This window comes from Hippocampus bargibanti, linkage group LG02 (assembly GCF_051943395.1).
Source record: "Hippocampus bargibanti isolate YZ-2025 linkage group LG02, ASM5194339v1, whole genome shotgun sequence".
Classification (NCBI taxonomy): domain Eukaryota; kingdom Metazoa; phylum Chordata; class Actinopteri; order Syngnathiformes; family Syngnathidae; genus Hippocampus; species Hippocampus bargibanti.
The window spans coordinates 30773326-30828446 of NC_142735.1; the positions used below are offsets into that span (position 1 = coordinate 30773326).

The 55121-nt window shown below is 45.1% G+C and overlaps 3 protein-coding genes across 3 annotated transcripts; 1 reads left to right on the forward strand and 2 right to left on the reverse strand.

The window, feature by feature from the left end:
* Nucleotides 1-1039: 1039 nt before the first annotated feature.
* intu (inturned planar cell polarity protein) lies at nucleotides 1040-18964 on the reverse strand. Its single transcript, XM_088990923.1, is given in 17 exon segments — nucleotides 1040-2854; nucleotides 2934-3063; nucleotides 3153-3331; nucleotides 3411-3490; nucleotides 5908-6159; nucleotides 6161-6265; nucleotides 8483-8665; nucleotides 8733-8795; nucleotides 8874-8927; nucleotides 10778-10952; nucleotides 11028-11105; nucleotides 11344-11436; nucleotides 14200-14318; nucleotides 14390-14599; nucleotides 14788-14873; nucleotides 17696-18078; nucleotides 18531-18964. Coding segments are annotated over 17 exon segments (2325 nt in total). The 5' UTR covers nucleotides 18554-18964; the 3' UTR covers nucleotides 1040-2742.
* A 958-nt stretch (nucleotides 18965-19922) lies between these two features.
* Nucleotides 19923-24946, forward strand: trmt10b (tRNA methyltransferase 10B). Its single transcript, XM_088990930.1, has 7 exons — nucleotides 19923-20437; nucleotides 20512-20614; nucleotides 20683-20819; nucleotides 20894-21046; nucleotides 21157-21235; nucleotides 21309-21376; nucleotides 22495-24946. Exons 1-7 carry the CDS (start codon nucleotides 20309-20311, stop codon nucleotides 22738-22740), a joined length of 915 nt encoding a protein of 304 aa, XP_088847056.1. The 5' UTR covers nucleotides 19923-20308; the 3' UTR covers nucleotides 22741-24946.
* A 150-nt stretch (nucleotides 24947-25096) lies between these two features.
* Nucleotides 25097-49556, reverse strand: f13a1b (coagulation factor XIII A chain b). The gene is made up of 15 exons (XM_088990929.1): nucleotides 49403-49556; nucleotides 42052-42257; nucleotides 38266-38454; nucleotides 37943-38191; nucleotides 37727-37845; nucleotides 35771-35878; nucleotides 34650-34824; nucleotides 33061-33199; nucleotides 27811-27914; nucleotides 27636-27724; nucleotides 26716-26869; nucleotides 26349-26624; nucleotides 26104-26264; nucleotides 25898-26034; nucleotides 25097-25319 (listed from the first exon to the last, which is right to left on the reverse strand). Exons 2-15 carry the CDS (start codon nucleotides 42236-42238, stop codon nucleotides 25178-25180), a joined length of 2229 nt encoding a protein of 742 aa, XP_088847055.1. The 5' UTR covers nucleotides 42239-42257; nucleotides 49403-49556; the 3' UTR covers nucleotides 25097-25177.
* Nucleotides 49557-55121: the final 5565 nt, after the last annotated feature.

Consider the following 55121-nt stretch of genomic DNA (forward strand, 5'->3'; position numbering starts at 1 on the left):
TAAAAACTACTTCAAATTGAAACTGGAAGTGGCCAGTTTCAGAAGGTCCAGCCCCCTTGTTCGTGCTGTCACACCAAGACGTCTTGCCTTACTGGATAATCAAAACAATGGCTTCAGATTCGGAGTAGATGCTTTCTTGTTACTCATCTAGTAAAGAATTTATTCCGGGTCATTTTGATGCATCTGGAGAGAAATGTACTGACAAACTCTTTAGTAGTACCCAAAAAAGGCAGAAGATGGCGACAAAGCGGCATGGAAATTGTCTCCTGGGAAGTTTTGTCAGCGAATATCAAATAGTAATCTTGGTGCAACACAAAACGATTCACCGTCGCGTTACAAATAATTGTTGCTTGAACCAATTTGATTTCAAGTTAGCGACACCAAGGTTTTCTCGCAGGCCTTCTCTCCTGGCTAACGCTACCCTGCAGTGGATTGTTGTCAATCACACCACACTTTTTATCAGTCACAGCTGTAGCTACAGTCAAGGTTGTATCCTCATAAAATAGCTGTGAATGGTTGCATTGATTCAGATATAATAATAATAACAATAATCATACATTTTATTTCTAAGCGCCTTTCAAAACTCTCAAGGTTGGAAGTAACTCAAATAGATAGAAAGCTAGCCGCTAGCTAACAGATCAGAATCATCTTCATTGCCATGTATGTAGAACACACAAGGAATTTGTTTGAATACGCTGCACTAGATAGCAAATAGATAGCCAGCTAGACAGTTAGCTAACTAGGTAGATAGCCATATAGCTAATAGCCAGCTACATAGCTAGCTAGCTAGATAGCCAGTTTGACAGTTAGCTAACTAGCTAGATAGCCATATAGCTAATAAATAGCCAGCTAGCTAGACAGATAGCCAATAGATAGCAAATAGATAGCCAGCTAGACAGTTAGCTAACTAGCTAGATAGCCATATAGCTAATAAATAGCCAGCTACATAGCTAGCAAGCTAGCTAGACAGATAGCCAGCTCGACAGTTAGCTAACTAGCTAGATAGCCATATAGCTAGTAAATAGCCAGCTACATAGCTACATGTGCTAATAGATAGCAAATAGATAGCCACCTATGTAGCTAGCCAATAGATAGCTAATCGATAGAACTCCAGCCAAGCGGCGCAGTCCGATTGGCCTTTCTTGGTCGCGGAAAGACACCAAAGTCCTTTTCTGGGTCTTGGGTTTGCGTTGGAGGCGTCATCCGAGCCAAACAAGCCGAGTCAGCGTTGTTTTGATGAAGCCTCCGGCGGGTTTGAGTTGTTTAGCACCACTTCTGAAGGACGAGGAGTCAAATGCACAGCTCGCCACTGACCAGCGATAATGTCCTTTATTTTTGTCAATTCTTATCACACATGAGCTCTTGGGGTGTTTCATTTTTAGAAGATGGAAAGATGGTCAAACAGTTATTGAGGATTGTCGTCCATGACACAATAGTTCACCGTTATTTTTTCACACGTGACAAAAAAACGCTGTCTGTTCAATTTGTGAAGCGATTACCCTCATGAGGGCCGCGGGTGACCAGAGTTGACCGCAGTCGTCTTCTATGCCCTCAACACGTCACCGGTCAATTGCAAGAGACACTCCCTTTGGACAAACAAACACAGTGATACCACGGTTTACGAACCCGTTGGCTTACGAACCTTTAAGTTTACGAACGTTACATTTATAAAAATTTTACCTTGGCATACAAACTATTTTTCGGGAGACACACGGAGTTGCCACAATGAGTGACGTGTCGTTCGTGAACGAGCCCGTTCTAACAAGAAAATGGCAGCCGACTGTCTTTGTCTTCTATTCCCCGCCCCCCAGTCTCTGGTTAAAGCCACATGATTGGTCAATAACGCAGCAGTGAGGGGCGGGGGTTAGAGAGAGAATGAGGCTGTTCTCCAAAAAATAAAATGGCAGCTGATTTTTTTTTCCCCTCTATTCCCCGCCCCCAGTCTTCGGTTAAAACCACGTGATTGGTCAATAACGCAACAGTGAGGGGGGGGGGGGGGGGGGTGAAACATGAAAGAGACAGGCAGACGACAGAGAGAGAGTGATAGAATGGCTAGAAAACAGTGAAATTTGGACTCGTTTTAACGTTGATAGTTCAAAAGCAGAGTGTAGACTGCGAGGTTAAAATATCCCATCAATCAGGCTCCACAAATAACCCGCACAAGCCATCTGTACACTTGATGCAAAAAGCTATCAACCCAGCTAAACAGAACACAATTGATGAGGAACAAGGTAAAATTATCACAGAGAAAGCATCTCCAAGGGATCATTCCTCAAGATGGTGAAAGAAGAAGGCTACGTTCCTCATCAAGTGTTTAATGCTGATGAAATCGGCCACTCCCTTCCATCAAGCCATCAACGACCATCACAAAGGTAAATAAAAGTACTTTATTATACAGTACAGTTTAGTTATTTTATTATAATACTATAGCACATTTATTCTACATCAAATAAGGTGTATTTTGTGTAGTTTTAAGGCTTAGAAATTTTGAAAATAGAAAATTATGTTGTATGGGGACCTGGGAACGGATTATTCTCATTTTAATGGTTTCCTATGGGAAATTAATGTTTGATATACACTCTTTTCGATTTACACACTATGTCTGGGAAACAATTAAGTTCGTAAGCCAACGTATCACTGTACTCGCACTCAATTACAACATGCACCAATTTATGTCCAAAACAAAGCTTCAAACCAAACGATCCGTTTTGGCGACCATATTCATACGTTCCAGTCGCGAGGTTAAGTGGTCAAACCGAAGGAGAGCCTGAAGGCCGTCTCCACGGGAACCAGCGGGACCGAGTCATGAAAGCACACGTAGACCTCTTGACGGACAGGCTCCTCCACCAATCGCCTGGCAGATGGAAAGAAAAAAGCGGCGCGGCCGTGAGAATCGACAGGGCCGCTTTCCTTCCGCGGTCGGTCGGACGTACCCGACGACCCAGTAAGTCAGGGCGGGAGTGGCTTTCCTCAAATTGGTCCCGTTCGCGGGGACGTACTGGAAGAGGACTCCGTGCTCTTTGACATGGCTCATGCCCCCAGTTCTCTCTGTTGACAGCTGGTACAGGGGGGCGGACAAAGCACATGCGACACAATAGTCCCCCAACACTAGAAAAAAGAATTTGCATGACCTAGGTAGGCATGGATGCATACCTGCTCCTGCGCGTTGTCTTTGAATAGCGCCCGAATGTACAGGCAGCAGCGGTAAAAGTTGCCAATTAGGGGTGAGGGGAAGGATCCGCTGAGCCGGGCCTCCTCCGTCGGCGTGGGCGCGATCAAGATCCCCTGAACCGTTTCCATGAGCACGTAATGGAACAAGACACCACTCGGCCTGTCGCGCGCACACACGATGCAGATGGGAACAGTTCAGCACGAGCCAGAAAATGTGAGGACACACAAACTTGGCGGACATTTGATCCGGGTCCCTCCGACTCAGAGTCTTCATGAACGTGCTCAGGTGGAACGCCGTCGAGGGCTTCGTCCACTGGATCTGACGGGGGGGAAAAAAAAAACATCAAGACAAATCTGTTCGGCTTTGGTTGCGTCATTTCATGACTCCAAGCAGGGTGGGTGCGTGCAGTCCCCTCTCCACCGTTTTTTGTTGGGGGAGGTGTGAAGGGCCATTTTGAGGAAAGGTGTCATGAACACACATGAAGCAGACAACAATGAGACGGTTTCTTCAGCCGTCATCTGTACTTCTTTGAAAGTGTCGGACGTTTCGCTTCTTATCCAAGATGCTTTGTCAGCGAACAAAAACAAAAATTTGCTGGTAGTTTTGGCCCTCTGCTATCAGTGGTCCCTGCTCTCAGGTTAGGGGAGCAGAGGACTACTCCCTGCAGCTACAGTGACGACAGTGGGGCCCCGGTTTACGAACACCTTACTTTACGAACCTTTCGGTTTACGAACGTTAAATTTATGAAAATTAAACCTTGGCATTAGCACTACTTTTCACGATACACACCCCGCACCACAGCTGGTGTAGTAATCTTCGGTGGAAGAACACAAAAGCACACGACCGAACAGCACCCCAGCCGGCCGGCCCACATTTCCACACCCCCTTTCTCTCCTTTCTCTGAATGCAAACGTCGATCGCCTCAAGGAGTTTTTTACAGATAATTTTGCTGTTATGGGACCGATAAAGACAACACCACAGGCTCGTGTTCAGCCGAAGTAGACACAAAACAAGATTACAGTCGAGGAGAAGAAGGAGTTAATTGAAAAATACGAACGAGGTGTGCGTTTGTGTGATTTAGCGGCCCAGTACGCATATGATAAGTCAACCATTTCTACCATCCTCCGCAACAGAGAAGCCATCAAAGGTGCGTCTGTGGCAAAAGGTGTTTCCATGCTGTCAAAGCAACGGTCTCGGACAATCGAAGAAGTTGAAAAACTTCTGTTAATTTGGATTAACGAAAAGCAGCTATCCGGCGACAGCGCAGGTAAAGCAATTGTATGTGAGAAAGCATCGCTAATTCACTCCGATATCGCCATGCGGCAACCTGGAAGTTCGGCACTTATTGAGGATTTTAAAGCCAGCAACGGATGGTACATCTGAGGGCGAGGAGGAGGAGATGGCTGCAGCATCAAGTGAGCGCAACAAGGCAATGTTGGCAAAGTGGAATGATGTGCAGGCTTTTATCAAACAGTTCCATCCAGAAAAGACTGGGGCTATGAGAATCAACAACATGTGATGCCTCAGTTTCGTAAGACCTTACAAGTCAGAAAGCAACAGGCGTCATCTGTACTTTTTGAAGGTGTCGGACATTTCGCCTCCTATCCAAGAGGACTGGTCGTATCGGCCCTATTTATATATCCTTAATGTCCAGACATGGCGGCGGCGGACACAGCTATGATAGGTCCCTACTCTCTAGTTGGGGGGAGCAGAGGACCACTCCCAGAGGATCGACACCTTCAAAAAGTACAGATGACGGCTGAAGAAACCTTCTCATCGATGGACCACTCCTGTACAACTGAGAGCTTACACAGACGTTTTAAAGTGTATGTAAGAGTTTCACCATTTGCCACACTTCTGAATGAATTTTCTGAACATCATTATATTGTCAATTTAAACATAATATAGTATCATAGAATCGAGGTTGAAAATGCTTGAAAGAGCAAAAAAATGAAGTGTACAGATAAAGCACAAAGTTTGAGAACAATAAAAATACCATGACTAGTGTCTGAAACTCATGACAAAACGTTACCGGACACCAGGGCAGACAACTCTGAAAAGTTGCCTGCCCAGCCATAAAGTTGCCTGCCCCATTTTTCACAACTTGAAGAACAATAAGACGACAAATCGCAAAAAAAAAAACATTGTTGCAAAGTATTAAGGATTTCTTTTAATGATGGACCTACCACAAATGCTCCCTTGCTTATTAATTGATCGTAAATATCCCTTGCTGATGATTTTGCTCCAGTTGTCGTTTGTTCATACACTGTTCGGCATGTTGCACAATGCAATGTTTGCGTTGCGTCGTCTGCTATAAGTCACGTGAATTCTTCTTTCCACGATGCTTTCAGTGTGCGTTCAATTTCTAAGTGCCTTTCAAAACTATCAAGTGCACTTTACAGTCACGGTATAATGTACGTTTACGTTTTGTAGCGTCATAAATTTTGTTAGCTTCTTTTGAATCTTTCTTCTGAAGTTGTGTGCATCTACTTTGGAAAATGATATGCAAATGCACGACCTTAAAAACGCTCGGGAAAGACGGAAGCACGAAGCAGGCTTCTGATTGGCTGTCGTGCCGAGTATGCAAATTGCCAAATGAACCGAAATTCAGACATTTCCAAACCGAATGAAGATTTCGAAATCTGAATAATTTACTCTGATTTCCGGGCAGGCAACTTTTGCTGATTTCAAAAGCAAATAGCGTACAATATCCAATCCTTTGATGCAGTCGTTACCTTGACGATGGTTCCACTGGCATCAGGCGAGTCCTGCCGCCTGACCATCTTGGTCGGAGAACCCGAGCCGGTGTCAGCGGACCACTCGCCTCCCCACTCTCGGGCCTGCGGGAACCCGGCGGCGCTGAGGCTTTCTTCCACGGCCTCCTCCAGGCTCTCTAATCGGAGCAACGTGGCTGTCACCTGACGCGGCGGCGGCGTAGGTTTAGGATTCTGTCAACGATCCGCAAGTCATCATGTTGCCGCAAGCGGCCAGCTGCACCTGGTCCACATACACGCGGTCGGGTCCCAGAGACGCATCGTAATGTGCCGTACGGCCACCGCCGCCTTCCAGCAGCACACACAGACGCCAGCACCTCTGGCAAAATACAAACAAACAAACAAACAAACAAACAAACGCGAGCACACACACACACACACACACACACACACACACACACACACACACACACACACACACACACACACACACACACACACACACACACACACACACACACACACACACGCACACACACGCACACATACAAACACACTCTTACTTAGTGTTCGTATTTGCCCGAAATATTCGTTCACACAGAAAGTGGGTGTTCCTTCAATAACTCACAAATACGAAAATGGGTTCCTTGAGAACTGCTGTGCTCTACGCGGTCATAAGAAAGCTAACTCGTGACTCGCGAGCTGGTTATTTATTCGGGAATTGGAAATATGACATAGAGTGTCATTGCTGAATTTGTTCTGGTTTTGTTTTTTCTTATCTGCGTGCCGATAAAGCGTTGGCCATGGCCTCTGGCTATGTTGTTCCCCTACCACAATGTGGCAGCATTTCCCTTGTTTCCATGTGAGTGATTTGTTCCAGCTTCAGCTATTGTTAAAGTGCTATATAAACTAATATGTATGTACTGCATTGTATTTTGGATGGCCGCCCTTATTTCAAGATCATATAACTCCAGACCCATATAATTTAGGAATTAACTGATTTTTCTGATGAAAGGAGAGAGTCTAAGGTTTCTTACGCCGAATTGAATGTTTATGTAGTCTCAAAACTCTATATTCTGTGGGTCCGGGAATTTGATTGACAATGACAAAAACCCAGGGACTGAAGTGAAGAGATTTTTTTCCACGCCTGGCAGTGAATGAATTAATTATGTAATGCAACAAAAAAAAAGATTGTTCCATTCTCATGTTTCATCCCATCCACATATGACAGAGCGCACAACCAAGTAATGAATAACTATTTTTCAAATTTGAAGTCAAGAATAATGACTGTTATTGTGTATGAATCATTTGACAATTTGAAATTTGGGTTCAGACAATGATGTGGCGTGCCAGATTTAGCCCTCGGGGCTTGACTTTGACACCTGTTATGTAAGGAATAATAATAATAATAATAATAATAATAATAATAATAATAATAATAATAATAATAACAGCCAATAGATAGAGAGTTAGCTAATTCACTTGCTAGCTAGCTGGATTGATCAGCATGGAATTTCACAAGTTTGATTTGCTTTCTCGAGAGGATTTATCATAAAAAAATGAAAGCCTTTGAAACAAAATCTTAGTTAAACGAGACTGTAGTTATATTTCTGTGGAGGTTACATTCCCCAACTATTTTCTATCATTGGATTGGATTTACCTTCATTAGTCTCCCAGTGGAGAAATTGACATTTCACAGCAGCAAAGTTATGAAAGATATTGACGGAAAATTTAAGGTCACCCATCATTTTGACGGGTTGTGCCATAAACCACAGCAGCAACACTTGCTGCAAGTACGTCCTTAAAAGTGCATCACTTTGAGAGAGAGAGAGAGAGGGGAAAGAAGACCGCATGCTCTGGCTGCGCGCTTCCGTTTGGTAGTTAAACAACAATTACCTGACTGCTTTTTTTTTTTCAAGTATTTATTTTATAACAAGTCTTCCTTTGTTAAGTATCCACACATCGTTTTAGTATACATTTTTATACACGTATAAAAAATACATGTACATCTATGTACATGTACATTCATAATGATTTATATAGCGCTTTAGCAACAGCTGCAGTTATTTATTAGCTATCTACTAGTCTGTTAGCTGGCTGGCTATCTAGCTATGAGCAGTCTGACTAGCTGTCTAGCCATCTATTAGCTATATGGCGCATTTGGCTATCTAGCTAGCTAGCTATATTGCCTATCTATTGGCTAGCTTTTGGTTGGCTCTATTTAAGTTACTTTCGGGTTGAGTAAAGACTGGCGCATATGGCTGCCGCTGCTCACCCACAGAAAAATGTATCCTGTGACTGTAAAGTGACCTTGAGAGTTTTGAAAGGCACTTATAAGTGAAATGTATTATTATTATTATTATTATTATTATTATTATTATAACAAAGTTCTAACATGGACAAAAGGTAAATGCTGCGCCCTCATGGAAGGGAAAAACATTGCCAGAGGTCTGACCAGCCCTTTATCGGCATCACCCGCAAGAAAAAACAAATTCCGAACACATTCGGGAATGGCAGCGAATGAGTTAATAAACGTTACCATTCGAGCCATTTATGCATGAATGAAGCCCATGGATGGATGGACTTTGGCACTAACCTGGGACAGAATGAGGAGGAAGTGGCGACCGGGACGGTAGCCCCGAAGAAAGACCTCCCGCCAGACAAGCGGCTGAACCAGGCTTTGCCCAGACGCGACAGGAGGCGGCGGATGGCGGTGCCGCATGTAGAGACACGCATCCAACAGGTCCTCTTTGGGGAGATGGTTGGCAATCAGGTGGGACTGGTGGCGACAAGTCAGAGCGTTTCGTCTCGCTGAAAAGAACCCGAGCGCCAACGCTTGGACGCACCTTGTAGAAGAGACACGAGCCCAGGATCCCGTAGAGGCGTCTCAGGCCATACAAGTCTTCTGACTGATGAGCAAAGGCACGTCAAGTCAATTTCTGCGCGTGACAAAGCCAAAACATCCAGTCCAAAGCACCTTGGCTCACCATTTCTCCAAAATCCGAGGCCTCAAGGTTAGTGAGGATCGAGTCCACGTACGACTGTCAAGACACCGCAAGATCATGATCAGAACATGAGACTTCCATCATGTATCTCAATACCAACGATCAAACACTAACACGCCCCTCCCCCCACCCTTAAAAAAAGTCAATAAAAGCAAGAGACTGTAAAAGTGTGGGCACATTACAATCATACCTTGGTTTACGAACTTAATTGCTTCCCAGATAGTGTGTAAGGCGAAAAGTGTGTATGCCAAAAATTTATTTCCCATAGCAAACCATTAAAATGAGAATAATCTGTTCCCAGGTCCTCATAAAACATAATGTTGTACTTTATAATTTTCTAAGCCTTAAAACTACACAAAATATACCTTATATATAATAAAGGTGCTATGGTATTATAATTAAAGAAATAAATATAATAATTTATAATTATATATATATATATATATAAATTTATAATAAAATCATTTTATTTACCTTTGTGATAGTCGTTGATGGCTTGATGGAATGGAGTGGCCGGTTTCATCATGCAAATTTCCCCATTGTGGGACAAATAAAGGTTTTCTGATTCTGATTTTCTGATTAAACCAGTGTCCGAAATAATGTCTTCTTCAAGAAAAAAAACCGAAAGATTTCTTCGGTCTGGAAATTTTGGAATTTCGGTTCGTTTGGCAATTTGCATACTTGGCACGGCAGCCAATCAGAAGCCTGCGTCGTGCTCCCGGACTTTCCCGAGCGTGATAAGCATGCATTTGCATATCACTTTCCAAAGTAGATAAACAGAACCTCAGCTCCAGAAGAAAGATTCAAAAGAAGCTAACACAATTTATGACGCTACAAAACGTAAAGTGTCCTTGAGAATTTTGAGAGGCGCCTAGAAATTAATGTATAAAATATTATTAAAAGCATCGTGGAAAAAGGAGTTCACGTGGGTTGTAGCAGATGACGCAACGCAAATATTGTATTGTGCAACATGACGAAGAGTATACGGACAAACGACAACTGGAGCCAAATCATCAGCAAGGGATATTTACGATATATTAAGCAAGGGATCATTTGTGGTGGGTACATCCTTAATAAAAAAATCCTTAATACTACAATGTTTTTTTTTACGATTTGTCGTCTTATTGTTCTTCAAGTTGTGAAAAATGGGGCAGGCAACTTTTCAGAGTTGTCTGCCCTGGTGTCCCGTAACATTTTGTCCTGAGTTTCAGACACTGATTAAACACTTGATGAGGAACGTAGTCTTCTTCTTTCACCATCTTGAGGAATGATTCCTTGGAGGTGCTTTCTCTGCGATCATTTTGCCTAGTTCCTCATCAATTGTGTTCTGATTAGCTGGGTTGATAGCTTTTTGCATCAAGTGTACAGATGGCTTGTGCGGGTTATTTGTGGAGCCTGATTGATGGGATATTTTAACCTTGCAGTCTACACTCTGCTTTTGAACTATCAAAGTTGAAACAAGTCCAAATTTCCTAATTTTCTCTCCATTTTCTCGTCTGCCTGTCTCTGTAATATTTAACCCCCCCCCCTCACTGCTGCGTTCTTGACCAATCTCATGGCTTTAACCGAAGACTGGGGGCGGGGAATAGAGGACCAAAACAAGCCGGCTTCCATTTCTTTTAGGAGAACGGACTCGTTCGCGAACGACACATCACTCATTGTGGCAGCTCCATGTGTATCCAAGGTAAAATGTTCATAAATTTAACGTTCGTAAACCGAAAAGTTTGTAAGCCAAGGGGTTCGTAAACCGAGGTATCACTGTATTTGGTGTTCAGGGACCTTGAAAGAAAAGGCCCAAGCCTGCAACGGAGGCTGAAAAGTTTGCAGCGCTTGGTGGAAAACTTGAATGGCGTTTGAGTTCCGCTTCAACGTGCGCAATCACTCACTTTGACCGGTACAGGAAGCGTCAGCCAGCGCACGGCTGGCAGCCCGTCCAGGAAGACACTCTCGCACTTGTCGGTGAACGGAGCCGAGGAGGAATCGGACGTCTGCGTGAGCCGCAGGAAGAACAAGCGGAAGAAGCAGTCCAGCTCCGGCGCGTGCTCGGCTCTTCCCAACGCCCTGCGGAGGCCAGGGCCATCAAACGCACCACCGAAAGGCGAGACTGAGACCCGCTCGCCACCACGCATGACCCACCTGTCCAAGGATCCGTACATGACTTGTAACGTCCGCACGACATCTCCCACCACCGTCTGCAGGCACACCAAAGGAACCCTGGAAGGAACCATGATGTTATATTTGTTTTTCTCATCCAGGTGATTCCCCATAGCACTGGCCAGGAAATCTAACAGGGAATTGCCCCTCACTCCTGCTCCCTCCAAACCTCCACCTCCTCTGACCATGTCATTATTTTACTTGAGGGTATATCTGCATTATTTTTTGTTAACCACTGCAGCAACCGAGAATAATTTAATGAGTCGTTCAACCCTAGCGGGATCCATCGGCCGCGTACCTTTCGGCAGGAAGTCCAACCACCAGCAAGGCGTCGCCTTCCTTCCAGTAGCCCACGTGCACCAGATGCTTGTCCTGCAGCACCAGCGTTGAGCTACGGGAGCAGTCAAACAAAACGAGCTTCAGTGACCTTGACCAAAACAAGGTCACCGGAAGGTATGGCTCCAGTCCCAAAGTAAAATCGGTCAAATGACGGTCAGGGTCAACAAATCGGCCAAATGGTTTGGGCACGGAATACAGTGACCACCCACCAAAGAAATGCTCATTAAATGTCAAGCCAGTTTGAGGTCTGCAGACTCCATCGGTGGAGCCCGCAGTTCAAAGTAAACACGGTGAAGCGGCAACGGACTGTGATGCCGCAGTCTGTTGGCCGTGAAGTTTAGTGATGCCGAGGCGCCGTGTAAACCGGAAAAAAAATCTGCGAAACGCGATTCGAGGGGTGTTGATTAAGGTTGTGGCCACGCCAAAGCTTCGGAACACGCTTTGCTCCGCCCAAAGACTTGAGAGATTTTTTTTCCTGTCATCGCCAGCTCCTAGTTCTGCCGGACATTCGAAATAAAATGGGGCACCGGGACGGCATCGAGGTGACGGGTGATACTGACACACCCAAATCGCTTTTTATAAAGTTGGCACGATTCTCAGTTATATTTCAGAATTCTGACTTTAATCTCAAAATTATGACTTTAACGTGAGGATTCTCACGTTAAAGTCTGAATTCTGAAATAAAAGTGAGAATCATGTCAACTTTATTTTTTTTTCTTCATTGGCCCTATTCCTCTTCCGTGCATTTTGACCCAATCAAATACATGGTATCATTTTATTCACTCTCTGTCATGACATTTATTTCCCACATGATGGCTCAATGGAACAAATGAGGACTCATTTTATTTTATATCACTATTTATACAAATGGGGATATTAATATTGGTGAAAAAATAATATACATTATATATCCGATATTTATAGTACAGTAACAGTATTTTACTGTACCTGCCCTATTATTACGTCTGCATACAGTTTATGCTTTAAAGCAGAGGTCCTCCAACCCCCGGGCAGCGGACCTGTACCGGTCCGTGTGTCATTTGGTACCGGGCCACGCAGAAAGAATAAATAATTTACATAATTTCCATTTTATTTATTATCTGACTCCGAACTATGTTTTATTTTGAAAAATGAAAAATTACCAGATGGGACCGTCTCGTTGCAGAGAAACAAGCTTAGGGGTCGCACTGATTCAGTTGTAGTGAGTTGTATTTTTCATGCGCTGTGTACTTGTTTTTGTGCTGTATCTTATTTTGTAGGCACGTTGAAACATTACCATGGTGACCATAGAACATTAAGGGGCAGAGACGATGTTGGCGCGATGTTACCAGGACTCTGCTAATAATGTTGTATAAAAATACACAATGGATTTACATTTATTATTATATTTAAAAGAAAGAAAAAAACGGTTTCCATGCCTGCTGTATCATTTTATTTTGTTGTATTTATCCGTCGGTCCGTGAAAATATTGTTTGACATTAAACCGGTCCGTGGCGCAAAAAAGGTTGGGGACCACTGCTTTAAAGGACAACCGACACAATTTTTTTGTTTCCTAACTGGCATCAGAAAAACGTTTTATAGCATCTAAAATACCCAAAACACACAGGCTTATATTTTTAGTCAAACGCAAAACACCAATAAAAATGACTTGAAGTTGGCCAAAACGGCCTGCCACTAACGAGCTCAAAACTGGAGAGATTCCGAAAGTCCCGCGCCCAGTTCGTGACATCTCATCAGGATACTCCTTCACAAACTGCCTTGCTCCAGAATCAAAACAATGTCTTCAGAGATTTCAGATTCGGAAAAAGATCCTTTCTTGTTACTCATCCAGTTATGAATATGATTCAAATAGTTCTGAAGAGGAACGCATAAGTGTTTGTGATCGATTAAAGAAGTCCTTCCGTATCAATTCGAGCCGTGTAAGCAAAGCGACGAAACTGTTGAAGGACACGACATATGAAGCATATATGAAGCTCCGTGAATAGGCAATGTAGCATCAACTTCGGTGATATGTGGCATATAAGGACATGAAGTAGAAATAATAAGCTTCAAGATGTCAACATCAATGCAGATTGTTTAATGGTATTGCATGCAAAACCATTAAACAGGCTGAGAGGATGACAGCGGTTATCTAAGCGGGGATTTGCGCACTCCGGGGAGCTCCTCGGCTGGCGCTATACTGCTCTGCTCCGTTGGAAATGGCTGGTTTGTCCGCTGGGAATTTGTGTAAACTTACACCTTCGTTATGTTACCGCAATTGTCTGCCACACAACGATTCACCATCACGTTATTTATGTAGTTGTCCTTCTAATTTCGCAATCAACACTGTGTTTTCAGACGAAACAAAGTACCCAAAATGCACTGTGTGTCGCTTTCTCGGTCAGGGGCGTTCCCTCAGTGACGTTACTCCGGCATTGTCATCAACTCGAAAACAAGACTTCATGAATATTCAGCACAAGTTTTAAAACGTAAAATATAGCTATATGTGGTGGATTCTTTGTAAAATGCGCTCAGTAGGAGTCATTTGAAGTTATTTTACATATTAGGGACGCAACTTGTCCGGAGGTGTCGGTTGTCCTTTAAAGTAGTTAAAAGGGGCTTTTAAAAAGTTGTTTCTCGACTTGGAACAGATTAAACACAATGATTATAATGGCGAGTGCTGTTTCAGTTTTCAAACAAATCGGTTTTCGAACGGATTTCTGGAACGGATTATGGTCGAAAACCCAGGTTTGACTGTACGTGGAACGCGTCGACTTCTGAAAGATGCCGTGGCAATAAAGCGGCTTCGCCTTACCAAGTCTGGAACACGCCGTACCTGACAACCTGACCCTTCGTGACACTGTCCAGCATGTCGCACAGCGTCATGAATATTCCCCTGGCACCCTTGAGCCGGGCATCCACCTCTGACGCCGGGTATTGGTACAAGATCTCCTCCTGCGCGCACCAGAGTCGAGAAAGCCGTCTTTTCACAGACATGCTGGCAGGAGACGGGCCTCCCAACGCACCTCCGGATGGACCTCGTCCCGTGGTGACTTTGCATCCATTTGCAAGGACAGGTACATGACCACGTGCGGGGCGGGGGCGACGGTCGGCTGCGGGTGGGACGCATCCTCCCCGAGCAGCGGACGAACCATCGAGCCAATGGAGGCCGTGGCCGGGCGACCCGATCCGGTGCCGTCAACCGTCTTGCTGGACGTCGCCAAGGTCAGCCTCACCTGCAGGAGGACGATATGATTCTCAACAAGCAACACGGAAACTTGAAAAATGATTTGGGGGAAATAAAAGACCTTTGCGCACAGCTTCAAGGGGGTAACAAAGCCTTTCGTTTGGAAAAGTGGAGAGTCGGTGAGCCCTTTCAAGAAAGGGATGAAAGAGAGCTGTATGGATGAACTTGCCCTCACACCTGAGTCGGTGCCAAAACGGATGCCAGAACTTGCTCGATGTTCTCAGCGCTCACCTCCACGTCGTCCACGGCGACAAGAACATCGCCTACGGGGAACAGCAAAGTTTTGAGCGCTGCTATAAAAGTCAAGGCCCGGGGGCCGCATCATTTTATTCGGCCTGGAAAGCTAATCAACCATGTCAAGTGCCATAACGCTTGCTAACGCCCGGACCAAAATTTCAAATTGTCGTATGTAAATCATAATAAGAGTCATTATTCTCGACTTCAATTTTGAAAACTATTGGAGCTGCAGCTGTTGTGAAAGCGCTATATAAATTAGGATGTATTGTATTGTATAATTCAGGTTTCGGGAACCTATGGCTCGCGAGCCATATATGGCTCTTTTGATGATTGCATCTGGCTCGCCGATAAAACCAAATAGATATTCTCGCATTTTCACTGTTTATTTCCTGTTTGGGCGCAGATGGCGGAAAGCGCAATTTTGATTGGATGATACTGACTTATGGCCGTTGATGTTGAAACAGGAAAACGCCCCTTTCTAAATAAGCCTGAAGAGTAAAAAAAATGACGTTGAATGGACGGAAGGATTGAGAGAAAAAGTTCTGCCGTGATTCTAGTTTGCAATGAACCAATACCATGAATGAAACAGTTGAATATCAGTGGCACTTTGACAAGCCCCATGCTAACGTTAGCATCAATATACTTCTGTGAGAGACCGCAGAAAGCAAGCGTGCAAGCTAATGAGCAGTGTGCAGGCAGTAGCTTTGCCAATGGAAGTTGACTTTCATTCCGATCGTTTAGCTGTTTTTTTTTTTTAACAATCATGAGGAATGGAAAACTATTCATATTAATGGTGAGTATTACCACAGTTATTTTACATAATATATTCTGACATTTTGTTGAAATGACATGCGTGCGTGTTTGCATGCGTGCGTGTTTGCGTGTGTGCGTGTTTGGGTGCGTGCGTGGCTCTCACTGAAAAACATACATCTAAATATTTTACTTGTATGGCTCTCTTTGTCAGAAAGGTTCCAGACGCCTGGTATAATTCATCAATTTGTTCTGCGCTCTGTATGTACTATGTGGAGGAGATGAAACATTCTAATGGATTCCCCAAATTCATAATGGCCCCCGAGAGAAAACCCTGACTACATTGTGTCCCGCCGCCAAAAAAAAAAAGACTTTGACAACCCTGATTTACACGCCATGGCAGCTACTCTCAGCTAAGCTATGGAGGATATGATTGTAAGTCACTCAATTAGAGTGCAAGTCACATTCAACGGGTACCAACATCTCAGTTTAAACACCAAATTTAGCTCATCCTTAACTGGAGGAACCTTTCTTTGGAGAAAGACATTTAGTTTTCATCATGACATTGTGATCTGTAGCGAGAACAGGGAACAGGTGGCGGAGAAACGAGACATGTGGAGGTATGCCCTGGAAAGGAGAGGAATGAAGATCAGTCGCAGCAAAACGGAATATGTGTGAGAATGAGAAGGATCCAAGTGCAAGAGTGATGCTACAGAGAAAATAGATAAAGAAGGTGGAGGATTTTAAGTACTTGGGTTCAACTGTCCAGAGCAATGGAGAGTGTGGAAAAGAGGTGAAGAAGCGTGTCCAGGCAGGCTGGAGCGGCTGGAGAAAAATGTCAGGTGTGATGTGTGATAGAAGGGTTTCAGCTGGGATGAAAGGAAAAGTGTATAAAACAGTGGTGAGACCAGCCATGATGTTTGGACTGGAGACAGTGCCACTGACCAAATATAGGAAGCAGAGCTGGAGGTAGCAGAGCTGAAGATGTTGAGGTTTTCTTTGGGAGTGACCAGGTGGGATAGGATCAGGAATGAGTACATTAGAAGGACAACTCATATTAGCGGTTTTGGAGAGAAAGTCACAGAGACTAGACTGAGATGGTTTGGACATGTCCAGAGGAGAGACAGTGACTATATCGGCAGAAGGATGCTGAGCCTTGAACTGCCAGGTAGGAGACGGAGAGGAAGACCGAAGAGGAGGTTTATGGATGTTGTCAAAGAGGACATAAAGGTAGCTGGTGTGACTCCCAAATGATCTTGACACAAGAGAAAAAAATGACATTGTAGCATCCGAGTTCAATGGCCCACTCCATCCGCTTTTCTCGAGCAGCCGTTTTGTGACTTGCTCTCAAACTAAAATCGCCATTGCTCGAGGCTCACGTGTGTTTTTTGAACATGAGTAATGGTTGGATTGGATTTGCCTTTATTAGTCTCGCAGTGGAGAAATTTACATTTCACAGCATCAAAGTAATGAAAGGAGTGAAAGTAGAAAAACAAAATACATGAGCTGCTGGAAAGGGAGCCACTCTCGCGGTGCCATCTTGAAGTCAAAAGAATAAAATAACAAATATGACAACACAAAGACAATATGACAACATCTCATCTGTGTAAGCTCTCAGTCGAACAGGAATGGTCCATCAATGAAAAGGTATCTTCAGCTGTCATCTGAAACATCCGACACTTTCAAAGAAGTACAGATGGCGGCTAAAGAAACCTTTTCATCGTTGATTGTCATCTGGTTCTTTGTGTTGTCATATTATTTGTTATTTAGTTTTTTTTTTTCACTTCAAGATGGCGCCGCGAGAGTGCCTGCCTTTCCAGCAGCTCTGGGATTTTGTTTTTCTACTTCTTTCTTTCCTTTCCTCTTACTTTCATCACTTTGCTGCTGTGAAATGTAAATTTCTCCACCGCGAGATGAATAAAGGTACATCCAATCCAATCCAAAGCAAAGACTTGGAATCCGAAAAAGTAATTTGATCACATTGATGAGAATGTGATGCTTTCGATTTGGTGTTATGGTCAAAGAGGGACGCATTGGGGTAGGACGTTACTCTCTATGGTGGGGCGGGCACCGCTGACGGCGCCCATTTTGACCTCACCAATGAGGATCCGGCCGCACTTGCTTGCTGGGCTTCCAGGAGTCAGCCCGCCCACCGTCAGTCTTCCTTCCCGTCCAACCGAGGCATCATCCGGCTGACACAGGACACCCAGCAAAGACTCCAGCAAAGGGAGCCCAGCCGACCCGGCGAGACGTTTGGGGTTGAGGTAAACCGACGCCGTCTTGAGCTTCGTCTTGTTGCCGGACGCCCGTGGCATCAAGTCTTCCCTCGTGGCTCCTCGATAGCGGGACTTTGGCCGCTTTCTCCCGGACATCTGAGCCAGTGTGCTTTGGACCGTCACCCCCTCTTCTCCCTCGCTCAGCTCCAAATAGAAGAGCTTGGACAACGTCTCCACGTTGTCCAGCCATTTGTGTTCTGGTTCACTGGAACACAAGTTCATTTACACTTTGGAAGAGTGATTGTCAACTTCAACTACATCTACCCAACAACCCAATGCTTCTAAGCAGAGAATCAATTCATCAATGAATTCATGAATCGGCGAGGAGGGTCACTGATGGCGTAAGTTTTGAAGGGTGCCACACACTTCAGACGTCATTAATATAATTTCTTATTGGGTAACGCAATGATAAGTGTGCCAAATGGAAAGGCAGTTAGGCCTTCTGGTTTATTTTACGACCCGAAAATGTTTTTGACACATTCAAATGGGAAAACAAACAATAACATGACGTTGCTGCTTGTATTAATTTGCCCTTTTGTCTTTGCTTCATTTTTGTGTGAATTTGAAAAGCCTTTGTCGATACCTAATTTGGTTTCGTTTTTATATTCGTTTTTCAAACAACAGCGCCCGTTTTGATTGTCTTTGCTTGCTTCTTACTCGTTCGATGACGTCGCCGGCATGTTGTCCCTGCGACGTTCGAGCACTCAGCCAAAACAAAAGGCCAGCGATACCCGCCTTGTCGGTGAAAGAAACAGGTTCCTCGGAGTGGTGTGTTCGAGGTGGCCACCGTTCCAGGCTTCTGAAGTCTCTTGTGGTAGTCAAAACACTCAAGAACTACGACTCTTTTCACATTACCGAGTGCAGCCTAAACATTTCATTTGGTCGTGTTTAAGACGTCATCACAGGGCAACTGCTTTCTTGAGTTAAAACCATAAAAGCCACCACAAAATGGCCCGAAATGTCCTTCACACGCATCTCCCGATGAAATATATCTTGAGTGTTTGACGGAATCCCGCGAATTTGTCTGAAATTCCAATCCATTGTGGACAAAATTAAAATTACTCATGTCCTGCTTCCTGTGCGTCAGTTTTAGCTACCCAAGAGAAACACGAGTCCATCATATCCATGGATACGTTTTTTTTTAAACTAGTGAAGTATCTTTTGTATTCAGAAAAATATTGTATTTTTGACTGAATAACGCCCATTGCTCGTGAAATTAAAGATGAAGACATTCTGAAAACGTACAATTTCGTTGTCTGGTTATCTGTAACCTGAGGCAGTTGTTTTACGTCCAAAACATGCGACAACACATTACCGAAGAATTTTGTTCCCATTGCTTCGTCGCCTGTTTTCCCGCCATCGTTGTTCGATGATACGGTCATGGAGATATGAATCGATGGGTCCTTTCCATTCTAGGAAAGGACATCGATGTGATCAAAATGACTTCTTCTTCTCCTAACTTTTTTTATTCAAGTGATATCGTAGTCATTCACACATTCACATTGGGGAATACCGTTTCTAATTTTATTTCTGTTTGTGTTTCATCTTGCTTCGAATGTATATGTGCTTTAAAGGGGGTTTAAATGTCGCAGGCAAACACATTTCCCCAGCCTTGTGGCATAGTGATGGGAATTGCGGCTCTTTTCAGAGAGCCTGTTCTTTTGCCTCGGCTCACTAAAATGATCCGACCATTTTGGCTCCCAAATGGCTCCTCGGTTTGGTTTTTTGTTTTGTTTTTGCTTAAATTAACGACCAAAAATCATGTAAAATTATGTGAAAAACGAATTACTCGTGTAAAAAAATACACTATCTCAAATATTTATTTATGTGGCTTGATTTATATGTGCACAGAGAGCATCCACTAACTTTGACTTTCCATGTGGTTACTGTGGTCTGATGATCAGCTGTCATTAATTTGATTTTCATATTCATAATGCTATCATACCAACTAGTAAAAATATAATTATTGAATTGTAATAACAGCATAATGAAATAACATTTGTCCACCCAGCCCCTCCCCCCCATGCTGCGAGTGTCTGTAATTCTCCCCTCCCGCCTTACAACAGATATCGACCAATCGCGTGCGGCTTTAACCGAAGACTGGGGGCGGGGAATAGAGGACAAAAAAGTCGGCTCCCATTTCTGGGTCCTTGTTAGAAACCGGCTCTCTTCGTTCACTTCAGCGACCCGGCTCTAAGAACCGGCTCGTTCGCGAACGACACGTCATTATTGTGTGACTCGAATGACGCTGTGCTTCGAGTACTTCCTGTTCATTTCACCCGGATAGGAAAGGATAAGATAGTAAATAAAAAATTCCGAGGCAAACGGAGTTTTTGAAGAGCCAGCCGAAGTTGTGTTTTACTTTTCTTCTTTTACCCACACCTGTCAAGCTCGATTTCAAATTCTCATACTTATGCTAAGTCTATATCTTGAAAATGGCGGAGATTGTCTCAGAATCAAGTGAAGAACAGACAAACGGCGTTTGGGATATGATGGAGCTGCTCGACTTAGGCGTACTAGAACAAGCGGAGGGCCTGGACGATGCACTGCAGGTCCCCCTTTCGGTAAATATAGCGCCGATGACCGCCGCCAGTGTTTGGCAGCCGGTGACAAGCTCGTGTGCCGTGCGCTTCGTCAGAAGAACGCGTCGAGGAAGCAGCGGCACTGGGAGAGGACGCTGGCTGCCAGGAAGATCAAGAGAAAAGAGGAGAAACAGAGGAGAAGGCTCAACCGACACTGGGGTAAAGGTGGAAAAAAGAAAGGGTCACGCACGCTCCTCTTTTCATTTTTTTTTTACCTGTCTGAACAGAAGAAGGAGACACGGCGCAGCCTCAGCTCGCCAAGGGGGCCGCGAAAGCCGCCATCCGAGAGCGTTTGGCCGAAGCTCGCGTCAGCGGGCTCAAAGTGTGCGTCGACCTCAGCATGAGCCACCGCATGTCCGACAAGGTGCGGCTTGTCGAACATTCACCAGCCTCGTTGGAGAACTCCACCATTCCGATGTGAACATGGTTGCACTGCAGGAGACGAGCCGACTGGCAGCTCAGTTACGGCGGCTGTACGGATCCAACCGCAGGGCCAGCAAACCCTTCGGGTTGTTTCTGACCAGCCTTAGGGAAGACAGCCGCCTCCTGGCTGAGTGCGTGCGCATGAACGACGGCTTCCTCAACTACACCGTGAGTTGTGGTCGTGAATCTCGAGAGTTAACGTCAAAGTGCACGTTTTTTTACCCAGTTTGGACCAAAACAAGTCTTGACAGTTGTAACGTTTGCCGTCCCCCTCACAGCTGGACCGAACAGAGAAAAGCTGCCTGGACATTTTCCCTCCAGAAAGCCTCGTCTACCTCTCACCCGACGCCCAAGAAGGTTGTTGCGCGGGAACGTGGGTGGCCTGAGCCCCGGGGGGCCACACTCAAGACTTGTAATGTATCCCTTTCAGCTTTGGAGCGGTTGGATGGCGACACGGTCTACGTCCTCGGAGGTCTCGTGGACGAAAGTGTGCAAAAGGTGGACCAAAGCTTGTCTGTTTGTTTCTTCCGACAGCCCTGGAAGGGCAACCACAAGTGAAACCAAGTTCTAGTTGTGTTCAGTTCATACTGTCTATTACAAGGGTGTCAAAGTCATTTTTTGCCGGGGGCCAAATTGTAGTTATGGTTTCCTCTTGAGGGCCGTTATGAATTTGGGGAAGCCATTAGAATGTTTAATCCCTCCACATATTACATATAGAGCGCACAACAAATTAATGAATATTTAGTTTTCAAATCTGAAGTCAAGAATAATGACTGTTATTGTGGTTTACATCCAAAAATATTACATTTTCGTGAGGATTTTAGCAAGCATTGTTAAATTTCACAAGTTTGATTAGCTTTCGTGGGCCGAAAAAAATGATGTGGCGGGCCTGATTTGGCCCCCGGGCCTTGACTTTGACACCTGTGGTCTAATAGATATCTAATTTACATCAGATTCTTGACTTACAGACAGTGGCTTATTTTAGGTGTTCAATTACCTTACATGTTTCGGCGTATACTTCCGCCTTTGTCAGAGTATCCCGGATGTTGTTGATAGGTAGGTCACGCCCTCATAGTAACATCAGCTGAAAAAGGCGCGTCACAACAACATCCGGAAACATGTAAGGAAATTGAACACCTAAAAACAGCAACTGTCTGGAAGTCAAGAATCTGTTGTACATTAGAAACCAAGTTCTGTTCATGTAAAATACATGTGTACAAGTCAAGGCCCGGGGCCAAATCCGGCCCGCCACCTCATTTTATTCGGCCCGTGGAAGAAAGTCAAACGAAATTCCATGATTTTTCCCATGTAACCCACAAAAACAGTCATTATTTTTGACTTTGGATTTGAAAACTAGTTAATCATTCATTTGAGCGCTCTTGTATGTACTATTTATAGTGGGTGGTACGTTCTAAAGTCAAATTCAGCTTTATTGTCAAATATGCTAATATGCATGACAATGGATAATGTCATATAATGGATTCCCCAAATTCATAACTGCCCGCGAGAAGAACCGGAACTACAATATGGCCCGCCCGTGGCAAAAAAAATACTTTGGTATCTTTGCCGTAAAGTTCCGGCATGTTTTTCAAGCAAATGTTATCTGATGCGTGCAGACGCTGAGTCTCTCCCGGGCCGAAGAACTTGGTGTCCGCGCCGCCAGGCTGCCAATAGACGAACACATGCAGAAGACGCCCAACAGCAAGAACTTCCACTCCAAGGTCTTGGCCATCAATCAAGTCTTTGACATCCTGCTGGCTGCCTACGACACGGGCAGCTGGGCGCTGGCGCTGGACAAGTGCTTCCCTCGGAGGAAGGGTTACGCGGTCGCACCGCAGGGCCACCTCATCGGCAGCGCTTAAGACTTGACGCAAACCAAGACCAGCTTCTCACTTTGAACACTTTTTTTTTGACTGGAAAGCTACATAAATAACGCGGTGTTGAATCGTTGTGTGGCAGCCAATTGCGGTAACGTGTGTAAAGAAGGTGTAAGTTTACAACAAATTCCCAGCGGACAAATCAGCCATTTTTTAATGGACCAGAGCCGAAGGACAACGAGGAGCTAACCGGAGTTAGCGATGGATAACTCCTCTCGAGGCTGATCATCCAGCTGGTAAATTATTTTGTTGAACGTATAAAAGTAAAATGGAGATCTTCCAAGCCAAAGATGAAGACATTCTTCAGAACGGGGGCCGAGGTCTTTGTTGTAGCCAAAAGGACGCTTCGATGACAGTCAAACCTGGTAATGCCCCTCAGCGTGACACGGACAACACAAGCACCGGACGTTACAGTATTATTCCGACAATCAGTCTTTTCTTTGAATCGAACACGAATGCTTTTCTTGATTGAATTCTAAATAACTGGATGAGTAACAAGAAAGGATCTTTTTCCGAATCCGAACTCTCTGAAGCCATTGTTTTGATTCTGGAGCATGGCAGTTTGTGAAGGAGTATCCTGGGGCGGGACTTTCTGAATCTCTCTAGTTTTGAGCTCATTAATGGCAGTTTTGGGCAACTTTATTTTTATTGGTGTTTTGCGGTTGAAAATATCAGCCTGCGTGTTTTAGATGCTATAAAACGCTTTTCTGATGCCAGTTAGAAAACAAAAAATGGTGTCGGTTGTCCTTTAACACAGGCCATTGTTATTAAGCATAGCTCGCATTAGAACAATGATCAACAAACATTTCAATAACCTACAGACAGCGCTGCCTCAAAAGGAAAAACACTCGCGATGTGTAGTCAAAAACAAGCAACTGGAGCTCCCCGCCACCTCTGTGCTAGCATCACCATGGCTAGCGTTAGTTGACAAAGTGACTTTGCTGTAGGCGCTGAGTGGTTGCTCAACTTCCTCACACAAAGTCTCTGAATTAGTTGTCTGGAAACTGAAGGCGTCTATCTCTTTCCGAAAATAAAACTCAATGTTTTTCTGTTTTTTTTGTGTCATTTTAGTGCAGGGATAAAGCCAAAATAAAAATTTAATGTGGCGTCAGGAGAAGTGGGTGGATGGCGTACCCAAGCCCACTACACCCCTGTTCCTCAGTTTACAAGTGAAATGGTTTCTCGACTAAACTGAGCGCACCACTCGACTCCCCTCCGCTTCCTTATACGTCACTTCCTCCTGTCGTGTCTCATTTATGACTGACGCATTATCCGCATTTATCCTCGCGCAGCGTTCCATTGTGAGTCGACGTGTTTGTGTTGTGTTCAATCCCGATTTAAAAAAAAAAAAGCAAAAGTCGATTACATTGGTTAAAATGGGAAATGTTTTGGTTTTCGACCATATAGGTTTTCGAACAGGTTCCTAGAACCCATTCTGGTCGAAAATCCAGGTTTGACTGTATCTGTATTTGCGTGAGTACAATTGCATCCCCCACTTATTAGACATATTGGTAGAAAGTTTCACATCCTTCTTCCCGTCGACGCCGCAGTCAGTTCTACCCAGTCTTGTGGACTCATGACAAGTTGTAATGCGCGGGTCAGAAGTGCGGCTTGATCACGCAAAGCTTCAAGAGAAATAAACCCTATGACTTCAAACAAGGACCTTCAGATCACTCCCAAAGCTGTACTTGACTTTATCGCTCAGCTCAATAAGTTGGAAGACGTGGGAAGGGTACCGTCTTGGCAAACTACAAATATGGCCGAAGCTGTAGTCCAAAGATGAGTTTGGCACCATTTTTCCCCCAGAGGAGAGAACTGGAATAAAAACAAATGTGCCAGCAGCTGAAAGCCATTCAGTAATCAGGAAGGCTCTCACCAGAAGAAACTACCCTTAAAATAGTCAGTTGCTACACTGCTCAGTGTTCGGTTCAGTTCAAGTACTGCTCTAGGAGTTTGCCTGGTGCAGTGGAGTTCAACTGTGTAAAGACCAGGGTGGGTGACGGTGAGAGAACCTGTTATTGTGACCGTTTATTTGATTTGGTGGTTTAATGTCAAAACCAGCCTGTTAAGAGACTGCCTTCAAATGTAAACCTAATTGCCGTTTGTGTTTTTACCTTCTTCAAAGGTTTTTCACCATGCAATCAGCAATTGTCTTTTCAATGAGAAAAGAGATGATTAAGTCCAAATTAAAAGAGGAAAAAGAAAGGAGAAATCTGTCTCATCATTGGCGTTAAAGAGTGAAGTCCCAGTGTAATCCCGGTCAACACAGTCAAAACCCTTTTCAAGTTAGGGGGAGAGCTCAAAAAAACCAACATAACATGACAGGTACAATAAGGCACAATTGTAGACACGGGTTTGCCGCCAGTCCAAAGTTTATTTGGGTAACTCCCAATGACGCCGACCGGGTGGAGAAGACATTTCCTCAGGCCTCGACGGTGAGAGTGACTTGGCCGTGCACCTGCCTGAGTGCGGCACAGTCCAGGGTGGCGATAAGCCTGCTGGTACCCGCCCTCAGCGGGGTGAAGAACTCGCTCCAGGTAAGAGACGCGCCTCCGGTGATGAGCCTGACAGCAAGATAGCAGAACCGCCGGTGCATCACACAAGCATCCCGGTTTACAGGTAGGTTTCATTGCCTTGGTCTTCGATAGCCGCAATATCATTTGAAAAGGGCCACGTTAACCGGTGGGCATTGCGCCAACTTTGGCAAAGGAGGACCCCCATCAGCAAAGCTCCGGAGGGGCTGCCCATTCCCGGTCTCGCTCTCCGTCGCCGGAGACTTGTTATGACTTGTAATCAGGACCTTCGACTAATTCGCACTTGCCACACATTTTCAACAGGAGACAGCTGTGGACTGTAGGCAGGCCAGTCTCGCGCCCTCATGCTTTGACAACCAAGAGGTCACGTCGTCGTGAGACATGTGCAATGCGTTTTGGCCTCGTCCCGCTAAAAGACGACCTTCTTTGGATTTTTCTCCCAAAAATGGCATGCGGTGCGAGGCAAACCCACGGAGGTGTGAGTTTGCCACACCACCGGCACCAACTCAACCTCGTAGCACACTGAACTGTGCGCCCAGAGGGTTCCTTTCTGCCCTTTGGTTCCAATTTCCTCAAAATGACATGAAAATTGAAGGCGAGGGGCTCACCTGTAGTATTTGGACTTGGGAAGCATGAGTCCTGCTCCTTCCATGCGAATGTAGATGTCCTCCAGGCTGGTGTCCAAGGGGTTGGTGAACTCCACCGTGGCCATCATCTCTTCGCTGACTTTGCCGGGGCCACTCACCTGACGGCAGAGTCAAGATGGTCATATGGGTGCGGGGCATCTCCACGCGACGTGGCCCTCGCGACTTACCTTGACGATGAGCGCGGGACTACGCAGGCGGACGAGTTTCATGGCGCTGATGATCTGTCCCGTCTCGGTCACCTTCCCTGTGACAATGAAGTGCAGGTTGGACTGCTCTACCAGCGCCTTCATGTAGCGCTTGGCCTCCACGCTCACGGACTCTTTGGCAACTGGGGAGAAGGGGAGGAGGCGTGGGGGGTTCGATTACCGCCTCAGTGTTTCTCTTGAAAGAGGCGGCGCCCCCCCACGCTTACAGCCGGCCGGCTCCATCTTGATCGAGGGTGTGGCGAAGAGGAACTCGGAGCTGATGAGGCCGGTGTAGTAGACCACGCTGCCGCTGACATACGCCTCCACTGTACGCCGAGCGCCACTTCGATTGAGGAATTTCAGAGTCAACTCAAAGTCATCGCCGACACCGGCCTGCACGTCGGAGAGGACCAGGTCGACATCTCCCGGGGGAAGCTCCGCCTTCTCTCTCTCACAGCTGTACGCCTCCGCTTTCTCCAGGACAGTGCGCTCCTCCGTGCTGCCTGTGGCGCACGCGGTTCAGAGTCGCGTGGACCAATAAAGGACTGGATTTGGCAAAAACGCACACGCGGTAAAAAGCGGCTTCTTGCACACCTTCGGGGAACTTGTAGTGATCTGTGACATCACGGCGACTCAACCCGCCGGAAGCTTTGGTCAAAACCATGCGGCCGACGTGGCTGCGATTGACCTTGACGGGCTCCAGGCGTCCATCTTTCCCTCGGGAATAAAACACTACATCGCTGTTCACCTGCAAAGATGTCCACAGGAGAGTCCGCATGAAAACAGTGATTCGGCTCTCCATCACACCCAACAAAAAGCCAAGGTTTACATTTACACTACAGGTGTCAAAGTCAAGGCCCGGTGGCTAAATCTGGCCTGCCATATCATTTTAGTCGGCCCGCGAAAGCAAATCAAACTTATGAAATTTCATGATGCTTGCTGAAGTCACAACCAAAATTTCAAAGTGTCCCATGTCACAACCGTCATTCTTGACTCCAAATTTGAAAATTATTTGTTAATTTGTTGTGAGTTTGTAACGACAATGTGGCCTGTGGCAAAAAATGACTTTGTCACCATTGATTTCTGTTGTGAAAACTTGAATTGGCTTATTGGACCCCCCAAAAAGGTTGTCTTTCTTTATTTTGCAAAGAGGCCAAAATTTCAGTCTTTCACATGAGTCATTTTTGCAAATACTTTCATGGCATAACACTGATGAAATGACTTCAAAATGACTCATAGTGGCAGTTCATATTGAATCTGTGAGTTGAGCCCTCGGCGGAAATGTTATTATTTATTTATTTTGCAACGGCAGTTTTGTGTGACAAGTTGAGGGCCGCTGTCGATTTGCGGAAAGGCGGGAGAGGGTCTGGGCAGCCCTGAAAAAGGAAGGTGGCCATCAGCCACCTTTGGGCCAAAGGAGAACTTTGTCACCAGAGGTTCTCCTCCTCATTTTTGTCGCCTATCATTTTATTTAGTGGTGAGTCGTGAGACAACATTGCGAGAGAGCCACCAACCTCGGCAAAGACGAAGGCGGCATCAAAGGGGAAGCAGATTTCACCGTGTTTGATGGCGCGGATGGATGCCGGGCCGCACCTGTACAAGCCTTAGAGCAGAAGGGGGGGGGGGGCGCGTTTGCGTCATTCGGTCTCAAGTGCGAGGCTGCCTTTGCCAAGGTCGGTCGGTATTTACCGTCGCTAGTCTCCTGCGGTGTGGCATCCACGACCTGCCAGCCCCCGAAGCCGGGCGGGAGGTCCGGTCTTGACATGTAGCACTCGTTCCAGCAGTGGTAGTTCCTGACGGCGGCGATCCGAGAGCGAGAGGCGACGTGAGCGGCGGCAACGAGAAAAACCACAGAAGCGCCGAAACTTGGCGCAGGGCAAAGAATGTACAGTACATGGCGGTAAAGCCCCATTTATCGCACAACGACAAGTCACTTGTGATGCAAAAGTGCCAGTGGGGATTCGGCTGCGACTGGTCTGGAAAGCTCTGAATATGTGACACCACAAGAACTTGACAGTCATGGCACAAAGCCTCATGAGTAGAGTTAACTTGCAGTGGTTCATCATATTCGGGTGGGTCATTGGCAGCACCTACTGGGCATTGGCGGTGTGGCCCCTAAGTGGTTCAACGAGGCCCACTGAACTTCATCACTCTGATAAACTGCCCTGCCGACTTGGGGTGTTCAACAAGGCTCAATTCTGGGGCCTTGGCTGTTCTCACTGAGTGTTCTAGGAAACAAGGTGTTTCCTTCCACTACTGCGTGGACAACTGTCGAATCCGAGCAAAAAAAGACTCTCTCACTGTGGTGTATTGGACACGAAAGTTGTTGTTTGGGTTGTTTGGATGCACGGGCTTCCCGTACCTGGGATTTGCCATCAACTGCGCATGCGTGAATATGTTCAACACACTTCCCCGTGTTGTAGATACAAGAAGCCCTCGGTCAAATATATAAAAAGGAAAATGCTTGTATCGTGCTAATGGCAGCCAGAGACCATACAAGACCGTTTTTGACATCAATGTTAGAAAGGTTCAAATGGAAATTTACATGGGGGCTGCGGTCATTCTTGCATATACCACTAGAGGGAAGTCATGCAGCACTAAAGAGCTATCTAAGCCAGGCCTGGCCAACCTGCGGCTCGCGAGCCTCATACGGCTCTTTGGCTGATTTCATGTGGCTCTTAAGGGGCTTTCACATGACAAGCGTCAAAAATGTTTGGCGCTGGCGCTGCCATTTGTCACATGCGGATTGATAGCTGGGGCGGGGCCTCGTCCTCCCCACTTACACCACCTGCTGTCAATCCCCTCATCTACACACACTGTGTACTTATACGGGTCGCGGTCATCTCGCTAGTGCCGGATTGTTGATGTTCACCTCATATCTCGCCCGTACCTGGACCTTCTCAGCTGCGCATTTTGGAGGAAATTTAAGACTTGCAGTCATGAAAATACGGTAGCAAGCTGACCAGGTGACGTCAACATGCATGTGCGTGAGTCGTAAACAATTTGTGTCAAGTTCGCTCTCAAAATGGCAGGGAAAAAATGCACAGGAAACCGAAAGTATGAAGATGAACACAGGACTTTTTTAACAGAGTGGAAGAGTTAATATATTTTTTGTTGAACGTAATAGCAAGACATTCTGCCCTATATGTCAGGCGTCATTAGCACATTTCAAAGCTTCTAATCTTCAGCGCCACTTTAGCTCACTACATGCTAAAATCGACCAGGAATTTCCAAAAGAGACTGAACTTCGCAAGCATAAGTTGGTCACTTTGAAAAGTCAGACAGAAAAGCAGATACAGTTTTTCCAAAAATTGACAAAGCACCCAGAGACCATAACACTCGCATCAGATCCACTTGGAACATTGCACAGGCCAAAAAGCCAGACAATGAAGGGGAGTTTGTTAAGAAATGCCTCAGTGATGCTGTTGAAATCTTGTCTCCTGAAAACGACAAACAAAAACGAATGGTAGCAGATGTCCAACTGTCCCGCCACACTGTTGAACACAGAATATCAGACATTAGCACGGCTATTGAATCACAGCTGCCCTCTGATGTTCAAGCATCTGAGTATTTTAGTGTCGCATTGGATGAAAGGTGTGACAATATTTGCACGGTCTGTGACAAACGATTGTGTGATCAAAGAAGAACTCTTTGATATTGTGTCATTAAAAGACAGAAACCGTGGCAAAGATGTGAAAGAGACAATGATGGCTGCAAGTGTGCCAATGGAAAAATACCCCAATGTCAAACCGGCTGCACTTAAGATACTGTCACTGTTTGGATCAACATACGTCTGCAAGTCTGTGTTTTCTGCCCTGAAACGTGAAATCAAAGCATCGATCTGTTCTGACTGACACTCATGGAAAAGAATTGCGTCGTGTGGCAACAACGGAATACAAGCCAGATTTGAAGAGGATTATTCAAGACAAGGAATGCCAGAAGTCCCACTAAGCAACATGCATAGTAAGAGCAAAATGATATTGTAAATTATTATTATTATTGATGTCTCTGATCCACTGGTGAAGAGACGCTTTGATCCTCGCCTCTTTCATCTGGAACTGCTTTGAGTAACAAAGAGGGTACAGAAAGTGCTTAAGAATGCATGATTCGCTGTGTCTTTCTGTTGTCATGTTATTTGTTATGTTGTTTTTGTTTTTGTTCTTTTGACTTCAAGACGGCGCTGCGAGAGTGGCTGCCTTTCCAGCAGCTCCTGTATTTTGTTTTTCTACTTTCATTCCTTTCATCACTTTGCTGCTGTAAAATGTGAATTTCTCCACTGCGAGACTAATAAAGGCAAATCCAATTATAATTTTGTTTGTGGACTTGGTTGAACTGAGTTTGTGTATATAAAACAGTGTTCTTTGTTGAAAATGTGCACGTGGTTTTAGTACTCCAAGAGTCAATTTCTGATATATTTGTTGATTTTGTATTTCAAATGGATATTTATAATAAATCTGGCTGACCAGAGGTCTGTGTGTGTGTGGGATGGGGTGATGATCATGTGTGCCCATGTGTATGATGTGGCTCTTTGCAGTAACATCGTAAAAAATGTGGCTCTTAGTCTCCGACTAGTTGTCCACCCCTGATCTAGGTGAACCAATTCCTGTAAAAGGCCAGTTCATGGTTAAAGTGAGAAAATCAGACTGCGAATTTACCACTGATAGCTGTGGGAGTTAATGGACCGCCACTCTGTGGACAAGAGTGGCTTGATAAAATAAAAATTGGGAAACGATCAAAACTGTCACGAAAAACAAAATGCTATCATCTTCAAGACCCTAGTCAATCCCATAAATACTCACAAAACATGATGATACGTCTGTGTAAGCTCTCAGTCGTACAGGAGTGGTCCATCGATGAGAAGGTTTCTTCAGCCGTCATCTGTACAAAAGTGAAGGTTTCGGACGTTTCGCCTCCTATCCAAGAGACTTCGTCAGCGAACTAAAGTCTGACTGGTCGTATCGGCCCCATTTATATATCCCTAATGTCCAGACCTAGTGGCGCCGGACACAGCTATGATAGGTCCCTACTCTCAGGTTGGGGGGGGCGCGGGACCCCCCCCTGTGGCCCCACTGATTGTTCCTACATTCCTGACTAACGATTGGCCTATTACCCCCACTCCCCCCGGTATCACCTCATCAGCATAACGACCCTCATCAGCATTGCGAAAGTTGCCTAACCTGTTTTGCCTGAGCAGGCTATTGTATGAACGATCCAAATTGAACCTCACACCACCCGACCGGTTTAATGAAGGAACCATTCTCTTGGATAGGAGGCGAAACGTCCGAAACCTTCACTTTTGTACAGATGACGGCTGAAGAAACCTTCTCATCGAAAAAACATGATGATGTTTTCAAAGATGAGGTAGGGACGTTAAAGGACATTAAGGCATCAATATCTGTCAAATCTGCCATGTTTTGCCTTCGGCAATGAAAGAAAAGGTTGAAAAAGAATTAGAGCACCTAGAGAAAGAATCATCACTCCTGTCAAGCACAGGGAGTGGTCCACTCCAGTGGTTCCAGTATCTAAGCGGTATAGTGGACTTCGCTTGTGTAATGATTACAAAATAATAGTGAACCAAGCAATTAACACAGTCTTATCCACTACCACACATCCAGGAGGTGTTAGCCCCACTATGTGGTGGTGAAATATATTTGGCTGAAGCTTATCAACAAATTCTTCTTGACGACAACTCAAAAAAGTATACCACAATCATTCTGCTGTCAGCATTTTTTAGACAATAATGGAGAATGTAATGAAGAACGTGTGGTCCATCTCGATGACTTGCTCGTTATGGGCCGAGACGAAATCCGAGCACCTAACGAACCTTGACAGAGTTCTTCAGCGACTAAAACAGAATGGTCTACGAGTGTTGAAGACCAAACGTGACTTTGGTAAAATGCAGATGAAGTACCTGGGGCACATGATGGATGAAAAAAGGTGTCTACCCATCCAATGACAAGGTGTATCGGAGCAGATCGTCACTGACAATGCCACAACCTTTATGTCGCACGAGTTCCAGCTTTTCATGAAAAGAAATTGAATCCTTCACACGACGGGAGCTGATACCAATGAACTCGTCGAGAGATACATTGTAACCTTTAAAGCAAGCATGAGGAAGCTTGCAGGAGAGATGGTAAGTGTTGAGGATTATATCTCACACTTCTTGCTACGTTATCGTACAACACCAAACGGTACAACTGGAGAGTCACCAGCAGACCTGTTCTTAAAAAGACACGTGCAAACACGGCTGGATTTCCGAACATCTCTGAGACGGTGAGGAAGAAGGATGAACATGATCATCAAGCTCGCGAAAGACTGTTTGATGTGAATGATCCTGTCCGTCTCCGCTACACTGCTGGAAAGCACCCCAAATGGATCCCTGGGGTTGTGACACAACCGACAGGACCGGTGTAATACCACGTGCAAGGTGAGACTGACCAGTTATACAGGCACCATGGTGACCAATTGCGCCCTCGATACCCACCGGACATCTTAGAACCTAGACATAAAAAAGAGCCTCAGTCAGCTGAGTAGGACAGAGACCTTGGTGAATCAGAGTCCACAGCACCTGCACCACCAGCTTGTGCACCAGAGCCACTTGTGCCGGAGACAATGGTTTTCAAACGCTCAGGACATAAAGTACCATACCCTTGACGTTACGGAGATTGAATGTGATATAATTGAAGATGTTCAGATAAAATTTTTGATTATTGAGAAATTGCTTTGCGGTGTGATGGGTTAATGCTGATTGAAATTATAGGAAGGAATTATGGAAGGAAATGCCATGTTTCCTTCGGATAAAAGCCAAGGGCAGAAGACTCAGTGAGAACAGCTGAAGTCACAGAATTGAAACCTGTGGAACACCCAAGTCGGATACTTGCGGAGGGTCTGAACGGTACAAACCGAAGGTAAAAACCGGTGAGGAGGAAGGCGACCTACCAGATGGAATCCCTGGTCCGGATGCGATCCACCCGGCCGTTTTCATCCAGAATGATGTCCGATTTGAGGTTGCCGTCGTTGTCGTGGGCCGAATAGTAGTTTGTGACGACTCGCGATGGGATCCCCAGGCAGCGCAGGACTGAAACCCAGAGCAGAAGGATTGGATTAGATTGGATTTGCCTTTATTAGTCTCACAGTGGATCAGAGCCAACTCTTCCTGTTGGAAATTCAGGTTGTCTTCTCATTCACTCGCATTCCTTTTTCAACGACATGAGTTGGGACTTTGGCTCAGTCGGCGTTCGTAAGCAGCAAAATAAAAACGGGGCCGCGAAACGGAGTGAAATTATTTCCCCCAGCGTAAAGTCCAGTCACAAAGCCGAGCGTTTCTCCGCCATGAAAGACGGCACCAGAGTACATCTCCAAAATGGTGTTAGCTAAACTGGCGCCTTCTATTCGGCTGCCGGCTAGCCAATGAGAAAAGCATTGTCCAGACCCACAGTGTCAAAGTCAAGGCCCAGGGGCCAAATCGGGGCCGCCACATCATTTTATTCAGCCCGCGAAAGCAAATCAACCATGTAAAGTTCCATGATCAGTGTTTGAAATAACGTCTGCCCGGAGGCCCGGGGCATACAACCTTTACGTCGGACGTACAACTTTCAAAACGTCTCGGCCCGAGTGGCCGACAACTTCTTCAAGGAAAAAAAACATTTTTTTTCAAATCAAACGTTTGTTTTATTCAATAAAGCAAAAGCTACAAGCAAACCGCTACAAGCCACGTGGACTTCTCTTTCTAAGCTTTCAAAACTTTCAAGTACACTTTTCAGTCACAGTATAGTCCGAAGCACGAAACAGGCTTCTGATTGGCTGCCGTGCTGAGACTATACCGTGACTGTAAAGTGTACTTGAGAGTTTTGAAAGACGCTTAGAAAGAGGAGTCCACATGGCTTTTTGCAGATAACGCAATGCAAACATTGCATTGTGCACCATGACGACAAACGACAACTGGAGCAAAATCTTCAGTAAGGGATATTTACAATAAATTAAGCAAGGGAGCATCTGTGGTTGGTACTTCCTTAATTAAAAAAATATTTCCTAACAATGTTTTTTTTTTTTTTTGCGATTAGTCATCTTATTGTGTTTCAAGTTTTGAAAAATGGGGCAGGCAACTTTATGGCCGGGCAGGCAACTTTTCAGAGTTGTCTGCCCTGGTGTTCACTAACTTTTTGCCATGAGTTGTGGACACTGCTTATTGTGTTTCAAGTTGTGAAAAATGGGGCAGGCAACTTTATGGCCGGGCAGGCAACTTTTCAGAGTTGTCTTCCCGGGTGTCCGCTAACTTTTTGTCATGAGTTTCAGACACTGCATGAACCTAAAAGTCAAATGGTCCCATGCAAACCACAATTCCAGATGTTATATGTGGAAGGGATGAAACATTCTAATGGTTTCCCCAAATTCATAATGGCTCCTGAGAAGAAACCGGAACGACAATGCGCCCGCCGCAAAAAAAGGACTTTGACACAACTGGTCCTGACACTCGAGCTCAGCTCAGGGCTGCACTTGCACATGACTTGGCTTTGCGGGGAACTCACAGGTGTTGAATACCGCAGCGTAGACCCAGCACTGCGCGTAGCACACCGGCATCTTGCTACTGGCGTAGGTGAGGAGGATTTCGGTGCTGCCCGTCCAGGCCGTTGGCGCCACGCCGTACGTGTAGTCGCCGCTCCAGTTGCCTACCAGCACGCCATCGTCATCACGAGAGTCGAGCTGCAGAACAGATCAATGTTTGTTTCTAATGGCTTTCTAAGCCATTAGAAACGATGATGTAGAAATGATGTAATCAAAGGCCTTGACTTTGACACCTGTGACTAAAAAGAAGACCTCACTTCTTTTAAATGTACCTTGTGAATGGTTTGCTCTAATATTTAATATGTTGTGAGGAAACTAGAGAGGGAGAAAAGAAAGAAGAAAACTGAAGGTGTGTTTTCACCACACTGACTTTACAGTAACAACTAACTTAGCCCTACACTCCTGTCCACCACATCATTTCAGAAATACAACAGTGAGCGATAATAGAGCAAACCATTTCATTAACTGTTATGCCTCTATCTATTGATCCATTAGCTATCTATTAGCTATATTTTTGTTAGCTAGCTATATCTATTAGCTAAATAGCTATCTAGCTATATCTATTAGCTATCTAGCTATATCTATTAGCTATCTGTTAGCTAGCTAGTCTTCTATCTATTTGAGTTACTTGCGGGTTGATTGAACTCTGGCGCGAGTGGCTGCCGCTGCTCACCCACAAAAAAAACATATCCTGTGACTGTAAAGTGACTTGAGAGTTTTGAAAGGCGCTTAGAAATGAAATGTATTATTATTATTATTATTATTATATTCTTCCAATTGTGGACATGGACTGCAGTTTTCAGTGTCAGATCTTGACTTGGACTCGACGGGGGCGTCGCTTTCTCAATTTTTGGATCGCCTCACTTGCCTACGCTACTCAAAAGAAGAAGAAAAGCCAACTTGACTGTGGAATCTCCGCTCTGCCAATTCAAAATCGTGGGTCATTTGGAGGCGGGATGAGTCCAATGGAATCACCGAGGTAACCAACGTCAATCCCGTCAACATTTGAAATAATTGCGTCCCTTTTTCAAGCAAGTCATTTTTGTAAAGCCGTTTCGCTCGGCGTTTCTTTCAAGGCTCTGACCATGGCGGAAGCCCTCCTGGCCACCTTGATGGGGTCCCCTCGGTTGACCAGGGGCATCTCGCAGCGGTCCAGGATGTACAGGCACGCGTCCAGAACGCCGTAGTTGAACTGCATGCACAAGAGACACATTGGAAAAAATCACCAGTGAAATTTTACGCCAGAGCGCCAAATTCCTTTTTTCTTTTTTTCAAGAAAAGGGCTTTGCTGCAGTTCCTCATTGTGTGTGTGTGTGCGTGCGTGCGTGTGTGTGTGTGCGTGTGCGTGTGTTTGTTTGTGTTTTTGTTTATGTGTGTGTGTTTGTTTCTTGTGTTTTTGTTTGTTTGTGTTTATTGGTGTGTGTGTGTGTGTGTGTGTATGCATGTGTGTGTGCGTGTGCGTGTGTGTGTGTGCGCGTACGTATGCGTGTGTTTGTTTGTGTTTTTGTTTATATGTGTGTGTTTGTTTCTTGTGTTTTTGTTTGTTTGTGTTTATTGGTGTGTGTGTGTATGCATGTGTGTGCGTGTGTACACGTGCCTATGCATGTGCGTGTGTTTGTTTGTATGTGTTTGTTTCTTGTGTTTTTGTCTGTTTGTGTTTATTAGTGTGTGTGTGCGTGTGTGTGTGTGTGTGTGTGTGTGTGTGTGTGTGTGTGTGTGTGTGTGTGTGTGTGATGTGTGATTTCAGGGTAATATCTGATGATATCCAAGTCCAGGAAGTCAAATCATCTCTCAGGAATACAGTCACACGCAGCTCAAGACTGAAAGCTGTCCGTGACCTTTTGGAGTTGCAAAACCCTTCACCCCCATCCTTGCATCCAATGACATTAGCAAGCGACTTTTTGTGAATTTGTCACCCGTACTTGTGTGTGCGTGTGTGTGTGATAAAAAGTGAAAAGTTGAGGCACAGGTCACGCATCAGTGAAGTTTTTCTAGCCATTAACTCATTCACTGCCATTCCCGAATTTATTCGGGAATTGAAAAGCATGACGTTATCACGATCTGGTTGGCGACCAACGGGTGGCGCCTGCACAGGTGTTGGTCGTTCCAATCAGTGGCAGTTAAAAGGACTCCCGGCACGGCCAATTGTTGTCAGGTCATTGTATGTGTTTGCTTCACCCTGTCAGATTTTGTTCCTGTTGACTTCATTTAATACAATTGGTCAATTCCATCCTGCTGTCCTGCCTGCTTTTTTTGGGATCCACCATCATCACCACCTTGCAAACCGTGACAGATGTGGAGCCATTGCTGAATTTGTTCAGGTTTTATGTTTTCTTGTGGGAGGATTTGCGAATCAAGCTGCGGTCAGACCTCTGGCAATGTTTTTCCCTCCCACGTGGGGACAGCATTTGCCTTTTGTACAGCCGCCCCCATTTCCATTGCAGATAACTCTGGAGCCAAAAAAACACTGACAGACTTTTTTTCTATACATCCCTAATGGTTTATATTGGAATATCAAGATGGCGCCCCCCTGTGTGGCGGACTCGACAGCAGCTCTTTCCCTTTTCAGTCCCTTTCTGTTCTACTTTTTCATTTATTTACTTTTCCGTTTGTGTTCCTCTGCTTAGAATATCTTGTTTTTCTATCCTTTCACCCCCCCACCCCATCCCTTTTCAAATTGCTGCTGTGACTGCAAATTTCCCCATTGTGGGACCATTAATGGTTTTCTGATTCTGATGAAAGAGGAGAGTCTGCGCTTTCTTACGCTGCATTGAATTTTTATGTAGACCTAAAACTCATTATTCTGTGGGTCTTGCAATTTGAGTGAAAATGACAAAAACCAGGGCGCCGGAGAGGACAAATTTTTACACACTGTCTGCCAGTGAATGAGGTATGGGCAATTTGACATTCAACGCAGAGGACTGGATCTTCTCTCCACCTTCAATGGTCTCCTCATCGAAGCAAATTTTAAAATGAAGGAATCAATTTCTACGACAACAAAACAATTTGGGTGTGTGTTTTTGAGGGAGGGGGCGCGTACCTGTCCGTAGTTCCAATGTCGCTCTGCGACATCGTCGTGGGAGCCATGGTAGATGATCCCCGTCTCCGTCATCACACACTCGTCCCGCTCCACGGCGTCATCCAGAAACACGGCGTCCTCTGACCAGAGGCGCCCACACATGAACACACTGAGGCGTTCAAAGACGGCCCGGTTTGTTTTGCTCTGGGCCACACCCGATGACGAGGCCCGACTCACCGGCCAGCCAGGGGTTGAAGAGGACGTAGAGGGCGCGGCTCTTATCCCGCTTTGTTCTGCGGACGCCATACGGGGTGGCCACGGCGACGTACATCTGGTACTTGCCCACGATGCAGGCGGCGGCGGGGGTGACCCCCATGCGCACCACGTTGCCCGAGGTCCGGATGACGCGGCCCAACCATGAGCTCTGCGGGCCCCCGCCGGGGAAGACGGGGACGTACGTGCTCTTGCTGTAGTCGGGACTGGGACCTGGAGGAGGGGCCGGGTGGGCGAGGACGATTAGAAGGGATTCTTTTGCCAGACGCGGCGCTTTGAGGGCTCACCGATGACAAACTCCACGGCAAACTTGTCCTTGTCAGACTGGTACGGGCGGTCGAAGGTGATCTCCAGCTGGAACTCTTGCCCACGGCGCACAATCAGATAATCACCCTGATAGGCGTCCGTGTGGTGCGCCGTTGTGTTGCCCTGCCCTCGGTTCTTCAGCAGGTCCACGTCCCAGATGTCCAGGAACTCTTCAAGCATAAGCATGTTAGTATTTGAGAGCATGTTAGTATTTGAGAGTATCAAGGGGTATTTCACCCATTTGACCCATCATACGCATGCACACATTATGGAGGAGGCGTAGGTACGGTGAAGATTGTCGATTAAAGAGCATTTCAGTGACATTTAGGATGATTTCAGAGGTCTTGAGGTGACTGATGAAGGAAATAAATACATTTAGTTAACCATGTTAAACATTACATCTGTAATTTATCAACATCACAGGGATAATACTAGTGGGCATCGCCGGTACATATGCACCTAAAGCTAGCAACCACTCATTTGACGACAATGAGGTTAAAATTTTAGCGAAAGCAAACAAATTGTTTGAAAGGGGAGTAAAAGAAGCTATTTTTATAAACAGCAAAACCCCTCACTAAATCGCCATGGTGGGGTGAGTCAAATTTGGATCGTTCCTACAATCGAGTTATTAGGCAACACATAGGCTTAGTTATGCTGATGAGGTGATACCAGGGCAAATGGCGCAATCAGGCCAGTCGTATACCCAATACTCAGGCAGGACAATAGAAGTAATCAGTCAGGACAACAGAAGTAATGAGTGTAGCCGCAGGGAGTAGTCCTCTGCTACCCCCAACCTGAGAGCAGGGACCAATCATAGCAGAGTCTGGCACCGCCACGTCTGGACAGTAGGGATATATATAGGGCCAAAAGTACCAGCAAAAAAAATGTTCGCTGACGAAGCCTCTTGGATAAGAAGCGAAACGTCCGACACCTTCAAAGAAGTACAGATGGCGGCTGAAGAAACCTTCTCATCCATGTTAAACATTGTATGGGATAAACATTAAGATAGTGAGTTAATCAGCATAAATAGAGCTTTTCTTTCAATAGGAGGATGTGCGAGCGGACATGCAATGTTTGTTGGGAGTTGATTTTTCAGGTATCAGAGGGTCAAGGGGTCAGCTGGTTCTAATCACCCAAGGGAGGTGAAAAGTTACGACCTGTCCAACACTGCACACAGGAGGTGAAAGGCTACGACCTGACTAACGCTGTCTTAGCAGACGCAGCTTGTGATATCATTCACTCAACCCGGTAGTAACTGAAATAGATAGCGAGCTAGCTACCGGAATAGATAGCTCATAGCTAGTGAATAGATAGCTAACAGCTAGCGAATAGAGGGTTAACAGCCAGCGAATAGATAGCTATTAGCCAGTAAAACCCCATTGGTACTTGAGACGTGAAACAAAATGGCGGAACAAACAATGAACATCCTTCAGGATTGTGTAAATGAAACAAACACCAGAATCCAGCATGAGGTCAATCCCAAATAAGGCTTTGATAGGTTTCAATCAAGTCTGGTGATGGGATCCTTCCAAACAAACGGTTAGCGTAGACGCTTGCAAAATGATCACTCTTGTATGTGTTCAGAAGTAGAGAGCTTGAGGGTTGCCACTCTGGAAACGCGGCAGGAGCTTGGCCGGATGTGGCGACACAATGCCAATCCAGAGACCCCCTTTTGGATCGCAATAAGGCAATCGGCTGTCAATCGCGGCCGCGTATCCGCTCGCCCCAGCATCCGTCGGTGACGAGGCGGCATGCTCAAGCCCACTTTGACTTGTTTGACTGACGTTCGCCCTGTCAATCAAGCGCACAAACGCCGGCGTGTTTGCTATTTGATAAGAAGTCGGGCCAATCTGTGGCGGAGGCAAAAATACTCGGCCGCGGTATCTCAGTAGAGCAGGCCCATCCTACTCATTTTTTTGTCACATGCCACATCATCATGAGCGTTTTCTCTTGGAAGCTTGTGATGATTTTGTGACAGTGGGGCAACAAAGAGATGAAGAACTGATGCGCTTCAATGGCTTTTACAACGAGGCGACTAGCAGAAGCATGTCGGGCTGGAAGGTTCGTGAAATCCCATCAAAGATCCTTGGCCGCTGTACCTCAGGAGATCACGAGTGTCAAAGTCAAGGACCGGGGCCAAATATGGCCCGCCACATCAATTTATTCGGCCCACAAAAGCAAATCAAGCACGTCAAATGCCATAATGTTTACTAAAGTCCGAGCCAAAATTTCACATTGTCGCATGTAAATCACAATAAAATTCTTGACTTCAATTTTGAAAAGTCGTTTTTCACTAATTTGTGTGCCCTGTATGTAATGTGTAGAGTTGAGGAAACATTGTAATGGCTTCCCCAAATTCATAACTGCCCCCTCGACTGGAAAGCGTAACTACAATGTGGCTCGCGGCAAAAACAGGATTGAACACCCTTACAGTAGAGATAGCAAGCGACCAAGTTGCGTCCATAATTTGTAAAATCACTTCAAAAGACTTCTACTGAGCGCATTTTACAAAGATTCCACCGCATCTAGCTATATTTTACGTTTTAAGACCCGCGCTGAATATTCATGAAGTCTTGTTTTCGAGTTGAGGACGATGTCGGAGTGACGTTGAACCAGAGCAGTGTAGCGCCAGCCGAGGAGCTCCCCGGAGTATGCGTAAAGAGTTTGTTGTTTCTCTTTAATCGTAAGTAGGTTCGTTTTTCAGATCTCCCAGGCAAGTGACACGCAGATGAATCCCAAAACTTGATCGTGGCGTGGAGTCGAGCAAGTTGTTCTGTGAACTCCATCCGACGCTGTGCAGGTCTCTGCGAGTCTGTGTGTGCGTGTGCGTCCGAGTGCATGTGATTCTGCCCCAATCTCTCTGTCCCACGCTGGCTACTTATATACCCTTGGCCTGCGTAGGAATGAGTCAGGCTCACTTGAAAGACATCAAGGACATCAAAGGGTTGAAAGGCGCACTTCCGCGTGACGCCACACGCGAATCACTTGGATAACCGATGTCATCCAATCAGCCTAACAATGGGTAGAAAGTTGCTTCCAGTGGTGAAAGAGAGCAAACGTCATAATAGTGGAGCAAACCTATCGGACAAAGATTCAGCTGCTGGAAGGAGGAGCTAACCGGAGTTAGCGATGGATAACCGCTGTCATTCATACGTAAGTTTGTAATTCTTCATCTTGAAAGTTTAAACAACGTTTTGCATGCAAAACCATCAATAAATCTGCATTGATGTTGACATCTTGTCGCTTATTATTTGTTATTCATGTCCTTATATACCAGATATCACCGAAGTTGATGCTATATAGCTTATTCACGGCGCTTCATATATAATTCATATGTCATGTCCTTCAGCAGTTTCGTCGCTTACGGCTCAAATTGATACGGAAGGACTCCTTTAATTGATTGCAAAAATGTATGCTTTCCTCTTCAGAACTATTTGAATCATATTCAGAATTGGATGAGTAACAAGAAAGGATCCTTTCCGAATCTGAACTCCCTGAAGCCATTTTTTTTATTCTGGAGCAAGGCAGTTTGTGAGTTTCCAGATGTGACGTCACGAACTGTGGGCGGGACTTTTTGAATCTCTCCAGTTTTGAGCTCATTAATGGCAGTTTTGAGCAACGTTAAGTCATTTTTATTGGTGTTTTGCGTTTAACTAAAAATATCAGCCTGAAAAAAATGGTGTTGGTTGTCTTTTAAGGGTCTTGAAGGAAAGCAGCCCACAATGATCGTTCGCCATTGACGCTGAAAAAGAAAGAGTTGTGCTTACCAGTCAAAGGCGGAAGTCCTCTGGGGCCGACGGCGCCAAAAAGCTCCAACTCGGGTAGGTCACTTTCATCTGAGTTGGAGTTGGCAGGGGGACCGGCGGCACGGCCTCGCCTGCTCACCTTGGGACGGGGTCCAGCCGGAGCGGAGGGGGTGGCGGGGAGGGCTGAGACGTCAGCTTGGCCGGACATGTCGACGACGCTTGACTCGCTGGGGAACGGAAGAGAGCAGAGTGAGGACGACTGAGGCTCGGGAGAACACTCGGCTTGGCTTCGGGTCTGAGGTCAATGCTCGGGCCATTGGGCGTGCCCTTTTCATGGCAGAGCGGCCTGTCCCATCTCTTTTGCTGCCGGGTTAATTCATTTTTGAGCCAGCAGAGGACCTTGAAAGGACAACCGACGCCCCCGGACAAGTTGTGACCATAATTTGTAAATTCACTTCAAATGACTTCTGAGTGTATTTTACAAAGATTCCACCGCATATAGCGATATTTTACCTTTTAAGACACACGCTGAATATTCAGGAAGTCTTGTTTTCGAGTTGATGACAATCCCCTAAGTGACGTCACGGAGGGAACGCCCCTGACCGCGAAAGCGACACACAATGCAGTTTGTGTACTTTGTTTGGTCTGAAAACTTTGCGTTAATCCGTGTTGATGGCGAAATTAAAAGGAAAACAAATAAATAAAATGATGGTAAATCGTTGTGTGTTGCACCAAGACTACTATTTGCTACTAGTTGACAGAAATTCCCAGCAGACAAATCAGCCCATTTCCAATGGAGCTTTGGCACCACCTTGTGCATTTTCTGGGACGCTACATTGGAGTCCTGACGGTTCAAATTGATATGCAAATATTTCTGTAATCGATTGTAATCAGCCATCCACTATGGCATTGTCTGCTGGTCAGGCAGCATCACCACCCGGGACAGAAAAAGACTGGAGCGCTTTGTCAAGCGGGCCAGTTCTGTCGTGGGCTGCTCGCTGGACTCTCTTGAGGAGGTGGGCAACAGACGGACGCTAGCTAAACTAAAAGCTATGACGGACAGCCCCTCCCACCCCCTCCTGCCCATCCTGACAGCTCTGGGTAGCTCCTTTAGCCAGAGACTATTACACCCGCGCTGCAAGAAGGAGAGGTACCGCCGCTCGTTCCTACCGACTGCTGTCAGGCTTCACAATTCCCAATGATCACATGTGAAAAAAAAAAAAAAAAAAAAAAACTGGACACTTGTAAATATGGGTTGTTGCAATATATCTTAATGCATCTCTTGATTCTGCACTATGTACAGTCTTGTTTATAGAACGGTTTTTGCACATCTACATTTGCACAGTATACAGTTGACATTTTTATTTTGTTATGCTTAGAATATCTTGTTTTCTATCCTTTCACTCCCACCCCAACCCCATCCCTCTTCAATTGCTGCTGTGGACTGCAAATTTCCCCATTGCGGGACGAATAAAGGTATTCTGATTCTGATTCTGATTCTGAAACAGTTATGCTTTCCTCGTCAGAACTATTTGAATCATATTCATAACTGGATGAGTAACAAGAAAGCATCTTCTCCGAATCTGAAGCCATTGTTTTGATTCTCGAGCAAGGCACAGACGTCCTGGCGTTGCGTGACGTCACGAACAAGGGGGCGGGACCTTCTGAATCTCGCAATTTCCGGGGTCATTTAGAAGTACAGTGATACCTCGGTTCTCGAACGCCTCACAGTTCGAACAAATCGGAGTTCGAACAAAATATTCGAGATATTCTTGCGTTCGAATCAGTGTTCGAACGCCAATAAGACGCGTGAGTGCGTGCGCGAGGGTGGAGTGCGGAGCGGCGTACGGGTGTATCGCTCTCTCCGTGACGAACTGTTGTCGCTTGCGGACGTGCTGCGTTTTGCTCTAGCGTTTAATATAGGTGTACGAAGAGTTTTAGCCCCTAATCATGCCTCCTAAGTGCTGCTAAAAGTGACAAAAGAAAAGTAGTGCGTACAACGATTGCATTTAAGAAAGAAATAATGGCAAAATATGTGTGCGAGTGTCTGATCTAGCGAGGGAATACAGCATGGCGAAATCTTGGAATCGAAATCTACGATCAGTACGATATTAAAGAATAAGTAGGCTGTGAAATCTAGTGATGTGACTGTGGGAGTGAGAGCAAGTGTCATTGGATAGATATTTTAAGAGAAAAGAACATCCTGTAGCCGAGTCATCCGTAGCTGTCACTTTCCGAGCGAGAGTGACGGCAGCTGAGTCATCGGAACGTAGTGGAATGTTTGGGATCCCAAAACAGACACGTACTCACCAAGCAGGATGTTTATTCACAAATCAAAGAAAACACAGTGAGTAAGAAGGCAGGGGGTGATCCGACCCGCTGACTACGCCAAAAAGCAAATGGCACACGCGGGTGCAAAATTACGCAATCCCGGAAGATGACATACATTTACGGGACGCAGGGAAAATACCTCGGACCGGATACACTCGCGCATCGAAGGAAGAGTCCAGGTACGGTGGCGAGTTGAGTCAATCATCCGGCATTGGCGAGGTGATCGCGAACCGTATAAATACCCAGTGTCCGTGATTAGAGAATTGACAGCAGGTGGAGAACGGCCGGGAGAGGCAGCCCCCCCCCGGCAACTCGGAAATGACAGGAGCAAAGAGGTGGTTTCGGTGTTCTAAAAAAAATCGCTTTTCGAACTGGGTCCTGGAACGAATTATGGTCGAGAACCGAGGTATCACTGTAGTTTTTGGACACTTTAATTCATTTTTATGGGTGTTTTGCATTTGACTAGAAATATCAGCCTGCGTGTTTTGGGTATTTTAGATGCTATAAAACGGTTTTCTGATGTCAGTTAGGAAACAAAAAAATGGTGTGGGTTGTCCTTTAAGATCGGAGTGGTTGGGGGGGCGGGGGATTGGCATCGTTGACTAAATGAGATTTGCTCCAGGTTTCTCTGTCTCGCACCCGCCTTGGATTTCTCAACCGCCTAAAATGTTTGCAATACAGCCAATGCGATTCGGGGGTTTGGGGATGCTGTTTGTTTTCCCCCGCATTAACCAAATAGTTCACACCGTCATCGCTTGGCCTTCATTTCAAGGACGCACATGCTCCCAATTATCCTCGCATCCAACGTCAAACAAACTTTGCAGAGCAAAGCCGACTACCATATTTTCCAGTGCTTAAGGTGCATCTAAAAAAGCCTTAGTCTTCTTCAAAGGATAACCCTGCGCCTTATAATTCGGTGCACCTTATACATGAAGTCATATTGAGCCGCAACAGGTCTCGCAACATCTGTCAGTAGCCCCCCTGTCAAATAAGTATTGTGTAACCCCAGCCTCTATTGTAGTGCCTTGTAGTTGGAAAACTTTTATCTATTTATATACAGTGATACCTTGGCTTGCGAACTTAATTGTTTCCCAGAAAGTGTGTGTAAGGTGAAAAGTGTGCATTCCAAACTTTAAGTTCCCATAGGAAAACATTAAAATGAGAATAATCCGTTCCCAGGTGCCCATAGAACATAAGTGTCAACTAAATAAGCCTTATAACTACACAAAATACCTTATTTTATGTACAATAAATGTGCTATGGTATTATAATTAAAGAAATCAACTGTACTATATAATAAAGTCGTTTTATTTATCTTTGTGATGGCCGTTAATGGCTTGATGGAATGGATAGCTTTTTGCATAAAGTGTCTCAAGGAGCTCTAGGTTGCACATCTTGGAAGTTGTGATATTGCAACAGCAACAGATGCAGGCAGACGCACTAGAAACTTCATTAATAGCTGGTTCCCTTGCTTGTCTTTCCTCTTCAAATTGTACACATGGCTTGTGCGGGTTATTTGTGGTGCCTGATCGATGGGATATTTTAACTTTGCAGTCTACACTCAGCAATAAAGTTGAAACGAGTCCAAATTTCACTGTGTTTTCTATCCATGTTCGCACCTTTTTTACTTTTGTTTTTTGTTTCAAGCTCTGTCATCTCCCTTTCGTGTGTGTCTGTATTTCTGTGTTTCTGTACCACCCCCCCCCCCTCACTGCTGCGTGTGTCCTGATGCGTGTGTTCCCTCCCTCCTCTACCATGGATCTTGACCAATCACGTGCGGCTTTAACCGTAGACTGGAGGCGGGGAATAGAGGACCAAAAAAAAGCCGGCTGCCATTTCCAGCTTCATCCACTTCAGACATCCATCTCCAAGAACCGGCTCGTTCGCGAACGACACATCACTCATTGTGGCGCTCCGTGTGTTTCCCTAAAAATAGTTCGGATGCCAACATTATATCATCGCGAATTTAACATTCCTAAGGTGAAAAGTTTGTTAGCTAAAGCGTTCGTAAGCTGAGGTATCACTGTGTTATATTTTTTTCATTCATTGAAGGTGCGCCTTATATATGAAAAAGGTTTGAAAATACACCATTCATTGGGGGTGCGCCTTATACACCGGAAATTATGATCATTTCAGGTGTATTGGGGGTGCGCCTTATACACCGGAAATTACGGTAATTTGGCTTTGCGGACTGACCCTTCCCAAGCGGACCACACCCAACGTTCGGAACATCAGGGAGGCGGGACAAGCGGCTGTCAATGTCAAGTCTACAGAGGAATGTGATGCAACACTAGTCTGAAAAGGTCCCACGCGTCAAGCCAAACCCAAATCGAGCACGAGACGCCCCCCATCGCCCACCCCTCCAATTTGCAAGGCAACCGTCGGCTCCGATTCAGGTTCCGTTTGTGTCGGATGGCATTGGCGTAAGTCAACAATATGCAAGTCATGAGACCCGAGCCTTGAATGATTGTGACAAAACAAGCATGGAATTGAATTTGGCAAAGTCATCAAAACTTGCTCAGTCACAGCAAACCTGGGGGGAAGACAACAAATGTTTTGCGAATGATTAAAGGACAACCGACACCATGTTTTTGTTTCCCAACAGACATCAGAAAAACGTTTTATGGCATCTAAAATACCCAAAACACGCAGGCTGATAATTTTAGTCAAATGCTAAACACCAATAAAAATGACTGAAAGTGTCACAAAACTGCCACAAAATGAGCTCGGAACTGGGCAGATTCAGAAAGTCCCGCCCCCTTGTTCGTGACGTCACTATTGGTCACACACTGCCTTGCTCCAGAATCAAAACAACGGCTTCATAGAGTCTGAACTCCGGAGAAGATGCTTTCTTGTTACTCATCCAGTTCAAATAGTTCTGAAGAGGAAAGCATAAATGTTTGCAATCGATTAAAAAAATCCAATGTAGCACCCAGAAAATGAACAAGATGGCGCACAAGCTCTGTTAGAAATGGGCTGATTTGTCCACTGGGAATTTTTGTAAACGTACACCTTCTTTATGCCTGTTTCCACAATTGGCTGTGACACACAACGATTCACCGTCGCGTTATTTATGTAGTTTTCCTTCTAATTTCGCCATCAACACGGTGTTTTCAGATGAAAAAAGTACCCAAAATGCATTGTGTGTCGCTTTCTCGGTCAGGGGCGTTCCCTCCGTGACGTCACTTCGGGGATCGTCATCAACTCAAAAACAAGACTTCCTGAATATTCAGTGCGAGTCTGAAAACGTAAAATATAGTTATACAGTGAGACCTCAGCTTACGAACACCTTATCTTAAGAACTTTTCGTCTTACGAACGTCAAATTTATGAAAATGAAACATTGAAATTTTCATGATACACACCCACCACGGCTGGTGGAGTAATCTTCGGCGGAAGAACACCAAAGCACACGACCTTCGGATCTGGCGGAGTGATCTTCGACGGAAGCACACTTTCCACACCCCCTCTCATTGAATGCACACGTCGATCGCCTCCTTGGAGCATTTTGCTGATAATTTTACTATTATGGGACCAAAAAAATCCACCACAGGCTCGTGTTCAGCCCAAGAAGACACAAAATAAAATCACCGTCGCTGAGAAGAAAGAGATAATTGAAAAACACGAACGAGGTGTGCGTTTGTGTTATTTAGTGGCCGAGCACGGCTATGCTAAGTCGACCATTGCTACCATTTTCCGGAACAGAGAAGCCATCAAAGGTGCGTCTGTTGCAAAAGGTGTTTCCGTGCTCTCAAAGCGACGGTCTCAGGCAATCGAAGAAGTTGAAAAACTTCTGTTAATTTGGATAAACGAAAAGCAGCTATCCGGCAACAGCGCAAGTAAAGCAATTATATGCGAGAAAGCATAGAAAGCTCCGATATCGCCATGCGCCAACCTGGAAGTTCGGCGCTTATTGAGGATTTTAAAGGCAGCAACGGATGGTTCGAGAACATCTGAGGGCGAGGAGGAGGAGATGGCTGCAGCATCAAGTGAGCGCAACAAGGCAATGTTGGCAAAGTGGAATGATGTGCAGGCTTTCACCGAACAGTTGCATTCAGAAAACACTGGCTATGACAATCATCAACATGATGAAGAATAATGTGATGCCTCAGTTTCGTAAGACCTTACAAGTCAGAAAGCAACAGGTGTCAATTAAGAGGTTTTTAATCAGCAAAAATGATGAGGATTCTCCAAAGAAGCAAAGAAGAGAAACCAGATGTTAAGTTACCGTGCGTCCTTATGGAAGGTTACTCTCCTTCCATAAGCCATCAACGACCATCAAAAAGATAAATAAAACTTTTATTTTACAGCACAGTTTATTTTTTTAATTACAGTCCTCATGTAATGTGCCTCTCTTTCCAAACAGCAATTCCCTCTGACCTTCGACCTTCAACACCATTCCATCAAGCCATCAATGACCATCATAAAGGTAAATAAAACGACTTTATTTTATAGCACAGTTTATTTCTTTAATTACAGTCCTTATGGAATGTGACTCTATTTCCAAACAGCAATTCCCTTTGACCTCGGACCTCCGACGCCATTCCATCAGGCCATCAATGACCATCACAAATGTAAATAAAGTGACTTTATTATACAGTGTAGTATATTTCTTTCATTACAATACAATAGCACATTTATTATACATAGAATAAGGTATGTTGTGTGTAGTTTTAAGGCTTATTTAGTTGAAAAGTATATTTTATGGAAACCTGGGAATGGATTATTCCCATTTTAATGGTTTCCTATGGGAATTTTTTTTGTGATACACACTTTTTGGCTTACACACTGTCTGGGAAACAATTACGTGCGTAAGCTGAGGTGTCACTGTATGTGGTGGAATCTTTGTAAAATGCGCTCAGTAAAAGTCATTTGAAGTGATTTTACAAATTATGGACGCAACTTGTCCGGAGGTGTCGGTTGTCCTTTAAGAGGAAAAAAAGGTCGACTTGTAAACGAAAATCAACAGAGCTGTGACGCACACGCCCACACACACAGACAACAAGTTGTCATCAGGAAAGTGAATTCAAAGCATTTCTCACCCAAAAATGTTGCAAGGGGTCTCCAAGTTTGGTGAAGGCTGGAAAGCTTCTGGCCGGCCCTTTGACGTCTTCGGCTGAAATAGTCGGCGTGGCTTTCCTTGTGGGCGTTGTTACAGTGGTGGGAAGGACCCCCGCTTGTCTTATGACAGTCAGTCTCTCTTTGAGAAGCACATGTGAAATCTGAGGTCTTGGCCAGACCAAGCCCTCAGATTCCACATGTGCTTCTTGCCCTCAACTGGGAAAATCCAAAGGCGTGATCCGCACAGCTATGTCAAATATTCTTTTTCGCCATCATGTCTCTCGCTTCTCTTCACTCTGATCTGGTTCGCTGGCGGTTCGCAAGCCATTTGCTCATCCCTCCCCGGTTTGCCGTTGTGGCGAAGCGCTCAACTTAACCCATCCATCACCTTTGTATTCAGCAGTATGCCCCATTGCTCAACCCGTATATGAAACTAAAAAGGAAACGCAACAGAGCTACTTTGAGAAGATGCAAGCATAGCTTGAACAACATGTGTTTCTTGGCTCGTCCTCCTTTTCACACACAAAATAAAAGTCCAGAGGCAATCTCGTTCTAGCCTCGGTCCTTTGACCACTGTTTTTGTAACACACACTTACCAGCGTTCTCTACAACCCCGAAGTAACTCAAATGGATAGCAAGCTAGCTAGCTAGCGAATAGATAGCTATTAGCCAGCGAATACATAGCTATTAGCTACAAATAGATAGTTAATAGCCAGCGAATAGCTAATAGCTAGCGAATAGATAGCCAATAGCTAGCAAATAGATAGCCAATAGGTAGCCAATAGATAGCCAATACCTAGCAAACAGATAGCCAATAGCCAGCAAACAGATAGACATTAGCCAGCGAACAGATAGCCATTAGCCAGCGAATAGATAGCCATTAGCAGCGAACACATAGCCATTAACCAGCGAACAGATAGCCATTGGCCAGTGAATAGATAGCCATTAGCTAGCGAATAGCTAATAGATAGTGAATAGATAGCCATTAGCTAGCAAATAGATAGCCATTAGTCAGCGAATAGATAGCCATTAGCCAGCGAATAAATAGCAATTAGCCAGCGAATAGATAGTCATCAGCTAGCAAACAGATAGCCATCAGCCAGCAAATAGATAGCCATTGGCCAGCGAATAGATAGCATTAGCGAGCAAACAGGTAGCCATTAGCCAGCGAATAGCTAATATCTAGCAAATTGATAGACAATAGCTAGTAGATAGCTAATAGCTAGCAAATAGATAGCCAATAGCCAGCGAACAGATAGCCATTAGCCAGTGAATAGATAGCCATTAGCCAGTGAACAGATAGCCATTAGCCAGCCAATAGATAGCCATTATCCAATGAATAGATAGCCATTAGCTAGCGAACAGATAGCCATCAGATAGCGAATAGATAGCTGTTCGTACTTGAGAATGGCAGACCAAACAATGAACATCCCTAAAGATTGTGTAAACAAAACAAACACCAGAAGAATAATCATAATAATACATTTCATTTCTAAGCACCTTTGATAACTCACAAGGACACTTTACAGTCCTGTCCCAACTCCAGACCCATATCATTTAGGAATTAACTTTTTTTTCTGATGAAAGAAGAGATTCTCGGGTTTCTTTTCCGCTGCATTGAATGTTTTTGTAGTCCTAAAAGTCAATATTCTGTGGGTCCTGGAATTTGAGTGAAAGTGACAAAAACCCTGGCACTGGAGTGGACATTTCTGCACAGGCTGAACTAGTCTTGTGATGGACTCAATGCTTGAGGGAGTACCAGAAAGAATCCATTTTCTGGGCAGACATTTGTGGGGAAAGGTTGCTGGCAGACATCTTGTAAAGCCGCAAAGGGATTTAGCGGCTGTGGAAGAGCACACGAGCAAGCGAGCAAGTTCGCTGAAGGCCCCAGATCGCAAATATTCCGTCTACCACTGAATATACGATGAACAAAACATCTCACAAAAAATAACTAACAACTAACGATGGGGTGTTTTCATCAGTGCCAAAGTTGTCCTCCCATCTGAGTTTAGCATTTCGTGGTCACCAAATAGCACGTTGCCGCTATTTGGTGGCACCAAGTAATGGCCACAAACGAGGTGTGGCGTGCATGACACACTCCTGCGCAGCCCACAAGTTCAGAAGAGAGCCAGAGCACAACTCGGTCGTCGGCCTCGGTCTATTTGCGGAGAATGAAACGATTCCATCAGTCTTTCCCGCCCAAGTCCCCCTTCGAACATAGTGAGCGGTTGTCATAAATAGGAAGCAACTCTAGCTACCTATTTGCTATCTAGCTAGCTACCTAGCTAGCCATCTATTTGATATCTATCTACCTGGCTATATACAGTAAAGTCTCGTTATATCGATATTCAAGGGAGTACGAAAAAATATCGATATAACCGGGACTATCGATATATCCGGGACTATCGATATATCCGATCCTGCGCCGAACTGCATTAAACAAAAGCCGCCAAAAGAGGGCAGCCAAGCGCCATATAAGAAACAGAGCTGGCCATTAGCTCCCTTTTTTTTGGGTGAGAGATGTTCCCCCAATGTTGCCTCAAAATGGCACATATAATTCTTTATTTATTTATTTATTTATTTATTTATTTATTTATTTATTTATTATTATTCTTTAATTATTGTAAACATGTATGCTTTAATCTCCAGAACTACAGTGTATTTGAAACATATTCATAACTGGATGTGTAACAAGAAAGCATATTATCCGAATCTGAAGCCATTGTTTGGATTCACAAGCAATGCAAGACGTCTTGGCGTGAAGTCATTTTTATTTGCATTTGAATAAAAAGTGACATCGGCTGTCCTTTAATACACAGTATGGAATGTTAATAATTTTCAAAATCATCGCGCTTCAGCAGACAAAACAAGAAACATTGTTGCAAAAAACGATTGCATTCATATACAGTACAGTGGGCATGTACATAACACAACAGGGAAACTGCAACGCTTACATCTTACTGTATTATGTATACAATTTAAAAAAGTCATCAATCTTCTTCTGCTTCCCATTTTTACCTTTTAACACAAACACTTCAATCTCGTCTGCTACACACGAGCTAGCGTCTGAAAATGAAAATGGCTCTGCTACACGGGTGCTGGGCACGTAACCAAGTCACCTGACCAAGTCGACCAATGGCGCGACTGATGGCGTGACACGTAACCAAGACACGTGACCAAGTTGACCAATGGCGCGACCGATGGCGTGTCACGTGACAAAGTCACACGGCCAAGTCGACCAATGGCGCGACCGATGGCGGCTCACGTAACAAGACACGTGACCAAGTTGACCAATGGCGCGACGGATATATCGATATAAACAACAAAAATGGCCGGCGGGGGATGAAAAGGAGCACCGTAATAACCGGATTATCGTAATAACCGGGTATCGTACTAAACGGTACTAATTATACATAAAAAGACTAGAAATGTGCAAGGGAAATGAAAATAGTATCGTAATAAGCGGTACTATCGATATAACCGATATCGATATAACGAGACTTTACTGTATTAGCTATCTGTATCACGTCCGCACGACGAGAGAGCAAACCTCGTCGGACAAAAAGGAGCTGGATCCAAAATACACGATGGAGACAGTAAAGAGTTCAAAGAGGCTTTAGTGAAACACGCAAGGGGAAAAAACAAAAGAACAAGACAGAACGGGACAGCAATACCGAGCGAGACCAACCTGGCATACGGTTGAGGCGATAAGTCACAACGGGAAATACACACTTTTATAGTCAGAAGGAACATTAGTGAATGGAAATCAGGTGTGCGAGCCGGAGGAACAGGGATGGGAGGGGAGCGCATCTGACGCCAATCAGGATGTGACAATCTGTTGGCTATTAGCTATCTGTGTATTTAATAGTGGCATTCAGTGTATTAGCTAACTATCTATTAGCTATATAGCTATCTAAGTAGCTATCTATCTAGCTAGCTATCTGTTGGTTATCTCTTAGCTATCTACTAGCTGGCTGGCTAGCTAGCATTCTATCTGTGTGTTTAATAGTGACATTCAGTGTATTAGCTAACTAACTATCTAGCTAGCTAGCTATAGAGCTATCTAGGTGGCTAGCTATCTAGCGAGCTATCTGTTGGCTCTCTATTAGCTATCTACTAGCTGGCTAGCTAGGTTTTTATCTATTTACTTCCGGGTTGAGTGAACGCTGGCGCGTGTGGCCGCCGCTGCTCACCCACAGAAAACTTATCCTGTGAATGCAAAGTGACCTTGAGAGTTTTGAAAGGCGCTTAGAAATGAAATTTATTATTATTATTATTATTGGCTCACAAGTTGAAATCGACAGAATCCGCAAGCCGAAGACTCGCTAAACCGGAACCACCCTTTCAACCGCAGTGACCCGGAGAAGGAGGCTGTTATCCATGCAATGGCGTCGGAAACCGAGGTGAGCGAGAGGCCCGTCGAATTGTTTGAACGCGGAGCAGATAAGTCCTCAAGTGGGAGGTGCGAAAGTGCAAGCAGCCACCACAGTCGCATACAGGTAGCATCCGATTTACGACCGGTGCGAGTTACGACCACCCGTACTTACGACCACGACCGCCAGACCCTTTTTCTTTTAATTCTACGGCTGGGACCGCGACGGTGGCAGCCCGACAACGCTATTGAGATCTGCAGCGTGTTTGTGATGCCTTTGGAAGAATAAAGACTTACGATGGTCCGCCTTGTTTAGATTGATTTATATTTGCCGGAGCACAGAGAGCAACCACTTCTCTCAGCATTGTATAAGAACTATTTTTTTTATTGCTGTCAAAGGACCATATGTAGCGTTGTGGCTGCATTGCCAGATCCGCTCAACATTCAGCACACCTCATTTATCTTAACAGAGAATGTTACAGCATTGCACAAAATGAGGATACAAAATAACTGTTTCTTCACAAACGCGTACGACAATTTTGGGATGGCACCGGCGGGAGGGAGTGTCCACCAACGCAGAGGCGGGTGGGCGTCGGTTGGGGCGAGGGTCCTCCGAGGCCGGCCAAAGCGGGTCGGCCATCGGCACTCGGGTGCGGGGGATCGGCGCGACGAGAACGCCGCGTCGGGCCCATGCCGCCACCGACTCTTCGAGACTTTTTTCCCTTTGGCGTCCGCCTGAGTCCGAGCGTGTGTGTTGGGCGACCTCTTCTGGCTTTTCCGTTAGCAGGGAGAGCAATTTTTCAACAGCGCGCATGCGTGGGAAGCCGTGCGTATTTGGGTCAGCAGAACGACACAGTAATAAAAATCGACAAAACGAAATATAAAATGATAAAAATGACACTAAAAGTTAGCATATTTATAATTGATATGTAAGCAGTTTGGTATATACAGTGAGACCTCAACTTACGAACTTAATTGGTTCCCAGACAGAGTGTGTAAGGTGAAAAGTGTGTATCTCAAAAAATAAATTTCCCATAGGAAACCATTAAAATGGGAATAATCCGTTCCTGGGTTTCCATAAAATATACTTTTCAACTAAATAAGCCTAAAAACTATACACAACATACCTTATTCTATGTATAATCAATGTGGTATTGTATTGTAATGAAAGAAATACACTGCATTGTATCATAAAGTCACTTTATTTACATTTGTGATGGTCATTTATGGCTTGATGGAATGGCGTTGGAGGTCAAAGGTCAAAGGGAATTGCTGTTTGGAAAGAGAGGCGCATTACATGAGGACTGTAGTTAAAGAAATAAACTGCT

Bases quoted from the DNA above. Each gene is read 5' to 3' on its own strand.
- trmt10b (XM_088990930.1), top strand. From the start codon at position 20,309: ATGGCGGAGATTGTCTCAGAATCAAGTGAAGAACAGACAAACGGCGTT. The intron at 20,820-20,893 runs GTGCGGCTTGTC...GTTGCACTGCAG, and splicing joins GCCACCGCATGTCCGACAAG to GAGACGAGCCGACTGGCAGC. The intron at 21,236-21,308 runs GTTGTTGCGCGG...TATCCCTTTCAG, and splicing joins CTCACCCGACGCCCAAGAAG to CTTTGGAGCGGTTGGATGGC.
- f13a1b (XM_088990929.1), bottom strand. From the start codon at position 42,238: ATGTCCGGCCAAGCTGACGTCTCAGCCCTCCCCGCCACCCCCTCCGCT. The intron at 33,200-34,649 runs GTGAGTTCCCCG...TCTGGGTTTCAG, and splicing joins CGCTGCGGTATTCAACACCT to TCCTGCGCTGCCTGGGGATC. The intron at 27,915-33,060 runs GTAGGTCGCCTT...CGCCGCCGTCAG, and splicing joins CGGACCAGGGATTCCATCTG to GAACTACCACTGCTGGAACG.